The sequence below is a fragment of the Canis lupus genome, chromosome 21 (genome assembly GCF_011100685.1).
Source record: "Canis lupus familiaris isolate Mischka breed German Shepherd chromosome 21, alternate assembly UU_Cfam_GSD_1.0, whole genome shotgun sequence".
In the NCBI taxonomy this organism is placed as follows: Eukaryota; Metazoa; Chordata; class Mammalia; order Carnivora; family Canidae; genus Canis; species Canis lupus.
The window spans coordinates 30,594,134-30,666,222 of record NC_049242.1 but is presented as its reverse complement, the minus strand read 5'-3'; the positions used below and the strand labels follow the sequence as shown (position 1 = coordinate 30,666,222).

Sequence of the window (72,089 nt, the reverse complement as noted above, 5' to 3'; positions counted from 1 at the left end):
ATAAGGTGATTCGGGGGGAATCAATCTCTTTAGAGAGTCTGAAATTTTTATTCTGTTCTTTGGGGTGGGCTCTGCCTTTTACTCCCCTCTCTTTTTTTCATCTGGCCTCTCTAGAGAATAATGCTCTTCTTTTATACTGATCCTCTTGAGTGATAGCCTCATGAATCCTGTTTCACAACTCCTCTGGATGGGATTAAGCTACTGACCAGGGATACTTGAGAGACTGCAAGGGCTGTGAAACCACTGCCTCTCCTTTTGCACTAAAAACTAATCTGCCAGATTCTCCTCTGCCCCTTGCCATCAAAATGTTCTCTTTTCAAGGATTCCTTCATTGTTCCATTTAGCCACAGGGTTTGGACAGTAGGAGTAGGCAGGATCAGGATGGAATCCAGACACCTGCCCTAGGGCACACAGGCAGCATCTTCTTGTGGTCAGACTTCCCTGGATGGCACACAAGACTGTGTGAGTATGCTAATTTGTATGTGCAGGCATATACAAATCCAGGTATCTTGTCCCCTGTCACAATGAACTCCCCCTTCTTTGGATGTGGGTAACATTTCATTCACTCTCTTTAACCTGGTGACCAATCTTGGGATCTTAGAAACCAAGATCATCTCAATACCAGGTCAGAGTTCAACATCTCAACAGTCAACATAGTTCCCTCTTCTCACTTGTATTTCTCTTGAGAGAGTGAATGTGTTGGTGTGCTAATGTGTTGGTGTGGAGTATTAGCATGATTCTGTTCACTCATTCAACTTACTTTTTTTTAAGATTTTATTTTTAAATACTCTATGCCCAAAGTGGGCTCAAAATCACAACCCTAAGATCAAGAGTCACTTGCTCCACTGACTGAGCCAGCCAGGCACTCCCCGCAACTTACTTTTAAACCTCCATGTTTCAGATGCTATTAATATACAGATAATAAAGATAAGTGACATATGTTTTACCATCTTGAAGAAAAACAGTCCAGGGAGATGAACATTTAATCAAATACTTAAAAAACAATGTAACAATGGCATGAAAAGATGTACAAATTTCAACATTGTAAATATAATGGCTAATTCTACATCTAGACTGAGTAAAGAACTTTAAGTAATTACATTACAGCTTACTTTAGACAATTTTGAATGGTTAAAGTCAGAGGGACCCAGAATGGTCCTGTGAAGGAATTTGAAGTTTCTTTTTTTTTTTTTTGGCTGAAACCTAAAGATAAAAATTTAGGGAAAAGGTAAAATTAATGATGTGTCTGTTGGCAGAAGACAGAGCACTCTGAATTTGAAAAGAATTACAAGAAGCTGAGATGAGGAGTCAAAATTTTATGCTAGTATTATTTGCATTTTTTGTGTGTGATTTGTTTTCCCACATGAGATGTAGATAACAAGAAAAAATCAAAAATAAGAACTTGAGGATGGAGTTTAGAGTACATAATTAAGATGTAGTAGAATACCCACCATTTGCTTTGACGTGGATGGAACTGGAGGGTATTATGCTGAGTGAAATAAGTCAATCAGAGAAGGACAAACATTATATGGTCTCATTCATTTGGGGAATATAAAAAAAAGTGAAAGGGAATAAAGGGGAAAGGAGAAAAAATGAGTGGGAAATATCAGAAAGGGAGACAAAACATGAAAGACTCCTAACTTTGGGAAACAAACAAGGGGTGATGGAAAGGGAGGTGGGTGGGTGATGGGGGTGACTGGGTGACAGGCACTGAGGTGGGCACCTGACGAAATGAGCACTGGGTGTTATTCTATGTTGGCAAATTGAACACCAATAAAAAATAAATTTATAAAAAAATAAAAATAAAAAAAGATATAGTAGAATACAAAAATAAAAGCAGTGAGATAGTCTTAAAATAACAGCAAGGTGAGGTTTTAAGACATATTTATAGTTAAATTATGCCAAATGCCATAGAGACTGACAAGTATATGTGATGAGGTAAGGTCATCGCTTTTCACAAGACTGAAAAGATTTGAAAAGTCAATGGTAATAAAAAATAGAAGTAGTAAGTGCTGAACATGTACTTGATAAATTTAGTAATAAAAGCACATACATAAATTACATAATAGATTAAAAGAATAGTACAACGAAGGGAGGTTGTGCTGCTTTTCTCCTTTTTTGCTAAGGAAAAATCACTTTTTAGAATTGTGGTGAAAAAATAAGTAACATAAAAATTTACCATCTTAGCTATCTTTATGTGTAGTTCAGTTGAGTTACCTATATTCACATTGTTGTGAACATCATAAAATTAAACCAATTCTTGTTTTTGGCCTTCATTCCATATACTTCAGAAGGCTCTCGTTATTCCCTATCACATTTGGCCTTGACATTGAATTTTAGAGCAACACAGTTCCAGTCCCAAAGGATGAACAAAGAGCAAAAGAATGCAAAGGATATTTTCATGCTAATAAAATTATAAAATTAGCTGGAACTTTGTCTTTTCAAGCTCCATGCTGTCATAGCAGGTGTATACGCTTGTATTCTTTGCTTTTATTTATTTGTTTGATTTATCACCGTATTTGATACATCATTATTATTAATTTGTTTATATCATAGTAATGGTTACAGAAAATAAATGGAAACAAGGGGACCACTCTGTTCACTATGTGACCATAGTGACAGTTACAAGAGAAACCAAAATTGCATATGTCATGAGAAAACTATTGTGTATATGTATATACACATGTATATATTTCTATATTCAGAGGTTTTCCTATAAAAAATTCTCAATAGATTTAGATTTATCTAATTTGTCTTACTCCTTTTCTTTTTTTCCTTTCTTTTGTCTTTCTTTCTTCTTTCTTTCTTTCTTTTCTTTAATGACGCATGGCTGTCTACCATAGACTCTCCATATCCTGAAGTAGAACTTGTTTGGGATTTTCCCAAAAAGTGTAAATTTATATAACATATGTAAAACTACCTGATCACACTAAGGGAAAAAAAAGAATCCAAAGAGTAAAAACAATAAGAATAAGCATACTCCTCAATTAAATACAGCAGCCAGGTGTTACTATGCTTTCTCCTCAATAGCTGTTTTCCTAATCTTGCAGTTATTTCTAGATCATGATCCCATTATTATAATAGGATATTATATAATTTTCTGAGCTAGCCTTGTTTACCATCCTAAACTCTTTAAATGGCTTATATTTTATTTAATCCTTACATAAATACTATAAGATATGTCTTATTTATATCACCATTTCACGGATGAGGAAAAATAGGCACTAGGTGCTTGTTAACTGACTTGATGTCAGCTCAGGTCATGATCTCAGGGTCATGAAATTGAGTGCCACATTGGAGTCCAGGCTTGGTGTGGAGTCTCCCTCTCCTTCTCTGTCTTCTCTCAAATAAATAAATAAATCTTTTTAAAAATTTTAAAAATAGCCAGTTTTGTTAAGTTTCCTTTATGATTTCTTTTTCTTTCTTTCTTTTTCTTTCTTTCTTTCTTTCTTTCTTTCTTTCTTTCTTTCTTTCATTCTTTCTTTCTTCTTTCTTTCTTTCTTTCTTTCCTCTTTCTTTCTCTTTCTTTCTTTCTTTCTTTTTCTTTCTCTTCTTTTTTCTTTTCTTTTTTCTTTATCCTCCTTTCTTTTCCTTTCCTTCCTTTTTCTTTTCTTTTGTTTTCTTTTTTTCTTTTCTCCCCTCTGTCTGTCTCTTTTTTTTTGGCACATGTTTAGGAAAGCTTTTATCGCCCAATGATTAGATTGATGGATAGAAAAATGATAGGTAGATAGACTACTAATTTTCATTAAAAAACTACATGTTTTTAAAATTAGATCATTAATATATTTGTATCTTTTAAGATTTTATGTATTTATTTGAGAGAGAGAGAGAGAGAGAGAGAGAGAGCTTGAGCTGAGAGAGGGGAAAAGGGTGAGGGAGGACCCGAGGGAGAGGGACAAGCAGACTCGGTGCTAAGCTCAGAGCCCAACCTGGGACTTGATCCCAGGACCTTGAGATCATGACCTGAGCTGAAATCAAGAGTCAGATACTTAACCAACTGAGCTACGCAGGTGCCCCCATTAATGCAACTGGAATTAATTATTGCTTATACTTACATTATATGTATGTATAAATATAAATATAAATATAAATATAAACATGTATACATAATGTCCTAAACACCATAGCCAATTGTCCCATGCCCTTTGCTAAGTAATACACTTATTTAAGATGAAACCTTCACCATATATTAAATTTTCATACATATTTGGGTATGTTTTGGTTCTATATTTATTGGTCAAATATTTTATACCTGCTCAGTATACACTATATTAACAAGGGAGGTAAAATTTACTATATATTTTATATTTGGTAGAATATATTTCCTCTACTCCCTCATTTTTCTTTTCCACACATCATTTTCTAACATAGAATTACTCATCTAGATAAAATTTAGAAAAAAATTATTAAATTCCCTTACAAAAATCTGTGAACTTGGTTGGAATTTCAGTGAATTTATGAATTAATGTCAGTGAAATGAGTATCTTTATAAGACTGTGTTGTTCTATTCATAAAATTACTGTGTATTCAGATATCATGTTTCATAATTTTCTTCAAATAGATCATGAATGCTTCTTATGTGTATAGTTTAATAAGTTTTAAGCGACTGTGGAGGAATTTTATTTTGCTAAAATTTCTACTTCTTTTTTTTTTGTATATAACATAAGACTGTTTAGTTACTCATGTTGTACAGGAGCATATTTCTTATCAATTATCAGAAGCTTGAATTAGTCCTTTTGATTTTTTAAAGGTATGTAATCAACTTATCTATAAATAATCTTTATTACTTTTCTCAAGATTTGATTCTTTAATTATTTCTATTGTCCTTTGGGCAAGGCCCCCCAAATTATTATTTTTTATTTAAATTAAATTAACATGTAGTATATTGTTAATTTCAGAGGCAGAGTTCAGTGATTCATTAATCTTATAAAACACCCAGTGCTCGTTACATCAAGTGCCCTCCTTAATGCCCATCATCCAGTTACCCTAACCTCCCCTCCAGCACCCCTCAGTATGTTTTCTATGATTATGAGTCTCTTATGGTTTGTCTCCCTTCCTGACTTCGTCTTATTTTATTTCCCCCCTTCCCCTATGATCTTGTTTTGTTTCTTAAATTCCGCATATAAGTGAAATCATATGATAATTGTCTTTCTCTGATTGACCTTTTTCACCTAGCATAATACTCTCTAGTTCTATCCATATCATTGCAAATGGTAAGATTTCATTTTTGATAGTTGAGTAATATTCCATTACTCAATACATCTTTATCCATTCATCTTTTGATGGACTCCTGGGCTTTTCTGTATTTTGGCTATGGTGGATGTTACTGCTATAAACATTGGAGTACAGGTGCCCCTTCAAATCACTATGTTTGTATCTTTTGGATAAATATCTAGTAGTGCAATTGCTGGTGGTAAGGTGGCTCTATTTTTAACTTTTTGAGGAACCTCCATTCTGTTTTCCAGAATGGCTGTATCAGCTTGCATTCCCACCAGCAGTTTAAGAGGGTTCCCTTTCTCCTCATCCTCACCAATATCTGTTGTTTTTGAGTTGTTAATTTTAGCTATTCTGATTGGTGTGAGGTGGTATCTCATTGTAGTTTTGATTTGTATTTCCCTGATGCCAATGAACATTTTTTCATTTTTCTGTTGGCCAAGACTTTCCAAAATTATTTTAAAATATCTGTTCATATATGCCTGTTTTTGTGCCTACAGATAACTCTGTCATAGTGGATTGGCTCTAAAACCCGTAAAATGGAGGGCTATGGATTTGTTTTCAAGGACTAGATGTGGGGAATAGGCAGAGACAATTGAAAAAAGGTCGAATCTTCTCAATGAATGAATTTTTGAGTAAGAAAGATAAAGAATTGCAGGGTACAGAAAGAGTGAGAAAGTTTTAATTTTTTTTTGAATCTTTGTTTCATCATCTATATACTGAGGATGATAATATCTATCTCGGATGAACCTAAGACTTAAAATAAGTGTAAACAAATAATTACACCAGGACAAGGCCCAACACATATAAATAATTATTATTATTGCCAAAGGACTTTGTGCAAAGAGAAAGTGTGGAAGACAGATTAAGGCATGTTTAAAGAATGCTACTGAGAGCAACAATCAATGAGGCAGCCTTTTTTTTACTGATCTTCAGCATCCTCTTCACACTGAAAACAAATGAGGGAAAAATTTATTTAAGGGCTAGGATCACAGACTACTACATCATCCTGTAATTTCCCATTCCTTGCTCAGAGTGCTTCTTTAGGATTATTTTGCAAAAATAATGAAAAAAATCAGCCTTCATAAATGCTATTAGACTGTTTACAGCATAAAAATCCAACTAATTTAAAGCAACACCAATTTGTTTGTTTCCCAAACCTACATAAAAGCAAGGATGCACTATGAGAAGAACTATAGTCTTATCAGGACTACATGTAGTCTTGCTAAGGTTTGGTCATGTAGCATAGTCAGGATGATTTCTGCCCTTCTGGTGTTACTAAAAGACTCAAGAGGTGAGAAAATCAGAAATGACTCTCATCTGTCAAAACTATTGGGCAAAAAGAGAATTCTATCTTCTGATATATGGAATCTGTTAAGAGGTGGAAATCAATAGACTTGTTCTGATGCTGATTAACAAAATAACTGTTACTCAGATGTATATATATTTTTTACAACTGAACAATATGTTTCTTTCTTGGTGCTGATTTATAAACAGCAATAAATTTTCATGGGAGAAGAAAACCAAACCTATGTGACTGAATTTGTCTTCCTGGGCCTCTCACAGGATCCAGAGACACAAGTCCTGCTCTTTTTCCTTTTTCAGATAATCTACCTGCTGACTGTACTGGGAAATCTGCTTATCATTGTGCTTGTTCATGTAGACTCTAGACTTCACACACCAATGTACTTTTTCCTTGGAAACTTGTCCTTTGCTGATCTCTGTTTTTCTACCACCACGGTGCCCCAGGTGCTGGTCCACTTCTTGGTAAAGAGTAAAACCATTTCTTTTGCTGGATGCTCAACACAGATATTTGTTTTACTTCTTGTTGGGTGTACAGAGTGTGCACTGCTGGCAGTGATGTCCTATGACCGATATGTGGCTGTCTGCAAGCCCCTGCACTACTCCACCATCATGACACATTGGTTATGTGTCCAGCTGGCCATAGGGTCCTGGGTTAGTGGAACATTTGTGTCACTGGTGGACACCACATTCACACTGCGCCTGCCCTACAGAGGGAACAATATCATTAACCATTTTTTTTGTGAACCTCCTGCCCTCCTGAAGCTGGCTTCAGCAGATACCTACAGCACAGAAATGGCCATCTTTGCAATGGGTGTGGTCATCCTCTTAGCTCCTGTCTGCCTGATTCTGGTCTCCTACTGGAATATTATCTCCACTGTGATTCAGATGCAGTCTGGGGAGGGGAGACTCAAGGCTTTCTCTACCTGTGGTACCCATCTCATTGTTGTTGTCCTCTTCTATGGGTCAGCAATATTTGCCTACATGAGACCAAACTCCAAGATAATGAATGAAAGGGATAAAATGATCTCTGTGTTCTACTCAGCAGTGACACCCATGTTGAACCCCATCATTTATAGTCTGAGAAACAAGGATGTCAAAGGTGCTCTCAGGAGAGTGACTGCAAAATTGTCTTTTTGAAGGTGGGGATCCTTAAGCATAATGACAATTCTAGAGATGTAGAAAGAAGTTATTTTCTTGTAAACTTTTCCCACTTTTATCCCATTCCTCCATTTCTTTTCCTTCTCCTATTTTCCTATGTCTCTTCTAAATTCAGTAAATTGTCTAGTCAAAGCAAGAAATCTTGATAGACACAGAAAAGAAATATAGAAGGGGAAGTGGATGGGAGGATGTGATTAAGGAGTGCACTTGTGATGAGCACCAACTGGAATATAAATAAAAACTTTTTTAAAAAGTGGTACAAATTTCCAGTTATGAAATAAATAAGTCACAGCAATGAAAAGTACAGCATGGGGATATAGTCAGTAATATTATGATAACATGAGACAAATGTGACAAATGGTGACTATAATTATGATAAGCACTAAGTAATGTATAAATTATTGAATCAATATGCTGTACACCTGAAACTAATATAACATTGTATGTCAATTGTACTTAAATAATAATAAAAGGGGGGAAAGGAAGGGAAGGAAGGGAAGGAAGGGAGAAAGTATTGAGAGGGAAAGGAGAGGAGGGAGGAACCACAAAGTGGGGAAAAATGAAAGTTGGGTAAGGAGACAGTCTACTTTCTAGGCCCATACAAGCTAATATGGAAATTAAAACAAATGCACATACAACTATATGGAGGGGGGAACCCACCAGGAACCAAATAAATAAAACAAATACAAATATTAGAATACATCCTGGCAAATGGAATTATCTCCTTCATTTTTTTAAAAGATTTTATCTATCTATAATGAGAGAGAGAGAGAGAGAGAGGCAGAGACACAAGCATAGGGAGAAGCAGGCTCCATGCAGAGAGCCCAACACAGGACTCAATCCAGAGACCCCAGGATCATGCCCTGGGCCAAAGGCAGGGACTAAAATGCTGAGCCACCCAGGCATCCCTATCTCCTTCATTCTTGCATGCATTCATCAAAGAGATTTTGAGCAGGAGCATTTCTAGAAGCTAGGGATATAGACATGAAAAGTAAGGTCTTCATGGTGTTTAATTCTAACATGGCCTTAAATTCTAATTTAATAATTTCTGAAATGTAAAAGAAAATACATTTAAGGAATAACAAATGGTAGAATTTTTCTAAGAATACGTGTAACATTAGGAAAATAGTTATAAGTTGAAAAGTAAGACAAAGAGTCCAGATTGAGAAATGCTTTGAATGCAATACCAAAGAATTTGCCCCATATGTAATCCTGAAAATGCTGTAGATTGGGGAATTTATGGGACAGCGATGAAAAATGAGGATAAAGTTAAGAAAAGGAGAGCAGGGACACCTGTTTTATGCCTTAGTAAGGCATTTATAATGTAGACCATTGTTTTGCATATCATGACTTAAAATGGTCCCTGAGTTGAAGTAGAAAATATTTTGCAGTATAGAATTGAGTAGGTTAGCTGGTCTCAGGAACCTCCATCTGTAACAAGACCCACATGATTCTTCGGCACTGTAAAATTGTATGCTGCTTTGTAGGCAATAGGATGGCTTTCATTTAAAAGAATTGCATGATTATTTGCTTAATGTCTGACTCCTTCATTAGTGTGTAAATTCCACGGCAGTAAAGACTGAGACTGCTTTGTTGATCTCTACATTATCACTTGTAGAGAAGTGCCCAGCCATTGCTGTTGCTCAAGAAATATCATTTTGAATTAATAAATAAATCTGGAGCTTAGGAGAGAGATATGGACTAGAGAACAGATTTAGAAATGTACTGCACATAAACGGAAGTGAAGTTTGTTTGACACACCCAACATGTGTGCCAAAGGTTTTAGCAATACTTATGTTTTGTAAAAATATCCCAAGGAAATTCTGAAGTGCAATGCTGGATGAGATGTGGTGTTGGAGACAGATAACAGTGAAGAATTCAAGACAGAACTTTGGAGTTACCAACATTGCAAGGTTGACGAAGTGTAGCAAATCGGGCCCGGAAGATCAAGAATCAGAGAGTCAGAAAGAGAAGCTGAATAAAGGTGTGTCAGAAGTGGAAAGAGGAGGGGCCTTCCAGGAATGATTTCTCAAATGTCTCAGACTTGTATGTTTTGATAAAAGGCTATTGAATTTCCACATAGTTATAGACTTCTGAAAAGCATACAAAATAATTCCTGAGGAGATGATTTTTGAGTTGAAAACCAAAGGATGAAAGAGTTAATCAGGTACATGTGTACTAGGGGGTAAGAGGTAGGAAGGCAGAGAAAAAGCAGGGTAAAGAGTCATAGATTTCACTTTCTACTAAAAGAGGCTTTAATTACCCGTAATGTAATAAACTTAGTCTCCTGTTATGCTCTAGTTCTAGTTCTTCTTTATATAAGGTGACACTAGTCACTCTAAATGTAGGGATCAGTAAACTTTTTGTATAAAGGGCCAGATAATACATATTTTAGTCTTTATAGGCCATACTATCCCTATCATAACTACTCAACTATGCCACTATAGCAGGAAAATGGTTATAACTAAAAAACGAATGTGCTACAATAAAACTCTGTAAAACCAGGCAGTTTGGATGTTGCCCCAGGGACATATTTGCTGAACCCTGCTTTAACAGATAAATCCCGAATCTCAGTGGCTTAACAGGTAGAAGTTTAATTTTCACTTACATAAATTCCAATTTAGGGATGAAGTAGCAAGCGTATGGACCCAAGTTGATAGAGCTCTTTAATCTGTGGCTGTCAAGATCAACCTGCATGTCACTATCCATAAAAATGAAGATAAAAAAGTTGTTCACTGGTAGGTATTGTAGGTTAGAAGGAACACAGCACATCTGCTCACATTCTATTCATTGAAAATCATATGGCCCCACATAAATGCTGGGAAACAAGTAGGACATGAATCTAGGATGGGAAGTCTGACACAGGATTTTGTTTTTTATCATTAGATATTTAAAATATCTGGAATTTATTTTATGACAATTTATGTATGTGAGTTAATATGGCATTTTTTTTCTAAATATTTAGCTCTTTGTTCTAATACCAGTGTAAGTCATTCTTTCCCCATTAATTTCAAATGCTGCCATAATATATACTAAATTTCAATATGGATATTGGCATATTTGTCAATTACTGCACTTGTTTTGCTGTATTTTAATTACTGCAGATTTAGCTAGCAAGATAGAACTCTTATTTTTCTTCTGTTTCATAGTTTTCTTGATAGCTCATAAACTTCCTATTTCGTAGCTTGTCAAAATCCACTTTTAAAAATGCCATTAGCAAATCAAACTCTAATAAAAAATACATAAAAAATAAAAATGCCATTAGAAGTTTGATGGTTGGGATCCCTGGGTGGCGCAGCGGTTTGGCGCCTGCCTTTGGCCCAGGGCGCGATCCTGGAGACCCGGGATCGAATCCCACGTCAGGCTCCCGGTGCATGGAGCCTGCTTCTCCCTCTGCCTGTGTCTCTGCCTCTCTCTCTCTCTCTCTCTCTCTCTGTGACTATCATAAATAAAATTAAAAAAAATTTAAAAAAAATTTAAAAAAAAAAAAAAGAAGTTTGATGGTTATTACACTTAATTTACAGATTACTTAGCAAAAAACATATTTAAACAAAAATGTTAAGCCTTTTCACACAGGAACATGGCTTATTCCTCTAGTTCTTCAGCAAAGATATACATGTGTGCATATCTTTTCACATTGCATTGTAGAGACTGTGCTTTATATATTCCTAGATTTTATGGAGAAGCAGCTATGACACACACTGCATAGTTCATCCTCTCAAGAAGTTTTCATTTTGAAAAGGAGAGAGAGAGTAACCAGCAAACTAAAGTATAGATAAGACAGTTTCACATAATGATAAGTGCAATGGAGACAATAAACACAGTGTAATAGTACCTTTTGGTTTGAATACATGCCATGTCGATTGCTAATCTCTGTGAGAAGTTAACATTTTTAAAATGGAACTTTACTAAGCCAAGAAGATTTGATGACAAAACATCACAGGGAAGGAGAATATATACTAATTGGCCCTAAATCAGAAACAATTTTGAACCATGTGATGGAAAACAAAGGTCAATGGAGTTAGATTAAAGGGATTATAAGCGAGCACAGTTTTAAAGATGGACTGAAAGGTAGGCAGGGCCAAAATCATGTGCACACTTGTCAAAAAGTGACATAATCTGAAAGAAATCAGAGAAAGAGACAAACCATGAGAGACTCTTAACTATAGAAAACAAACTTAGGGTTGCTGGAGGGGAGGTGAGTTGGGGGATGAGGTAATTGGGTGATGGGTATTAAAGAGGGCATGGGATGTGACAAACACTGGGTGTTATATGCAACTGATGAATTTTTGAACTCTACATCTGAAACTAATGATGTACTATGTGTTGGCTAATTGACTCTAAATTTAAAAAGTGACATAATCTGACTTATATTTATGAAGGTCAATCTGTATATTAGGAAGAAAACAGATTATTGTGGGACAAAACTGAAAAGGGAAACACCTATTAGGAAGCTATTGTAGAGCAAGAGGCAACAGATTATTGTGACATGGACTAAGATACTTCTAGGGGACACCAAAAGAAGTGCACATATTTGGAATATACGGTATATATGAAGCCAATAGAATTTACTTACTTATTGGGGCAGTAAGGCAGAAAATGAAAGCAATGTATTTAAGTTTTTAGTTTGATCAGCTGCGTGGATAGTGTTTATTGATTTAGTTTAAAAAGAATGAGGGAAGAACAGATTGGCAGGAGGATGTATCAAGAGTTATGTTTTAGATTAACTTTGAAATTCCTATTAGATATGCAAGGCAATTAGATATATGAGCCTGTGGTTTATGGAAATAGGTCTTTGGCTGTCAACAGTATTTAGATAGTGCTTAAACCTATGCAAACAGATTAATCTACTCAGGAAGAGATTATTGAGTGAGAAGAGAGGTCTGTGTATTAGTACCAAGGGGAGTTCTAAATTCAGATAGAGAAGGGGATACAATAAGGTGAAGAGAGTCAAGGGAAGAAGGAAGAAAACCAGGTGTGTGTGGGATCTGGAAGCCAAGAGAAGAAACATTTTCAAGAGGAAGGAAGTAGTCACCTGTGTTGATGTTGCTGAAAGGCCAAGGAGAAAGATATAGAAATGACCACTTCAGGGACACCTGGATGGCTCAGTCAGTTAAGTATCCAATTCTTGATTTTGGCTCAGATTATGATCTCAGGGTCATGGGACTGAGCCCCACATTGGGTTCTGCACTCAGCAGGGAATCTGCATGAGGATCATCTCCCTCTGCCCCTCCCCCCCACTTGTGCTCTCTCACTCTCTAAAATAAATAACAAATCTTTTTTTTTTTTTTTAATGATCACTCTATTTGGAACAGCAATGACGACTTTGAGAAAGAACAGGCCCATGAAAAAGAAATCAGAGCTTGATTGGAAGTGGGCTAATATGTGACTAGAAAATCAGCAGAGGAGGACATGGGCATAGACACACTTTTTAAGATCCTTTTTTCCCCTGAAAAGAAGCTGAAAAAAATGGGTCACTTAGCTGAAGGGAATGTGGGGCTATAGAAAGGGTCCTTTATAATGGGATAATCAGAGAATATTTGTATCCTTGTGGTTATCACCCAGAAAAGAAGAATAAAGTGGTTTCAGATTAAAGAGATTCTACAGGAGCAAAATCTTTGGTGTGTTAATGAGACTAGGATTCAGAATACTAGTGAAGGTGTCAGCCTTTAATAGACAGTTATAGGGCAGCCCGGGTGGCTCAGCGGTTTAGTGCCACCTTCAGTCCAGGGCCTGATCCTGGATACCCGGGATCGAGGTCCACGTCGGGCTCCCTGCATGAAGCCTTCTCTCTCTGCCTGTGTCTCTGCCTCCCTCCCTCCCTCTCTCTCTCTCTCTCTGTCTCTCGTAATAAATAAATAAATAAAACCTTTAAAAAAATAATAATAGTTATAAAGGGGAGAAATCAGACATGAATGTGCAGGTTCAGACAGTGGGTGGAAGGTTTGAGGAGGGGAACCTGAGGAGCTGCCCTTTCTTACTTCCCTTCCCCTTCTTACCACATAACTTCACTTTCTGTTCCAGGTGAAGTACATATGGGGTAATGTGGTCAGCTGAGACTGAAGGTGTGCAATAGTCATTTTCAAAAAGGGAATAAGACTGGTTCAGAAAGTCCAATAGTATACTATGTTCTGGAAGGCATGGCTGAGTATTGCAAAAAAATACCTAAATTAAAATTTACTAGTTGGATATATTCATGATCAAATTACCAGTGGGTTTTTAAGACGTAGATGACAGAATCAAATAACTTCAGAAAGAATAAGGAGAGAAAGAAGCTAGAACTTAACAGATAGCCAAGAAATGTAGCTTAATACTACATTTATAAGACATAAGGTTTTTTAAAAAGAAATTAATGGAGAAGAATTATTTTAAAATATTATTAAGAAAGTGCCAACTTTGAAAAAAAGTTAAAACTTCACCATATCAAGGTAATTTAGAACTTTATTCTAAAAGTTAAATGCAAATTATAAAATTCTGAAGAAAAAAAATCTACATAACTTATTACCTAAAGAGAGAGTAGAAAATTATATCCTAGCAGTAAAATCACTGAAAGAAACCAGAAGAGAAAAGCTAGATTTCACAACAAAAATATTTTCAGTACTTCTCTAAAAATCCTTACCATGGAGATATTAAAAAATAACAGATTGAGGACACATGGGTGGCTCAGTGGTTGAGCATCTACCTTTGGCTCAGATCATGATCCCAGAGTCCTATGATCAAGTCCCACATCAGGCTCCCAAGAGGGAGGCTGGTTCTCCTCTGCCTCTCTCTCTCTCTCTCTCTCTCTGTCTCTCTTTCTCTGTGTGTGTCTCATGAATAAATAAATAAAATCTTAAAAAAAAAGAATTCCAACAACTCAAAAATAAAAATATAAATTCATTAGTTATGCAAATTAAAGTTATATATTTAAGTGTTATACCTAATAAATTAGTAAAACTGTCTATGTATTAAACTAAACATGAAAAAAAATGTAATGCATCTTGCTGGTAAAAATGCAAAATGTTTAAGTATTAAACATCAATTCATCTTTTTATATCAACAATATTAAATAGATTTTTTACTTTGGTTTTAGTAATTCCACTCACAAGAATTTATTCTAAAGGAAAAAATCAGTCACATACCCAGAGATCAATACAGCTGTTTTTACACACAGACACACATACAATTAAATGTATAACAGTGATAAAATAGCCAATTGTATTACAAAGCATCCATATATGTAATATTATGTTATCCCATAAAAATATTTTCAAGGCTATTTATTCATGTAAGAATTAAGATTTATTAAATACTCATTATATGCCAGATGCAATTCTAAATGTCCTATGTTCATATTTGCTAATTTATTTAATCCTCACAATGCCTATGAAGTAGGTCTATTACTGCCAATTTACAGTTTAGAGATGTGCAGACAGGTACAGAGAGGTTAAGAAATAAGTTCAAAGTTATATAAGTGGGGTGTATTGAATTCAAATCTTGTTACTCTGACAATTGACCCCAGATTCTCTGTCACTGCTCTATAGAGCTGCTATATAATGCAGGGGGGAAATTCACTATGTATTAGTAAGTGAAAAAATTCTCAGGATGCTGGTGGCTCAGCAGTAGGGCATCTGCCTTCGGCCCAGGGCGTGATCCTGGAGTCCCCAGATCGAGTCCTACATCGGGCTCCCTGCATGGAGCCTGCTTCTCCCTCTGCCTGTGTCTCTGCCTCTGTGTGTGTGTGTCTCTCATGAACAAATAAATAAAATATTTTTTAAAATTCTCTATTTTACACACACATATCAACTCAGTAAAATGCATGCATGTATTAAAAATGAAATAAAATGCATCAAAATGTTGTGGAGGTTAAATCTGGATGAGATTTTAGTTTTGTCTTTTTTAGTATTCCTAATTTTATTAATTTTTTTTTAAAAACCTCCTAGTGTTACAGATGAAACAGTACTTTTTTTTAAAGAAAGCATTAGCAAATTTTCAAAAAAGGACAATATTCCCCAAAATAGTGCCACTCAGATGAACCATGTCATTTTGAAGCTTCAAAACAACTTGCTGGTTTTAAGTATTTCCAGACTTACAAACAAATGGTGGTAGTACAGCATATTTAAGTCCCTGGAAAATTAATTGCGATGTTATCCCATCATTTTCAGCACAAACACATATCCATAGTCTCACACATCCACACTTACCAGGCATATGAGCCCTTTGCAATTGTAGGGACATGTCAAGACAGAAACCAGTTCTTTTTGTTTGTTTTGTTTGTTTATTGCCAAGGAATAAGCATAGTTGTTTCCCATGGACCTTGCTAATGAGATGCCCTTTCTATTTCATTTATTTCAGTAATATTTGGCTTTTAGGCAGTATAAAAAATCTCCATGTTAAAAACAAAGACAAACAAAAACACCTGTTGGAGGGCCCAGGTGTTTTCTAATGGCTGTTTGGAAAAAGGAAGCGATAACATACTATAAAAAGATATAAACTACTAGTTGTTTGGGCATTAATTAGGCTGCTTATATGATCTTTGAACATGGTCAATAGTCTAAAATTTGTGTAAATCTCAAGGTCTGCTCCCCTGATAATGGCCTTGCTTAAGTGTCCTACTTGAAACTTTTCTTTTTTTGGTTCATATGTTGGTCCAGTATGGACTCCCCAGTCAGAGGTCATGTCCAAAATTGCTAAAAGCCCCTAGCCTCATTTAACTCAGTAGCTACATGGGATAATAGCAAATTTTAAAAGGAGTGTGAAGCATTTTTCTAAATAAATTATCTGATGGAAAAAAGATTTAAAAAAGCATTTGATAATAAAATACCACCTTAAATACATCAGAATAGCTAGAATCAAAAAGAAAGGAATAAATATTGATGAGGATGTAGAGAAAAAGAATCCCTTGTGCATTGTTGGTGGGAATGTAAATGGGTGCAGACACTGTGGAAACAGTATGGAGATTCCTCAAAAACTTAAAATAGAAATATCATATGATCCAGTAGTTGCACTACTTGGTACTTAGTCAAAGAAAATGAAAACACTAATTCATAAAGTTTTAAATGTCCCTGTGTTTATTGCTGCATTATTTACAATAGCCAAGATATGAAAGCAACCCAAGTACTTCACTGGATAAAGAAGATGTGATATAGGTATATACACTACCATATTAATCAGCCATTAAAAAAATGAAATCTTGTCATTTATGAAAACATGGATGGACCTTAAGGCATAATAAGGCTAAGTGAAATCAGTCAGCGAAAGACAAATACCATTATTATTTCACTTATATGTATAATTTAAAAAACAAAACCAAAGAACAAACAAACAACAGGAGCAGACCATAAATACAAAGAATAACTGGCGGTTACCAGAGCACGGATGGGGATGGAAGGATGGTGAAAATGGTTTAAGGGCAGTAGGAGATACAGATGTCAGTTATAAACTAAATAAATCGTCAGATTAAAAGGTAGAGTGGGGATAAAAGGCAAATATAGTCCATGATGTTATAATAGTGTTGTATGGTAACAGACAGTAGCTACATTTGTAGTGACCATAGCAGAAAGTATAGCTCTGTCAAACCACAATGTTGCACACCTGAAACTAACATAATATTCCAAGTCAACTATACTTTAAAAAATAAAATGGTAAAACAGACACACAAATTCATTTGCCAAGTCAAATTACATTCCTTACATTCCTTTTACTATTAAAAGGTACTCTCTGCAATATGGTGTTTTCACCAGGCTTTTACCAGAAATCTTATGACTTTAAGAGAAATTTTGAAGGCCAGCCATAAACTCCCTAGATTATGGAGTGTGTCAGGCCATGTATTTTGCCAGGACTCTCTTCAAAGCTCCCATGACCTCCTTATTTCGCAGGCTATAGATAAGGGGGTTCAACGCTGGAGTGACAACCGTGTAGAAAAGAGAGATGATGTTGTCCTGCCTGGGGTTGTGGAGGGAACTGGGCAGGACATACATGAACGTGGCAGCTCCATAGAACATCCCAACGACTGTCAGGTGGGAGGAGCAGGTGACTAGGGCTTTCTGCTTCCCTTCATTTGAGGGCATGTGAAGCACAGTACACAGAATTAGTGTATATGAAGAAATGATAGTAAAGAGAGGGGGCATAAGGAAGGTCACACCCATCACATACACCAAGAGTTCATATCGGGAGGTATCTGCACAGGCCAACTTCAGTAAAGGTGGGATCTCACAGAGCAGGTGCCTGATCTTCCGAACTTTACAGAAAGGGTAGTGCATGGTATATGTGGTATAAACAAAGGCACTTAGGGATGCCAGGATCCAGGCCGTGGCCACCATGAGCCAGCAGACCCTTGGCCTCATGAAGACCATGTAGTTCAGAGGATGACATATGGCCACGTATCTGTCATAGGCCATGAAGGCCAGCAGCAAGTCCTCTGCACTACCCAGCGTCAATGCCAGAAACATCTGAAGGGCACAGCCTCCAAAGGAGATCGTGTATTCACTCTGCAGAAAATCCACGAGGGCCTTGGGAGTGACAACAGATGTGAAGAGGAGGTCCATGAGTGAGAGCTGGCCGAGCAGGAAGTACATGGGCACATGGAGCCGGGAATCCACTGTGATGACCAAGAGCAGCAGGCCATTGCTGGTCAGAGCCAACATGTATAGGACAGTGATTGTGGCACAGAGCAGTTCAGGAGACCCACTGTCATTCAGAATCCCCATCAATATAAAGCCACTGCCCAAGGTGGAGTTCCAGTACTCCATTCTGTGTTGTTTCTTCAGTTGCCTAGAAGCAAACACATTCTCAGTGAATGTTGGCTAAGGTGGCCCCTCGTTTGTAACATCACAGGCTCCTGATGATGGCCAATGTGAATCCAATGAGGTGATGTCTTTCCCACTGGACATGGATTTGACCTCTTGATCTCTCAGGTTCTGATACTTTTAATTGTATCTTGAGGAAAGAACCATCCGAATGGAGAGCAATCATCACAGCAATGGCTAAATATTAAGAGGTCACTACATGAAAATATCATGCAGGACATCAAACCTCAATATGCATCTTTCCAGAATGATTAAGTAATCTCTCTCTCAATAGAAAGCAATATCCTGGCACCCAAGCCCTTGGTTATTTTTGTACCTATGTTTTAAGTATAATGATTGTCTCATGATTTAAATCCCCAGTTAGTGTCCTAACAGACCTGTTCTGAATAGAAAATCCTAAAGCAGGTACAGAACTGTGACTTCAACAAAGCACTTCCACTTCATTGTCCATATACCTTAGTCCACATTTGTTTGTAGCACTCAAGGCTGTAGATGTAAGCCTCACAGGAAGAGCTAAACTATGTCCACCTCAGTCATCCCTCTGGACCAATAACCTCCACGCTCTCCATGTGCAGAAGGGATTCTAGAATGAGACGAGAGTTTGGTATGCTTGATGTGGTGTTGCTTTTATGAGCTAGACCTTTAGGCTCAATGACAACATAGGTGTTTTATTACAGGTTATGAAAACACGCAAGCCTGGGAGGACTCAAACTCTATAAAGAGGAGGCCATGCCCAGGTAGAAGAGAATGTTTGTCTTTGGGAGAAATGACTGAAAAGGCGCTGGCAGCAAAAGAGCATGTGCTAGATGTTGTAATCAGGCTCAATAAATCTACCCTCCTTCTCTTGCACCTGACCCAGATCCCTGCTCTTCCTCCTGCTGGGACAGAATATCTACACTGGATTGAAGAGCCACAGGGATAAGGAGGATGAACTCCTGTTCTGGAAAGCAGCCGTTAGTGTATGACACCCACCCCCAGAGAAATGTCAGAAGAAACAGGGACCTGGGATTAACAACTATCAAGGTCATGCATCATGGGAACTAGCCCAATAGTCCAATTCTGACCGTGCGCCAAAGAAACTGTAAGGGAAACATTTCTTTCTCTAAGTCTTTCCCCTATAGTGTGGCTTCTATTTTTGGACACTTCACTGGTTCTTTAACTGGTCTCTTCTGGGTTCACAGGACTTAATGGTAGAAAAGTTTTAGAGCATATGACAGGCAGATCATTGATTTTAGATGGCCCTTTGATTTGGAGGCATTTATTACCAGAGAGATTCAATAGTCCTCTAGCAGAGGCCGGCAAAGCCTGGGCTCTAAGGACAAATACTGATACTCCCACCAGGAAGCAGACACTCAGACCTGGGATGTAGCATAGACTCTTTCTTCATTTTCATTCATTTTTCTTCATATTTAGAAAAACAAGACTATGGGGCCTTAGGACAGAGTACAGAGAACCTGGAAGACAGAGTAGCTTAAGTTCTTAGGGTCTGCTTTGGGCCCTGTTTCTCAACTCAACGTATCTAGAGGATGCATACTTCCCTGAAAGAGAGAGAAAGTTTTTACCTCAGGTAATGAGAAGCTGAGTTGCCCAACCATGCAAACTGCCCTGGGGGTTGAGGGTCAAGATTGTCCTGTAGAAATGGGGAAAGAAAGAAAAAAAAGAAATGGGGAAAGAGTGAGCTTTTCCAGCAGTTTCCAACTGGTTTAAATTTTGCCAAGTTGAGTTAAGAGTCTGAGGAGTCTGACCAAGGCAGGCGTCAGGGCGGCATCTGGTCCTTCTGGTCCTCTAGAGGTCTTGTCTGGAAATGTAATAGAGACAGAGGACAAATACAGTCCTTGGGCAGTTTCCGTGGAGCTCTTCCTTCAGAGATGGGTTTCCTGTTCTCACAGCTGTGGAGAATTAGGAGAAACTGCTTCCATCACTCAGTTCTCCAGGTGAGAACCCATCCAGCTCTTCTGGAGAAGTTGTCAGACTCAGTGCTTGGGTCCAGATGCTCAGACTGTCATTTACTCTTGCTGGGGTCTGGAGCAAAGATGAAAGCAGCAGGAATCTGGAGGAAGTAGATATGGGAAGAGCTATCCAAGGGAGACCTTGCTGTGCCTGTCCCTGGGGAGGCTGTTATGGCTCCTTATCCCGTGACCCCACCCTCTCTACTTTATTCCACTCCTACATTCCCAGGGACTTATCTTCTCAGCGAAATGGTCTCCCCTGCAAATGCTGGTCCTGGAAACAGGATGTTAATGAGTCCTCTTGGGCATGTTTCCTGGCCTGGTATCCCTGCTCTGTTCTCTCACTAAATGAGCCCAGAAACTCCAGGATTCTATGCTACCCTAAGGGGCACTGATGGCCTATTTCTATCTTTTTTTTTTATTTATTTTTTATTGGTGTTCAATTTACTAACATACAGAATAACCCCCAGTGCGATGGCCTATTTCTAAATTGCTGACTGCATAGACCAAGAAGCAAGGCTTCTTTTCATGGTCATTGCTCTGCACCCAGATCTTAAGGTGGGTTTTGTGTCAGTGTAAGATACTCCTTCTATATCTTTCCCCACCCTCCAACCCCACCACTTCCTTTATGATCCTCCCTATCTGGACTATTATTTCCAGTCATTAAGTCTGTGTCCTGTGAAGCCTATAGTTATGAAATCTTCCCTTCATTTATCTTGGCTTTCTAAGTTGGCCTGTGCATGGAATGTGTATATTGGTGTTACTGTTGTCTGCCCGTGATACTCAAAAGATAGTGAATCAGGGTGTAAGCATTGAGCAAAAAAATAAAAAATAAAAAATAAATACACACAGTATTGAACTGGCAGGATGTCAATGTCTCTTAAAATCTTTACTTGTGGGACACTTGGGTGGCTCAGAGATTGAGCGTTTGCCTTCACCTCAGGGCATGATCCCGGGTTCCGGAATCGACTCCCACATCCGGCTCCTGCAGAGATCCTGCTTCTCCCTCTGCCTATGGCTCTGCTTTTCTCTCTCTCTCTCTGTCTCTGTGTGTGTGTGTGTGTGTGTGTGTGTGTGTCTGTGTGTGTCTCTCATGAATAAATAAAATCTTAACAAAAAAGAGGGAAGACAAGTTAAAAACAAACAATAAAAAATGTATTGCCAATGATTCACCCAATAAAATCTGTAATTTCAGCAAGAAAAACATGATGCCTAGGGAATTATACAATACAGGGTGCATGGTATACAAAGAAATTGATTTACTAAATTAATTGGTAAACTTCATTAATTGAAATATATATTTTTGCATTTTAAAATGCTTTGGAAGCAAATGAAGATCACACAAAGATGCAAAGGCATTCCATGCTCATGGATTAGAAGAACAAATACTGTTAAAATGTCTATACTACCCAAAGCAACCTACACATTTCATGCAATCCCTATCAAAATACCAACATTTTTCACAGAACTAGAACAAATAATCCCAAAATTGGTATGGAACCACAAAAGGCAATAAATAGGCAAAACGGTCTTGAAAAAGAAAAGCAACGCTGGAGGCATCACACTTCTGGACTTCAAGATATATTACAAAGCTGTAATGACCAAAACACTATGCTACAAGCACACACATAAACACAAAGATCAACAGAACAGAATAGTAACTCCAGAAATGGACCCACAACTATATGGTAAATTAATCTTTAACAAGCAAAAAAGAATATCCAATGGAAAAAAGACAGTCTCTTGCATAAATGGTGTTGGGAAAACTGGACAGCAACATGCCTAAGAATGAAACTGGATCACTTCTTACACCATACACAAAAATAAATTCTGAGTGGATTAAACACCTGAATGTGAGATGGGAAACCATAAAAATCCTAGAGAAGAACAGAGGCAGTAACAACTTTGACATCAGCTGGGGCAATTTGTTTCTAGATATGTCTCCTGAGGCAAGGGAAACAAAAGCAAAAATAAACTATTGGGCTTCATCAAAGTAAAAGCTTCTGCACAGCAAAGTGAACAATCAACCGAACTGAAAAGCAACCTATGGAATGGGAGAAGGTATTTGCAAGTGACATATTTGATAAAGGGTTAGTATCCAATATATTAAAATAGTAAAACAAAAATCTTGACAAAAATAATTTGATGGAAGTGGCATTTTTCTGTGGGTGCTTAAAGAAAGCTACGGAAGCAGAATATGAAAAGCCTCATTCATTTACACAGATATCATTTCCAATTTTAAACATTTTATTGAGGTAAAATTTGCATGCAGTAAAATTCACCTTTTTTAGTACACGGTTCTGCAAATTTTGACAAATTTGTATATTATGTAACCACTATCAAATCCAAGTATCAAATTTCATCAACCCCTAAATTCTCACTAAGCACTCACCTAAGCCCTGCCACTGTCAGATCTGTTGACTGTCACCAGTGTCTGGCCTTTTCCACAGTGTCAGGAAAATGGTATCATACATTTTGAGTCTAGCTACTTCCACTTAGCATAATATGCTTGAGATTTAACCATATTCCTACATTGCAGTTGATTCTCACCATTCCCATTTATTTGAGTAGTATCCAGTTGTACGGATGGATGTATCATAATTTCTTATCCATTCATCAGTTGAAGGACATTTGTGATGTTTCCACCCGTGAATCATAAAAAAACATTATAGACATCCATGGAAAGATTTTCGAATGAGTATAAACAGGTCTGTTCACTGTGGTAAATACCTCAGAGTGAACCTGCTCAATTGTATACATGTATGCTTAAGTTTATAAGAAACCGGCAAACTGTTTTCCACCATGACTGAACCATTTTGCATTCCCAATTTTATCCTATTTTTTCATTTTATTAAGCTGTAAAATACATGCTCTTTAAATTTTAATTCAAGATGAATGACATATCGCCTGAAGCCTTGAATTGCAGTCTTCCTAGATAGCATTTAAAGGGAGAAAAAAATGAGTTTGGAAAAGTGAGCAGGATGATTAAGGCAAGTTAAGAAGGAAGCACAATTCAAGACAGAAAGTCATCTCGGGAAAGACACACATAGAGCTGGAGAATAAGAACATTAATGACAAATCCTGTTTAGTTAGCACTGTTGGAAGTATTCTCACAAAATTGTTTTAAAATGTTTGAGATATGAGTATTATAAAAATTTATTGTATACCATTGGAATGTAGTGTTTAGTCTCTAAGCCCTTTCATGCTCATTGGTCCTCATAGGTAATGATATTAAAATTCACATTTACCATTTTATAAAATGTATCAACTTTTTTTGTCAAAGAGCTGAGTCATAAACCTTTGCTTTGTTGACAATCACAACTGTAATGCAGGGGCTAGGGGGCAGGCATGCACCTTAGTGCATGTCTGTAACCTATAGCAAATGTTCCAATAGAGATGGAGATGATCCAGAGGAGAACAAGTAATTCCAAGACCAATTTCTTCGAGTAGTAAGAGAGCTAGGTATCAAAAGCACAACAGGAATGTTTGTCCTCAAACAGGCTTTTTTAAAAAACCAAAAGCTTATTTCACACAGCCTAAATAATAGTGAAAGGGAATAGAGGGGAAGGGAGAAGAAATGGGTAGGAAATATCAGAAAGGGAGACAGAACATGAAGACTCCTAACTCTGGGAAACAAACTAGGGGTGGTGGAAGGGGAGGAGGGTGGGGAGTGGGGTGAATGGGTGACGGGCACTGAGGGGGGCACTTGATGGGAAGAGCACTGGGTGTTATTCTGTATGTTGGCAAATTGAACACCAATAAAAAATAAATTTATTATTTAAAAAATAAAAATAAAAAAATAAAAAAACAAAAGCTGTGTGCAGATGTGCTGGTAAATCTGTTAGTGGAAAGATGAGGAACTCCTGTATGACTCTTCCTTTCTCAAGGATGTATGGTACAAAGCCTTAACCTGGGAGTGAGGTGTTTTGAAATGGTATTTTCAGAGAACCACAGGTTGTATTAGGGTGATGTAATGGCATGGTAAGACTATATTGTAAAAAAGTCAAAATCTCCAATCGATTTGAGTTAAATATAGTTGCAATGAATATACCAATGGAATTTTGGGGACATATAGCTAATGATTCGAAAGTTACCCAGGAAGATTAAATAGATAATAAAACTTTAAAAAAAAAGTTGATGAGGAAAAATGAGAGAGAAATGTCTTAATAGACTGCCACAACTAGAGAACTAGCCTAGAGTTACTCTTTATTGTTATATTTATAAGAAGATAGTATATAGCCAAACAATTGTAAAAGTAATAATAACAATAAATTAATAACATTTCAGGATTATTAAGAATGCTAATAGGAAAATCAGCTATTTGGAAGCACAATTAACTTAAAGCCTCACCATACCTCATGTACCAAAATAAATTGCACAAAAATTAAAAACTTAAATATCACTTATGAAATTATTAAGGAAATCTAAAGGAAATATATGTAAATATATTCTGAATTAAGAATGAGAATTATAAGAGTATGATCTTCTGAAGAATACAAAGGAAAAAAGATGGATTTACACCAACTGTGTAAACAATTCCCTAGTCAACAAATCCTGTCAGGTATTTAAAAAGAAACTGAAAACAAAGGTTATCACACACATTACTATCAAATTGTTCATAATCTTCACCTCTAAAGAGCTACAAAAAATCATTAGGATAAAATAGGTAATATAAAGGAAAACATCTGCTACATCTATTTGATGTTTACTAGATTGGCAAAAACAGTTCATTTGATAAGACAGCACTAGAAAGACTATAGTGAGGCAGGTACTTCTGCATAATACCAGACAGAATGCAAAGTGTTTCTAACTTCCTGAAAAGCAGTTTGATTCTTTGCAACAGTAATTTTTACCCCTTCCAATTTTACTTCATTTTTATTTATTTTTGTTTGGTTGGTTGGGGTTTTTTTTGTTTTTTGTTTTTTATTGGAGTTCGATTTGCCAACATATAGCATAACACCCAGTTATAGTGCTCATCCCATCAAGTGCCCCCCTCAGTGCCTGTCACGCCGTCACCCCAACCCCCCACCCACCTCCCTTTCCACTTCCCCTTGTTCATTTCCCAGAGTTAGGAGTCTCTCATGTTCTGTCATCCTTTCTGATTTTTCCCACTCATTTTCCCTCCTTTCCCCCATATTCGCTTTCACTATTTTGTATATTCCCCATATGAATGAAACCGTATAACTGCAACAGTAATTTAAATAGTATCTTTGCCATTTCTCAGTAATTTCACTCCTAGAAATTTGACCTAAAATCAGACCCTCACATAAGAAAATTTGGGGGACTAAAACTCAATGTAGTCAATTGCCCATTTTACAGAAGATTTATTTATATAATGGAATATTATTATGTAGTCATTTAAAATTAAGTTCTTTCAAAACTACTTACTATTTCTTGTTTTAAGCACTATTTTCCAGGCTCTGGTCTCAGTGCCTGATATTGATTATCTTATTCACTCATCCTAAAAACATCATGAGATCATCCTGAGTCCTCTTATTATCACCACTTTTAAGATAAGCAAACTGAGGCACAGATTTAATTTAATATCCCAAGATACACAGACAATAAAGGGAGAGTGGAGAGTCACACTCATATAATCTAGCTCATCCCTCTCTGCCACTCAGTCCCTACTCCTACACTACAATGTCCCCTCTTAGCAAGAAATAAGGTTCACTAAATTTTATATTACAGACAAAAAGAAAACAGGACATTAATCATTGTGTATATAACAATTAAGTAAAATACACATATGGATAACAAAAAACTGAAAGGACAACTTTAATTTTACCTTCATTCTAAGTTTTTGAATGTTCTCTTTTTATTATGACTTGGTTTAGTTTTAAATTAGCTTTAGCTCCTATGATTAGCTTTGTAGATTTGGCAATTTAGCATTATTCCTATAAAGAAAAAAAACATTTCTGAGTTTTCACAAAGCACTATCCTCAAAAAAACAAAATTCCATCTATTTGAGCCAGGGGATTTTGGAACTTCTTAACTGAACAGATTTCAGTTCCCAATTTATGTTACTAACCTTCCACATCAATATCAAATGACAAAATAAAGCATACTTAAGCTAGCTAGAAAGTCAATTATATATATTATCTTACCTTTCCTATGGACACAGACATACATATGCTCATTTTAAGAATATGAGCTTCTTGCAACTGTTTTGATGTTTCAAACATGTCTCTACACATTTAAAGTCACATTTTTTTATTCAAGTATTGTATGCAACAGATGTCTCTGTTACTGTATGTCTACATGGTATCAAATATGGTACTTTCACATTCTATATATTCATCTATATTTTTATTTTTTTAAAGAATTTATTTATTCATTCAAGAGAGACAGATATAGAGGAAAGAGAGACAGACAGACAGACAGAGACCCAGTCAGAAAGAGATGCAGGCTCCACGCAGGGAGCCTGACATGGGACTCGATCCCGGGTCGCCAGGATCACGTCCCGGGCCAAAGGCAGCGCTAATCAGCCAGGCCTCAGGGCTGCCCTCTCCTTTTTATTTTTAAACAGTATAACAATGCCCCATTTTCCTTATTTGCTATCTCAACATAGGTATTATCTTTATTTATCTTTTCAATATGGACTACTTCTTAAGTCTTGAGTACAAATGCGGTTACAAAACTACTACTATTTCTAAATAATTGCTTGAAAAACCTAATAAAAAAGGCCACTTTATCTTATGAGGATATTTATTTCTAACTTTAATCACCTAAGAGAGCAGTCCTCCTCTGTTATTTAGAGGTTACTGAACTTGGTCACCCTAAAACTAATGCTGTTTCTCACTGCTGCATGATATTGAAACTGAAACTTGGTCCCCTAACCATGTCTAATTATTTGCTAATCATGTCAGGATGAATTCCTACCATGAAGTGAGTCTATGATACTCATTTCATGCTTTACTTCTTCTAGTATCTTTTACAATATGGACATCTAGTTCCTATTACAAGGTCAGGGTGGTGTGTCCCGTGTGAGTACAGCTTAAGGTGTCAATGCTCACAACTATATTGAAATAGAAATTTTTTAAGTGTTTCTATCTACTTGAACAGAGTACCACATAAAGACCAGTTGTGTACAACTTTTGATTGGGAAAAGAAATGGTGAGAGACAAGCCATGAATCCTCTTTAGAAGGTACAGTGTGTTGGCAACATATATTTTCCCAGGACCCTTCTCAAGGCCCCCATGACCTCCTGATTCCTCAGGCTATAGATAAGGGGGTTCAGTGCTGGAGTGACAACCGTGTAGAAAAGAGAGATGATGTTGTCCTGCCTGGGGCTGTGGAGGGAACTGGGCAGGACATACATGAACGTGGCAGCTCCATAGTACATCACAACCACTGTCAGATGGGAGGAGCAGGTGACTAGGGCTTTCTGCTTCCCCTCATTTGAGGGCATGTGAAGCACAGTACACAGGATTAGTACATAGGAGGCAACAATGGCAGAAAGAGGCATCAAAAGGAAAGTCACTCCTGTCACATACACCAAGAGTTCATATCGGGAGGTATCTGCACAGGCCAACTTCAGCAAAGGAGGAATCTCACAGAGCAGGTGCCTGATCTTCCGAACTTTACAGAAAGGGTAGTGCATGGTATACAAGGTATGGCCTAGAGCATTCAGAAATGCCAGGATCCAGGCCGTGGCCACCATGAGCCAGCAGACCCTTGGCCTCATGAAAACCATGTAGTTCAGAGGATGACATATGGCCACGTATCTGTCATAGGCCATGAAGGCCAGCAGCAAGTCCTCTGCACTACCCAGCGCCAATGCCAGAAACATCTGAAGGGCACAGCCTCCAAAGGAGATCGTGTATTCACTCTGCAGAAAATCCACGAGGGCCTTGGGAGTGACAACAGATGTGAAGAGGAGGTCCATGAGTGAGAGCTGGCCGAGCAGGAAGTACATGGGCACATGGAGCCAGGAATCCACTGTGATGACCAAGAGCAGCAGGCCATTGCTGGTCAGAGCCAACATGTATAGGACAGTGATTGTGGCACAGAGCAGTTCAGGAGACCCACTGTCATTCAGAATCCCCATCAATATAAAGCCACTGCCCAAGGTGGAGTTCCAGTACTCCATTCTGTGTTGTTTCTTCAGTTGCCTAGAAGCAAACACATTCTCAGTGAATGTTGGCTAAGGTGGCCCCTCGTTTGTAACATCACAGGCTCCTGATGATGGCCAATGTGAATCCAGAGAGGTGATGTCTTTCCTACTGGACATGGATTTGACCTCTTGATCTCTCAGGTTCTAACACTTTTAATTGTATCTTGATGAAGGAAGCATCCAAATGGAGAGCAATCATCACAGCAATGGCTAAATATTAAGAGGTCACTACAAGAAAATATCATGCAGGACATCAAACCTCAATATGCATCTTTCCAGAATGATTAAATCATCTCTCTCTCAATAGAAAGCAATATCCTGGCACCCAAGCCCTTGGTTATTTTTGTACCTATGTTTTAAGTATAATGATTGTCTCATGATTTAAATCCCCAGTTAGTGCCCTAACAGACCTGTTCTGAATATAAAATCCTAAAGCAGGTACAGAACTGTGACTTCAACAAAGCACTTCCACTTCATTGTCCATATACCTTAGGTCTACATTTGTTTGTAGCACTCAAGGCTGTAGATGTAAGCCTCACAGGAAGAGCTAACTATGTCCACCTCAGTCATCCCTCTGGACCAGTAACCACCACGCTCTCCATGTGCAGAAGGGATTCTAGACTGAGATGAGGGTTTGGTGTGTTTGATGTGGTGTTGCTTTTATGAGCTAAACCTTTAGGCTCAATGACAACATAGGTGTTTTATTACAGGTTATGAAAACATGCAAGCCTGGGAGAACTCAAAACTCTGAAGAGGAGGCCCTGCCCAGAAAGACCAGAATGTTTGTCTTTGGGAGAAATGATTGAAAGGTGCTGGCAGCAAAAGAGCATGTGCTACATGTTGTAATCAGGCTCAATAAGCCTACCCTCCTTCTCCTGCACCTGACCCAGATCCTTGTTCTCCCTCCTGCTGGGACAGAATATCTACACTGGATTGAAGAGCCACAGAGATAAAGAGGATAAACTCCTGTTCTGGAGAGCAACCGTTAGTGTATTTCACCCACCCCCAGAGAAAAGTTAGAAGAGACAGGAACCTGGGATTAACAACTATCAAGGTCATACATCATGGGAACTAGGCGATAGTCCAATTCTGACCATGCATCAAAGAATCTGTAAGGGAAACATATCTCTAAGTCTTTCCCTACATTGTGGCTTCTAATTAGGATATTTCACTGGTTCTTTTACTGGTCTCTTCTGGGCTTACAGGATTTTAATGGTGGAAAGGTTTTAGAGCATATGAAAGACAGATCATTGATTTTTAGATGGCCCTTGATTTGGAGGCATTTATTACCAGAGAGGTTCAATAGTCCTCTAGCAGAGGCCGGCAAAGCCTGTGCTCTAAGGACAGGTACTGATACTCCCACCAGGAAGCAGACACTCAGACCTGGGATGTAGCATAGACTCTTTCTTCATTTTCATTCATTTTTCTTCATATTTAGAAAAACAGGACTATGGGGCCTTAGGACAGAGTACAGAGAACCTGGAAGACAGAGTAGCTTAAGTTCTTAGGGTCTGCTTTGGGCCCTGTTTCTCAACTCAATGTATCTAGAGGATGCATACTTCCCTGAAAGAGAGACAAAGTTTTTACCTCAGGTAATGAGAAGCTGAGTTGCCCAACCATGCAAACTGCCCTGGGGGTTGAGGGTCAAGATTGTCCTGTAGAAATAGGGAAAGAAAGAAAAAAAGAAATGGGGAAAGAGTGAGCTTTTCCAGCAGTTTCCAACTGGTTTAAATTTTGCCAAGTTGAGTTAAGAGTCTGAGGAGTCTGACCAAGGCAGGCGTCAGGGCGGCATCTGGTCCTTCTGGTCCTCTAGAGGTCTTGTCTGGGGATGTAATAGAGACAGAGGACAAATACAGTCCTTGGGCAGTTTCCGTGGAGCTCTTCCTTCAGAGATGGGTTTCCTGTTCTCACAGCTGTGGAGAATTAGGAGAAACTGCTTCCATCACTCAGTTCTCCAGGTGAGAACCCATCCAGCTCTTCTGGAGAAGTTGTCAGACTCAGTGCTTGGGTCCAGATGCTCAGACTGTCATTTACTCTTGCTGGGGTCTGGAGCAAAGATGAAAGCAGCAGGAATCTGGAGGAAGTAGATATGGGAAGAGCTACCCGAGGGAGACCTTGCTGTGCCTGTCCCTGGGGAGGCTGTTCTTGCTTCTTCTCCCATGACCCCACTCTCTCTACTTTATTTCACTTCTACATTCCCAGGGACTTACTGCTCAGGTGAAATGGTCTCCCCTGCAAATGCTGGTCCTGGAAACAGGATGTTAATGAGTCCTCTTGGGCATGTTTCCTGGCCTGGTATCCCTGCTCTGTTCTCTCACTAAATGAGCCCAGACACTCCAGGATTCTATGCTACCCTAAGGAGGCACTGACAGCGATTTCTAAATTGCTGACTGCATAGACCAAGAAGCAAGGCTTCTTTTCATGGTCATTGCTCAGTCCCAAGATCTTAAGGTGGGTTTTGTGACAGTGTCAGATACTCCTTCTTGATCTTTCCCCACCAACCACCCCACCCTGTGTGGTTGTGCCCTGTGGAGCCTATTGTTATGGAATATTCCCTTCATTTACCTTGGCTTTCTAGGTTTGCTGCTGGATGGCTTGAGTCTTTGTATTACTGTCGTCTGCTAGTATTACTTCAAAAGAGAGTGAATCAGGTTGTAAGCATTGAGCCAAAAAAGAAAAAAGAAAAATAAATACACACAGTTTTGAACCTGCAGAATTTCAATGTCAACTATAATCTTTACTTGCGGAGAGACAAGAAATCTCTAACATTTATGGGGAGAAATATTAGATTAACAGGAGACCTCTCAACCGAGAACTGGCAGACCAGAAAGGGCTAGCAGGATATATTCAGGGTTCTAAATGAGAAGAACATACAACCAAGAATACTTTATTGAGCAAGGCTCTCATTCGTATAGAAGAGGAGATAAAGAGCTTCCAAGAAGGGCAGAAACTGAAAGAATATGTGACCACAAAGCCAGCTCTGCAAGAAATATTAGAGGGAATTCTATAATAGAGGAAGTCCAAGGGAAAAATCCACAAATATAGGGACTGCATAGGTATCATGATGACAATAAATTCATAACTTTCAATAGTAACTCTAAACGTGAAAGGGCTTAATGACCCCATTAAAAGACACAGGGTTTCAGACTAGATAAAAAGGCAAGACCTATCTATCTGCTGTCTACAAGAGGCTCATTTTATTTTTTACTTTTTTATAATAAATTTATTTTTTATTGGTGATCAGTTTACCAACATACAGAATACCACCCAGTGCTCATCCCGTCAAGTGCCACCCTCAGTGCCCATCACCCAGTCACCCCCACCCCCCACCCTCCGCTGCTTCCACCACCCCTCTTTCGTTTCTTAGAGTTAGGAGTCTTTATGTTCTGTCTCCCTTTCTGATATTTCCCACACATTTCTTCTCCCTTCCCTTATATTCCCTTTCACTATTATTTATATTCCCCAAATGAATGAGAACATATAATCTTTGTCCTTCTCCGATTGACTTACTTCACTCAGCATAATACCCTCCAATACCATCCATGTCAAAGCAAATGGCGGGTATTACTCTAATGGCTGAGTAATATTCCATTGCATACATAGAGCACATCTTCTTTATCCATTCATCTTTCGATGGACACCGAGGCTCCTTCCACAGTTTGCCTATTATGGACATTGCTGCTGGAAACATCAGGGTGCAGGTGTCCCAGCGTTTCATTGAATCTGTATCTTTGGGGTAAATCCCCAACAGTGCAATTGCTGGGTCATAGGGCAGGTCTATTTTTAACTCTTTGAGGAATCTCCACACAGTTTTCCAGAGTGGCTGCACCAGTTCACATTCCCACCAACAGTGTAAGAGGGTTCCCTTTTCTCCGCATCCTCTCCAACATTAGTGGTTTCCTGTCTTGTTAATTTTCCCCATTCTCACTGGTGTGAGGTGGTATCTCATTGTGGTTTGGATTTGTATTTCCCTGATGGCCAGTGATGCAGAGCATTTTCTCATATGCATGTTGGCCATGTCTATGTCTTCCTCTGTGAGATTTCTCTTCATGTCTTTTGCCCATTTCATGATTGGATTGTTTCTTTCTTTGGCTTTGAGTTTAATAAGATCTTTATAGATCTTGGAAACTAGCCCTTTATCTGATAAGTCATTTGCAAATATCTTCTCCCATTCTGTAGGTTGTCTTTTAGTTTTGTTGACTGTATCCTTTGCTGTGCAAAAGCTTCTTATCTTGATGAAGCCCAATAGTTCATTTTTGCTTTTGTTTCTTTTGCCTTCATGGATGTATCTTCAAGAAATTACCGTGGCCAAGTTCCAAAACAGTGTTGCCTGTGTTCTCCTCTAGGATTCTGATGGAATCTATTCTCACATTTAGATCTTTCATCCATTTTGAGTTTATCTTTGTGTATGGTGAAAGAGAGTGGTCTAGTTTCATTCTTCTGCATGTGGATGTCCAATTTTCCCAGCACCATTTATTGAAGAGAGTGTCTTTCTTCCAATGGATAGTCTTTCCTCCTTTATCGAATATTAGTTGACCATAAAGTTCAGGGTCCACTTCTGGGTTCTCTATTCTGTTCCAGTGATCTATGTGTCTGTGTTTGTGCCAGTACCACACTGTCTTGATGACCACAGCTTTGTAGTACAACCTGAAATCTGGCATTGTGATGCTCCCAGCTATGGTTTTCTTTTTTAAAATTCCCCTGGCTAAAAAAATAAAAATAATAATAAATAAAATAAAATAAAATAAAATTCCCCTGGCTATTTGGGGTCTTTTCTGATTCCACGCAAATCTTAAAATAATTTGTTCTAACTCTCTGAAGAAAGTCCATGGTGTTTTGATAGATTGCATTAAACGTGTAAACTGCTCTGGGTAACATTGACATTTTCACAATATTAATTCTGCCAATCCATGAGCATGGAATATTTTTCCATCTCTTTGTGTCTTCCTCAATTTCTTTCATAAGTGTTCTATATTTTTTAGGGTATAGATCCTTTACCTCTTTGGTTAGGTTTATTCCTAGGTATCTTATGCTTTTGGGTGCAATTGTAAAAGGAATTGACTCCTTAATTTCTCTTTCTTCAGTCTCATTGTTAATGTATAGAAATGCCACTGATTTCTGGGCATTGATTTTGTATCCTGCCATGCTACCAAATTGCTGTATAAGTCTAGCAATCTTGGGGTGGAGGCTTTTGGGTTTTCGTTGTACAGTATCATGTCATCGGCAAAGAGGGAGAGTTTGACTTCTTCTTTGCCAATTCGAATGTCTTTAATGTCTTTTTGTTGTCTGATTGCTGAGGCTAGGACTTCCAGTACTATGTTGAATAGCAGTGGTGAGAGTGGACATCCCTGTCTTGATCTTAGGGGAAAGGCTCCCAGTGCTTCCCCATTGAGATGATATTTGCTATGGGCTTTTCGTAGATGGCCTTTAATATGTTGAGGAATGTTCCTTCTATCCCTACACTCTGAAGCGTTTTGATCAGAAATCGATGCTGTATTTTGTCAAATGCTTTCTCTGCATCTAATGAGAGGATCATATGGTTCTTGGTTTTTCTCTTGCTGATATGATGAATCACATAATTGTTTTACGAGTGTTGAACCAGCCTTGTGTCCAGGGGATAAATCCTACTTGGTCATGGTGAATAATTTTCTTAATGTACTGTTGGATCCTATTGTCTAGTATCTTGTTGAGAATGTTTGCATCCATGTTCATCAGGGATATTGGTCTATAATTCTCCTTTTTTGGTGGGGTTTTTGTCTGGTTTTGGAATTAAGGTGATGCTGGCCTCATAGAATGATTTTGGAAGTACTCCATCTCTTTCTATCTTTCCAAACGGCTTTAGTAGAATAGGTATGGTTTCCTCTTTAAATATTTGATAGAATTCCCCTGGGAAGCCATCTGGGCCTGGACTTTTGTGCCTTGGGAGGTTTTTTATGACTGCTTCAATTTCCTCCCAGGTTATTGTCCTGTTCAGGTTTTCTATTTCTTCCTGTTCCAGTTTTGGTAGTTTGTGGCTTTCCACAAATGCGTCCATTTCTTCTAGATTGCCTAATTTATTGGTGTATAGCTGTTCATAATATGTTTTTAAAATCGTTTGTATTTCCTTGGTGTTGGTAGTGATCTCTCCTTTCTCATTCATGATTTTATCAATTTGAGTCTTCTCTCCTTTTTAATCAGGCTGGCTAATGGTTTATCGACTCATTTTAGACAGAAGGACACCTACAGCCTGAAAATAAAAGATTGGAGAACCATTTATCATTCAAATTGTCCTCAAAAGAAAGCAGAGGTAGCCATCCTTATATCAGATAAACTAAAGATTATCCCGAAGACTGCAGTGAGAGTTGAAGAGGGACACTATATCATACTTAAAGGATCTATCCAACAAGAGGACTTAACAATCATGAATATTTATGCCCCGAATGTGGGAGCTGCCAAGTATATCAATCAATTAATAACCAAAGTTAAGACATACTTAGATAATAATACACTTATACTTGATGACTTCAATGTAGCGCTTTACAATCGACAGGTCTTCTAAGCGCAACATCTCCAAAGAAACAAGAGCTTTAAATGATACACTGGACCAGATGGATTTCACAGATATTTACAGAACATTACATCCAAACGCAACTGAATACACATTCTTCTCAAGTGCACATGGAACTTTCTCCAGAATAGACCACATACTGGGTCAGAAATCATGTCTTAAATGGTACCAAAAGACTGGGATCGTCCCCTGCATATTTTCAGATGATAATGCTTTTAAATTAGAACTAAATCACAAAAAGAAGCTTGGAAGGATTTCAAACACGTGGAGGTTAAGGACCATCCTGCTAAAAGATAAAAGGGTCAACCAGGAAATTAGAGTAGAATTAAAAAGATTCATAGAAACTAATGAGAATGAAGATACAATCATTCAAAATCTTTGGGATACAGCAAAAACAGTCCTGAGGGGGAAATACATGCAATACAAGCATCATCCAAAAACTGGAAAGAACTCAAATACAAAAGCTAACCTTGCACCTAAAGAAGCTAGAGAAAAAAAAGCAAATAGATCCTACACCCAGCAGAATAAGAGAATTAATAAAGATTCGAGCAGAACTCAATGAAATAGAGACCAGAAGAACAGTAAAACAGATGAACAAAACCAGGAGTTGGTTCTTTGAAAGTATTAATAAGATAGATAAACCATTAGCCAGCCTGATTAAAAAGAAGAGAGAGGAGACTCAAATTAATAAAACCATGAATGCGAAAGGAGAGATCACTACCGACACCAAGGAAATACAAATGATTTTAAAAACATATTATGAACTGCTATACGCCAATAAGTTAGGCAATCTAGAAGAAATGGACGCATTTCTGGAAAACCACAAACTACCAAAACTGGAACAGGAAGAAATAGAAAACCTGAACAGGCCAATAACCAGGGAAGAAATTGAAGCAGTCATCAAAAACCTCCCAAGACACAAAAGTCCAGGCCTAGATGGCTTCCCTGGGGAATGCTATCAAACGTTTAAAGAAGAAACCATACCTATTCTACTAAAGCTGTTTGGAAAGATAGAAAGAGATGGAGTACTTCCAAACTCGTTCTATGAGGCCAGCATCACCCTAATTCCAAAACCAGACAAAGACCCCACCAAAAAGCAGAATTATAGACCAATATCCCTGATAAATATGGATACAAAAATTCTCAACACGATACTAGCCAATAGGATACAACAATATACTAAAGGTTAGCACAACATGACCAAGTAGGATTTATCCCTGGGATGCAAGGCTGGTTCAACACTCGTAAAACAATCAATGTGATTCTTCATATCAGCAAGAGAAAAACCAAGAACCATATGATCCTCTCATTAGATGCAGAGAAAGCATTTGACAAAATACAGCATCCATTCCTGATCAAAACACTTCAGAGTGTAGGAATAGAAGGAACATTCCTCAACATCTTAAAAGCCATCTACAAAAAGCCCACAGCAAATATCATTCTCAATGCGGAAGCACTGGGAGCCTATCCCCTAAGATCAGGAACAAGACAGGGATGTCCATTCTCACCACTGCTATTCGACATACTACTGGAAGTCCTAGCCTCAGCAATCAGACAACAAAAAGACATTAAAGGCATTCGAATTGGCAAAGAAGAAGTCAAACTCTCCCTCTTCGCCAATGACATGATACTCTACATAGAAAACCCAAAAGCCTCCACCCCAAGATTGCTAGAACTCATATAGCGATTCGGCAGTGTGGCAGGATACAAAATTAATGCCCAGAAGTCAGTGGTATTTCTGTACACTAACAATGAGACTGAAGAAAGAGAAATTAAGGAGTCAATCCCATTTACAATTGCACCCAAAAGCATAAGATACCTAGGAATAAACCTAACCAACGAAGTAAGGGATCTATACCCTAGAAACTACAGAACACTTCTGAAAGATATTGAGGAAGATAAAAAGAGATGGAAAACTATTCCATGCTCATGGATTGGCAGAATTAATATTGTGAAAATGTCAATGTTACCCAGGGCAATTTACACGTTTAATGCAATCTCTATCAAAATACCATGGACATTCTTCAGAGAGTTAGAACAAATTATTTTAAGATTTGTGTGGAATCAGAAAAGACCCCGAATAGCCAGGGGAATTTTAAAAAAGAAAACCATAGCTGGGGGCATCACAATGCCAGATTTCAGGTTGTACTACAAAGCTGTGGTCATCAAGACAGTGTGGTACTGGCACAAAAACAGACACATAGATCACTGGAACAGAATAGAGAACCCAGAAGTGGACCCTGAACTTTATGGTCAACTAATATTCGATAAAGGAGGAAAGACTATCCATTGGAAGAAAGACAGTCTCTTCAATAAATGGTGCTGGGAAAATTGGACATCCACATGCAGAAGATTGAAACTAGACCACTCTTTCACAATACTTAAAGATAAACTCAAAATGGATGAAAGATCTAAATGTGAGACATGATTCCATCAAAATCCTAGAGGAGAACACAGGCAACACCATTTTTTAACTCTGCCACAGTAACTTCTTGCAAGATACATCCATGAAGGCAAAAGAAACAAAAGCAAAAATGAACTATTGGGACTTCATCAAGATAAGAAGCTTTTGCACAGCAAAGGATACAGTCAACAAAACTAAAAGACAACCTACAGAATGGGAGAAGATATTTGCAAATGACTTATCAGATAAAGGGCTAGTTTCCAAGATCTATAAAGATCTTATTAAACTCAAAGCCAAAGAAAGAAACAATCCAATCATGAAATGGGCAAAAGACATGAAGAGAAATCTCACAGAGGAAGACATAGACATGGCCAACAGGCACATGAGAAAATGCTCTGCATCACTTGCCATCGGGGAAATACAAATCAAAACCACAATGAGATACCACCTCACACCAGTGAGAATGGGGAAAATTAACAAGGCAGGAAACCACTAATGTTGCAGAGAATGTGGAGAAAAGGGAACCCTCTTACACTGTTGGTGGGAATGTGAACTGGTGCAGCCACTCTGGAATACTGTGTGGAGGTTCTTCAAAGAGTTAAAAATAGACCTTCCCTACCACCCAGCAATTGCACTGTTGGGGATTTACCCCAAAGATTCATATGCAATGAAACGCTGGGACACCTGCACCCCGATGTTTATAGCAGCAATGTCCACAATAGCCAAACTGTGGAAGGAGCCTCGGTGTCTATCAAAAGATGAATGGATATAGAAGATGTGGTCTATGTATACAATGGTTATTCCTCAGCCATTAGAAATGACAAATACCCTCCATTTGCCTCAACGTGGATGGAACTGGAGGGTATTATGCTTAGTGACATGAGTCAATGGAGAAGGACAAAGATTATATGTTCTCATTCATTTGGGGAATATAAATAATAGTGTAAGGGAACATAAGGGAAGGGGGTTAAATGTGTGGGAAATATCAGAAAGGGAGACAGAACATAAAGACTCCTAACTCTGGGAAATGAACTGGGAGTGGTGCAAGGGGAGGAGGGCGGGGGGTGGGGGTGACTGGGTGATGGGCACTGAGGGTGGCACTTGACGGGATGAGCACTGGGTGTTATTCTGTATGTTGGCAAATTGAACACCAATAAAAAATAAATTTATTTTTTTTAATTTTTATTTATTTATGATAGTCACACAGAGAGAGAGACAGAGAGAGAGGCAGAGACACAGGCAGAGGGAGAAGCAGACTCCATGCACTGGGACCCCGATGTGGGATTCGATCCCGGGTCTCCAGGATCGCGCCCTGGGCCAAAGGCAGGAGCCAAACCGCTGCGCCGCCCTGGGATCCAAAAAAATAAATTTATTATAAAAAAATCTTCACCTCTAAAGAGCTACAAAAAATCATTAGGATAAAATAAGTAATATAAAGGAAAACATCTGCTACATCTCTTTGATGTTTACTAGATTGGCAAAAACAGTTCATTTGATAAGACAGCACTAGGAAGACTATAGTGAGGCAGGTACTTCTGCTTAATACCAGACAGAATTCAAAGTGTTTCTAACTTCCTGAAAAGCAGTTTGACTCTTTGCAACAGTAATATTTTTCCTTTCTAATTTTACTTCTTTTTTATTTATTTTTGTTTGGTTAGTTGGGGGTTTTGTATATATATTTTTAATGTTACTGAATTATTCTTTTATAAGCATTTTATAACCATATGGCTTAAAAATTTATTTAGATTCAAGTTAGTTAACATACAGTGTATTATTAGTTTCAGTGTAGAATTTAGGGATTCATCAGTTGCATATTAACACCCTCTCATTCCAACAAATTCCTTCCTTAATGTTTATCACCAGTTACCCCATCCACCCACCCACCTCCTCTCTAGCAACCCTGTTTGTTCGCCATAGTTAAGAAAGTCTTATGATTTGCCTCTCTCTCTGTTTTTATTTTTCCCTCCCTTCCCCTATGTTCATCTGTTCATTAAATTCCACATATGAGAGAAATCCTATAATTGTCTTTCTCTGATTGACTTATTTTGCTTAGCATAATACCCTCTAGTTCCGCCCACATAGTTGCAAATGGCAAGATTTCATTCTTTTTTTTTTTATTTTTATTTTTTGGATTTCATTGTTTTTAATGGCCAAGTAATACACCACTGTGTGTGGGTATATAACTTCTTCTTTTTCCATTCATCTATTGATGGATATCTGGTTTTTTTCCATATTTAGGCCATACTGGTTCTTGATGCTATAAATATTGGGGTGCACGTGCCCCTTCAAATCTCTCTGTTTCTCTGAATAAATACCTAGCAGTACAATATATTTTTATTGGAGATCGATTTATCCAACATATAACATATCACCCAGTGCTCATCCCGCCAAGTGCCCCCCACTCAGTGCCTGTCACCCAGTCACCCCAACCCCCGCCCACCTCCCTTTCCATTACCCCTTTTTCATTTCCCAGAGTTAGGAGTCTCTCATGTTCTGTCATCCTCTCTGATTTTTCCCACTCATTTTCCCTCCTTTCCCCCATAATCCCTTTCACTATTTTGTATATTCCCCATATGAATGAAACCATATAACTGCAACAGTAATTTTAAATAGTATCTTTGCCATTTCTCAGTAATTTCACTCCTAGAAATTTGACCTAAAATCAGACCCTCACATAAGAAAATTTGGGGGACTAAAACTCAATGTAAGCAATTGTCTGTTTTACAGAAGATTTTTTTATATAATGAAATATTATGTGGTCATTTAAAATTAATTTTTTTTCAAGACTACTTACTATTCATTGTTTTAAGCACTATTTTTGAGGATCTGGTCTCAGTGCCTGATATTGATTATCTTATTCACTCATCCTAAAAACATCATGAGATCATCCTGAGTCCTCTTATTATCAACACTTTTAAGATAAGCAAACTGAGGCACAGATTTAATTTAATATCCCAAGATACACAGATAATAAAGGGAGAATGGAGAGTCACACTCACATAATATAGCCTATTCCCTCTCTGCCACTCAGTCCCTACCCCTACACTACAATGTCCCCTCTTAGCAAGAAATAAGTTTCACTAAATTTTATGTTACAGATAAAAGGAAAACAGGACTTTAATCATCATGTACATAACAAGTAAAATACACGTATGGATAACAAAGAACAGAAAGGACAAATGGATAAAAAACTGAAAGGACAACTTTAATTTCTCCTTAATTCTAAGTTTTTGAATGTTCCTTTTTTATTATGAACTTGGTTTAGTATTAAAAATTAGCTTTAGCTCCTATGATTAGCTTTGTAGATTTAGCAATTTAGGATTATTCTTATAAAGAAAAAAACACTTCTGAGTTTTCACAGAGCACTATCCTCAAAAAAAAAAAAAATCCAACTATTTGAACCAGGGGATTTTAGAACTTCCTAACTGAACAGATTTCAGTTCCCAACTTATGTTACTAATCTTTCCACATCTATATCAAATGAAAAAATAAAGCATGCTTAAGTTAACTAGAAAGTCAATTATATATTAATCCCACCTTTCCTATGGACACGAACACGCATATGCTCACTTTAAAAATATGAGCTTCTTGCAACTGTTTTGATGTTTCAAAAATGTCTCTACACATGTCAGATCACATTTTTTTAATTTATTTTTTATTGGTGTTCAATTTACTAACATACAGAATAACACCCAGTGCCCGTCACCCATTCACTCCAACCCCCCGCCCTTCTCCCCTTCTACCACCCCTAGTTCGTTTCCCAGAGTTAGCAGTCTTTACGTTCTGTCTCCCTTTCTGATATTTCCCACACATTTCTTCCACCTTCCCTTATATTCCCTTTCACTATTATTTATATTCCCCAAATGAATGAGAACATATAATGTTTGTCCTTCTCCGACTGGCTTACTTCACTCAGCATAATACCCTCCAGTTCCATCCACGTTGAAGCAAATGGTGGGTATTTGTCATTTCTAATGGCTGAGTAATATTCCATTGTATACATAAACCACATCTTCTTTATCCATTCATCTTTCGATGGACACCGAGGCTCCTTCCACAGTTTGGCTATCGTGGCCATTGCTGCTATAAACATCGGGGTGCAGGTGTCCCGGCGTTTCATTGCATTTGTATCTTTGGGGTAAATCCCCAACAGTGCAATTGCTGGGTCGTAGGGCAGGTCTATTTTTAACTGTTTGAGGAACCTCCACACAGTTTTCCAGAGTGGCTGCACCAGTTCACATTCCCACCAACAGTGTAAGAGGTTCCCTTTTCTCCGCATCCTCTCCAACATTTGTTGATTCCTGCCTTGTTAATTTTCCCCATTCTCACTGGTGTGAGGTGGTATCTCATTGTGGTTTTGATTTGTATTTCCCTGATGGCAAGTGATGCAGAGCATTTTCTCATGTGCATGTTGGTCAGGTCTATGTCTTCCTCTGTGAGATTTCTGTTCATTTCTTTTGCCCATTTCATGATTGGATTGTTTGTTTCTTTGGTGTTGAGTTTAATAAGTTCTTTATAGATCTTGGAAACTAGCCCTTTATCTGATACTTCATTTGCAAATATCTTCTCCCATTCTGTAGGTTGTCTTTTAGTTTTGTTGACTGTATCATTTGCTGTGCAAAAGCTTCTTATCTTGATGAAGTCCCAATAGTTCATTTTTGCTTTTGTTTCTTTTGCCTTCATGGATGTATCTTGCAAGAAGTTACTATGGCCGAGTTCAAAAAGGGTGTTGCCTGTGTTCTTCTCTAGGATTTTGATGGAATCTTGTCTCACATTTAGATCTTTCACATTTTTTAATTCAAGCATAAATGCAACAGATGTCTCTGTAACTGTATGTGTATGTTGTATCAAATCTGATACCTTCATATTCTATATTATTCATCTCTTGTTTATTTTTAAACAGTATAATGATGCACCATTTTCCTTATTCACTATCTCAACATAGGTATTATCTTTATCTATTCAATATCGACTACTTCTTAGTCTTGAGTACAAATGCACTTATAAAACTATTACTATTTCTAAATAATTGCTTGAAAAACCTAATAAAAAAGGCCACTTTATCTTATGAGGATATTTATTTCTAACTTTAATCACCTAAGAGAGCAGTCCTCCTCTGTTATTTAGAGGTTACTGAACTTGGTCACCCTAAAACTAATGCTGTTTCTCACTGCTGCATGATATTGAAACTGAAACTTGGTCCCCTAACCATGTCGACTTACTTGCTAATCATGTCATGATGATGCCCTACCATGAAGTGAGTCTATGATACTCATTTCATGCTTTACTTCTTCTAGTATCTTTTACAATATGAACATCTAGTTCCTTTTACAAGGTCAGGGTGGTGTGTCCCGTGTGAGTACAGCTTAAGGTGTCAATGCTCACAACTATATTGAAATAGAAATTTTTTAAGTGTTTCTATCTACTTGAACAGAGTACCACATAAAGACCAGTTGTGTACAACTTTTGATTGGGAAAAGAAATGGTGAGAGACAAGCCATGAATCCTCTTTAGAAGGTACAGTGTGTTGGCAACATATATTTTCCCAGGACCCTTCTCAAGGCTCCCATGACCTCCTGATTCCTCAGGCTATAGATAAGGGGGTTCAGTGCTGGAGTGACAACCGTGTAGAAAAGAGAGATGATGTTGTCCTGCCTGGGGCTGTGGAGGGAACTGGGCAGGACATACATGAATGTGGCAGCTCCATAGTACATCACAACGACTGTCAGGTGGGAGGAGCAGGTGACTAGGGCTTTCTGCTTCCCTTCATTAGAGGGCATGTGAAGCACAGTACACAGAATTAGTGCATAGGAGGCAACAATGGCAGAAAGAGGCATCAAAAGGAAAGTCACTCCCGTCACATACACCAAGAGTTCATATCGGGAGGTATCTGCACAGGCCAACTTCAGCAAAGGAGGGATCTCACAGAGCAGGTGCCTGATCTTCCGAACTTTACAGAAAGGGTAGTGCATGGTATACAAGGTATGGCCTAGAGCACTCAGAAATGCCAGGATCCAGGCCGTGGCCACCATGAGCCAGCAGACCCTTGGCCTCATGAAAACCATGTAGTTCAGAGGATGACATATGGCTACATATCTGTCATAGGCCATGAAGGCCAGCAGCAAGTCCTCTGTACCACCCAGTGTCAATACCAGAAACATCTGAAGGGCACAGCCTCCAAAGGATATCATGTTTTCACTCTGCAGAAAATCCATGAGGGTCTTGGGAGTGAAAACAGATGGGAAGAGGAGGTCCATGAGTGAGAGCTGGCCGAGCAGGAAGTACATGGGCACATGGAGCCGGGAATCCACTGTGATGACCAAGAGCAGCAGGCCATTGCTGGTCAGAGCCAACATGTATAGGACAGTGATTGTGGCACAGAGCAGTTCAGGAGACCCACTGTCATTCAGAATCCCCATCAATATAAAGCCACTGCCCAAGGTGGAGTTCCAGTACTCCATTCTGTGTTGTTTCTTCAGTTGCCTAGAAGCAAACACATTCTCAGTGAATGTTGGCTAAGGTGGCCCCTCGTTTGTAACATCACAGGCTCCTGATGATGGCCAATGTGAATCCAATGAGGTGATGTCTTTCCCACTGGACATGGATTTGACCTCTTGATCTCTCAGGTTCTGACACTTTTAATTGTATCTTGAGGAAAGAACCATCCGAATGGAGAGCAATCATCACAGCAATAGCTAAATATTAAGAGGTCACTACATGAAAATATCATGCAGGACATCAAGTCTCAATATGCATGTTTTCAGAATGATTAAATTATCTCTCTCTCAATAGAAAGCAATGTCCTGGAACCCACGCCCTTAGTTATTTTTTTACCTATGTTTTAAGTATAATATTTGCCTCATGATTTAAATCCCCAGTGTCCTAAGAGACCTGTTCTGAATAGAAAATCTTAAAGCAGAGGGAGGAGCAAGATGGCGGAAGAGTAGGGTCTCCAAATCACCTGTCTCCACCAAACTACCTAGAAAACCTTCAAATTATCCTGAAAAATCTATGAATTCGGCCTGAGATTTAAAGAGAGACCAGCTGGAATGCTACAGTGAGAAGAGTTCGCGCATCTATCAAGGTAGGAAGACGGGGAAAAAGAAATAAAGGAACAAAGGCCTCCAAGGGGGAGGGGCCTGCGAGGAGACGGGCTGAGGCCGGGGCGAGTGTCCCCAGGACAGGAGAGCCCCGTCCCGGAGGAGCAGGAGCTGCACCGACCTTCCCGGGGGAAAGGGGCTCGTGGGGAGGTGGAGCAGGACCCAGGAGGGCGGGGATGCCCTTGGGCTCCCGGGGACAGTAACAGCAACTGCGCGCCCAGGAGAGTGCGCCGAGCTCCCTAAGGGCTGCAGCGCGCACGGCGGGACCCGGCGGGACCCGGAGCAGCTCGGAGGGGCTCGGGCGGCGGCTCCGCGGAGGGGGCTGCGCGGCCCCGGGAGCAGCTCGGAGGGGCTCGGGCAGAGGAAGAGGCTCCGTGCGGAGGGGGCTGCGCGGTTCCAGGAGCAGCTCGGGGTGCTCGGGCGGCGGCTCCGCGGAGGGGGCTGCGCGGCCCGGGAGCGCGAATCCACCAGCGCAGGCTCCGGACACAGGGCGCCGGGACACAGCCCAGGATCCCGCCTCCCCCGGGACAGGCAGAGGCCGGGAGGGCCCAGGACAGCAAGGACGCTCCTGCCCCAGCTGAGCAGATCAGCGGCCCCGCCCGGAGCCTCCAGGCCCTGCAGACAGAGAGCTCTGGAGCTGAATCCAGGTTTCCAGAGCTGCCCCGCCACTGGGGCTGTTCCTCCTGCGGCCTCACGGGGTAAACAACCCCCACTGAGCCCTGCACCAGGCAGGGGCACAGCAGCTCCCCCAAATGCTAACACCTGAAAATCAGCACAACAGGCCTCTCCCCCAGAAGACCAGCTAGACGGACCAGATCTAGGAGAAGCCAAGGGACTTAAAGAACACAGAATCAGAAGATACAACCCCCGTGGTTCTTTTCTTTTTTTTTTTTTTTTTTTTTGGTTTTTGATTTGTTTCCTTCCCGCACCCCCTTTTTTTCTCCTTTCTTTTTCTTTCTCTTTTTCTTCTTCTTCTTTTTTTTCTTCCCTTTTTTCTCTTTCTCTTTTCTTTCCTTCTTTCTCTCCTCTCTTTTTCTCTTTTTCCCAATACAACTTGCTTTTGGCCACTCTGCACTGAGCAAAATGACTAGAAGGAAAACCTCACCTCAAAAGAAAGAATCAGAAACAGTCCTCTCTCCCACAGAGTTACAAAATCTGGATTACAAATCAATGTCAGAAAGCCAATTCAGAAGCACTATTATACAGCTACTGGTGGCTCTAGAAAAAAGTATAAAGGACTCAAGAGACTTCATGACTGCAGAATTTAGAGCTAATCAGGCAGAAATTAAAAATCAATTGAATGAGATGCAATCCAAACTAGAAGTCCTAACACGAGGGTTAACGAGGTGGAAGAACGAGTGAGTAACCTAGAAGAAAAGTTGATAGCAAAGAGGGAAACTGAGGAAAAAAGAGACAAACAATTAAAAGATCATGAAGATAGATTAAGGGAAATAAACGACAGCCTGAGGAAGAAAAACCTACGTTTAATTGGGGTTCCCGAGGGCGCCGAAAGGGACAGAGGGCCAGAATATGTATTTGAACAAATTCTAGCTGAAAACTTTCCTAATCTGGGAAGGGAAACAGGCATTCAGATCCAGGAAATAGAGAGATCCCCCCCTAAAATCAATAAAAACCGTTCAACACCTCGACATTTAATTGTGAAGCTTGCAAATTCCAAAGATAAAGAGAAGATCCTTAAAGCAGCAAGAGACAAGAAATCCCTGACTTTTATGGGGAGGAGTATTAGGGTAACAGCAGACCTCTCCACAGAGACCTGGCAGGCCAGAAAGGGCTGGCAGGATATATTCAGGGTCCTAAATGAGAAGAACATGCAACCAAGAATACTTTATCCAGCAAGGCTCTCATTCAAAAAGGAAGGAGAGATAAAGAGCTTCCAAGACAGGCAGCAACTAAAAGAATCTGTGACCTCCAAACCAGCTCTGCAAGAAATTTTAAGGGGGCCTCTTAAAATTCCCCTTTAAGAAGAAGTTCAGTGGAACAGTCCACAAATACAAAGACTGAATAGATATCATGATGACACTAAACTCATATCTCTCAATAGTAACTCTGAATGTGAACGGGCTTAATGACCCCATCAAAAGGCGCAGGGTTTCAGACTGGATAAAAAAGCAGACCCATCTATTTGCTGTCTACAAGAGACTCATTTTAGACAGAAGGACACCTACAGCCTGAAAATAAAAGGTTGGAGAACCATTTACCATTCGAATGGTCCTCAAAAGAAAGCAGGGGTAGCCATCCTTATATCAGATAAACTAAAATTTACCCCAAAGACTGTAGTGAGAGATGAAGAGGGACACTATATCATACTTAAAGGATCTATTCAACAAGAGGACTTAACAATCCTCAATATATATGCTCCGAATGTGGGAGCTGCCAAATATATCAAACAATTATTAACCAAAGTGAAGAAATACTTAGATAATAATACACTTATACTTGGTGACTTCAATCTAGCTCTTTCTATACTCGATAGGTCTTCTAAGCACAACATCTCCAAAGAAACGAGAGCTTTAAATGATACACTGGACCAGATGGATTTCACAGATATCTACAGAACTTTACATCCAAACTCAACTGAATACACATTCTTCTCAAGCGCACATGGAACTTTCTCCAGAATAGACCACATATTGGGTCACAAATCGGGTCTGAACCGATACCAAAAGATTGGGATTGTCCCCTGCATATTCTCGGACCATAATGCCTTGAAATTAGAACTAAATCACAACAAGAAGTTTGGAAGGACCTCAAACACGTGGAGGTTAAGGACCATCCTGCTAAAAGATAAAAGGGTCAACCAGGAAATTAAGGAAGAATTAAAAAGATTCATGGAAACTAATGAGAATGAAGATACAACCGTTCAAAATCTTTGGGATGCAGCAAAAGCAGTCCTAAGGGGGAAATACATCGCAATACAAGCATCCATTCAAAAACTGGAAAGAACTCAAATACAAAAGCTAACCTTACACATAAAGGAGCTAGAGAAAAAACAGCAAATAGATCCTACACCCAAGAGAAGAAGGGAGTTAATAAAGATTCGAGCAGAACTCAACGAAATCGAAACCAGAAGAACTGTGGAACAGATCATCAAAACCAGGAGTTGGTTCTTTGAAAGAATTAATAAGATAGATAAACCATTAGCCAGCCTTATTAAAAAGAAGAGAGAGAAGACTCAAATTAATAAAATCATGAATGAGAAAGGAGAGATCACTACCACCACCAAGGAAATACAAACGATTTTAAAAACATATTATGAACAGCTATACGCCAATAAATTAGGCAATCTAGAAGAAATGGATGCATTCCTGGAAAGCCACAAACTACCAAAACTGGAACAGGAAGAAATAGAAAACCTGAACAGGCCAATAACCAGGGAGGAAATTGAAGCAGTCATCAAAAACCTCCCAAGACACAAGAGTCCAGGGCCAGATGGCTTCCCAGGAGAATTTTATCAAACGTTTAAAGAAGAAATCATACCTATTCTCCTAAAGCTGTTTGGAAAGATAGAAAGAGATGGAGTACTTCCAAATTCGTTCTATGAAGCCAGCATCACCTTAATTCCAAAGCCAGACAAAGACCCCGCCAAAAAGGAGAATTACAGACCAATATCCCTGATGAACATGGATGCAAAAATTCTCAACAAGATACTGGCCAATAGGATCCAACAGTACATTAAGAAAATTATTCACCATGACCAAGTAGGATTTATCCCTGGGACACAAGGCTGGTTCAACACCCATAAAACAATCAATGTGATTCATCATATCAGCAAGAGAAAAACCAAGAACCATATGATCCTCTCATTGGATGCAGAGAAAGCATTTGACAAAATACAGCATCCATTCCTGATCAAAACTCTTCAGAGTGTAGGGATAGAGGGAACATTCCTCGACATCTTAAAAGCCATCTATGAAAAGCCCACAGCAAATATCATTCTCAATGGGGAAGCACTGGGAGCCTTTCCCCTAAGATCAGGAACAAGACAGGGATGTCCACTCTCACCACTGCTGTTCAACATAGTACTGGAAGTCCTAGCCTCAGCAATCAGACAACAAAAAGACATTAAAGGCATTCAAATTGGCAAAGAAGAAGTCAAATTCTCCCTCTTCGCCGATGACATGATACTCTACATAGAAAACCCAAAAGTCTCCACCCCAAGATTGCTAGAACTCATACAGCAATTCGGTAGCGTGGCAGGATACAAAATCAATGCCCAGAAGTCAGTGGCATTTCTATACACTAACAATGAGACTGAAGAAAGAGAAATTAAGGAGTCAATCCCATTTACAATTGCACCCAAAAGCATAAGATACCTAGGAATAAACCTCACCAAAGATGTAAAGGATCTATACCCTCAAAACTATAGAACACTTCTGAAAGAAATTGAGGAAGACACAAAGAGATGGAAAAATATTCCATGCTCATGGATTGGCAGAATTAATATTGTGAAAATGTCAATGTTACCCAGGGCAATATACACGTTTAATGCAATCCCTATCAAAATACCATGGACTTTCTTCAGAGAGTTAGAACAAATTATTTTAAGATTTGTGTGGAATCAGAAAAGACCCCGAATAGCCAGGGGAATTTTAAAAAAGAAAACCATATCTGGGGGGCATCACAATGCCAGATTTCAGGTTATACTACAAAGCTGTGGTCATCAAGACAGTGTGGTACTGGCACAAAAACAGACACATAGATCAGTGGAACAGAATAGAGAATCCAGAAGTGGACCCTGAACTTTATGGGCAACTAATATTCGATAAAGGAGGAAAGACTATCCATTGGAAGAAAGACAGTCTCTTCAATAAATGGTGCTGGGAAAATTGGACATCCACATGCAGAAGAATGAAACTAGACCACTCTCTTTCACCATACACAAAGATAAACTCAAAATGGATGAAAGATCTAAATGTGAGACAAGATTCCATCAAAATCCTAGAGAAGAACACAGGCAACACCCTTTTTGAACTCGGCCATAGTAACTTCTTGCAAGATACATCCACGAAGGCAAAAGAAACAAAAGCAAAAATGAACTATTGGGACTTCATCAAGATAAGAAGCTTTTGCACAGCAAAGGATACAGTCAACAAAACTCAAAGACAACCTACAGAATGGGAGAAGATATTTGCAAATGACATATCAGATAAAGGGCTAGTTTCCAAGATCTATAAAGAACTTATTAAACTCAACACCAAAGAAACAATCAAATCATGAAATGGGCAAAAGACATGAACAGAAATCTCACAGAGGAAGACATAGACATGGCCAACATGCATATGAGAAAATGCTCTGCATCACTTGCCATCAGGGAAATACAAATCAAAACTACAATGAGATACCACCTCACACCAGTGAGAATGGGGAAAATTAACAAGGCAGGAAACAACAAATGTTGGAGAGGATGCGGAGAAAAGGGAACCCTCTTACACTGTTGGTGGGAATGTGAACTGGTGCAGCCACTCTGGAAAACTGTGTGGAGGTTCCTCAAAGAGTTAAAAATAGATCTCCCCTACGACCCAGCAATTGCACTGCTGGGGATTTACCCCAAAGATACAAATGCAATGAAACGCCGGGACACCTGCACCCCGATGTTTCTAGCAGCAATGGCCACGATAGCCAAACTGTGGAAGGAGCCTCGGTGTCCAACGAAAGATGAATGGATAAAGATGTGGTTTATGTATACAATGGAATATTACTCAGCTATTAGAAATGACAAATACCCACCATTTGCTTCAACGTGGATAAAACTGGAAGGTATTATGCTGAGTGAAGTAAGTCAGTCGGAGAAGGACAAACATTATATGTTCTCATTCATTTGGGGAATATAAATAATAGTGAAAGGGAAAATAAGGGAAGGGAGAAGAAATGTGTGGGAAATATCAGAAAGGGAGACAGAACGTAAAGACTGCTAACTCTGGGAAACGAACTAGGGGTGGTAGAAGGGGAGGAGGGCGGGGGGTGGGAGTGAATGGGTGACGGGCACTGGGTGTTATTCTGTATGTTAGTAAATTGAACACCAATAAAAATAAAAAAAAAAAAAAGAAAATCTTAAAGCAGGTACAGAAGTGTGACTTCAACAAAGCACTTCCACTTCATGGTCCATATACCTTATGTCCACATTTGTTTGTAGCACTCAAGGCTGTAGATGTAAGCCTCACAGGAAGAGCTAAAGTATGTCCACCTCAGTCATCCCTCTGGACCAATAACCTCCACACTCTCCATGTGCAGAAGAGATTCTAGACTGAGACAAGGGTTTGGTGTATTTGATGTGGTGTTGCTTTTATGAGCTAAAACTTTAGGCTCAGTGACAACGTAGGTGTTTTATTATAGGTTATGAAAACATGCAAGCCTGGGAGGATTCAAAACTCTGAAGAGGAGGCCCTGCCCAGAAAGACCAGAATGTTTGTCTTTGGGAGAAATGATTGGAAGGTTTTGGCATCAAAAGAGCATGTGCTACATGTTGTAATCAGGCTCAATAAGTCTACCCTCCTTCTCTTGCACCTGACCCAGATCCCTGCTCTCCCTCCTGCTGGGACAGAATATCTACACTGGACTGAAGTGCCACAGGGATAAGGATCTCTTCTTCTGGAATGCAGCCGTTAGGGTATGGCACCCACCCCCAGAGAAAAGGCAGAAGATACAGGGACCTGGGATTAACAACTATCAAGGTCATGCATCATGGGAACTAGCCCAATAGTCCAATTCTGACTGTGCGCCAAAGAAACTGTAAGGGAAACATATCTTTCTCTAAGTCTTTCCCCTATATTGTGGCTTCTATTTTTAGTCACCTCACTGGTTCTTTTAGTGGTCTCTTCCAGGTTCACAGGACTTTAATGGTGGAAAAGTTTTAGAGCATATGACAGGCAGATCATTGATTTTTAGATGGCCCTTGATTTGGAGGCATTTATTACCAGAGAGGTGCAAAAGTTCCCTATCAGAGGCTGGCAAAGCCTGGGCTCTAAGGACAGGTACTGATACTCCCACCAGGAAGCAGACACTCAGACCTGGGATGTAGCATAGACTCTTTCTTCATTTTCATTCATTTTTCTTCATGTTTAGAAAACCAAGACTACGGGGCATTAGGACAGAGTACAGAGAACCTTTGAAGACAGAGTAGCTTAAGTTCTTAGAGTCTTCTTTGAGCCCCGTTTCTCAACTCAACATGTCTAGAGGATGCATACTTCCCTGAAAGAGAGACAAAGTTTTTACCTCAGGTAGTGAGAAGCCGAGCTGCCCAACCATGAAAACTGCCCTGGGGTGGAGAGTCAAAGATTGTCCTGTAGAAATGGGGAAAGAGTGAGCTTTTCCAGCAGTTTCCAACTGGTTTAAATTTTGCCAAGTTGAGTTAAGAGTCTGAGGAGTCTGACCAAGGCAGGCATCAGGGCCGCTTCTGGTCCTTCTGTTCCTCTAGAGGTCTTGTCTGGAGATGTAATAGAGACAGAGGACAAATACAGTCCTTGGGCAGTTTCCGTGGAGCTCTTCCTTCAGAGATGGGTTTCCTGTTCTCACAGCTGTGGAGAATTAGGAGAAACTGCTTCCATCACTCAGTTCTCCAGGTGAGAACCCATCCAGCTCTTCTGGAGAAGTTGTCAGACTCAGTGCTTGGGTCCAGATGCTCAGACTGTCATTTACTCTTGCTGGGGTCTGGAGCAAAGATGAAAGCAGTAGGAATCTGGAGGAAGTAGATCTGGGAAGAGCTACCCAAGGGAGACCTTGCTGTGCCTGTCCTTGGGGAAGCTTGGCTCCTTATCCCGTGACCCCACTCTCTCTACTTTATTTCACTTCTACATTCCCAGGGACCTACTGCTCAGCTGAAATGGTCTCCCTTGGAAATGCTAGTCCTGGAAACAGGATGTTAATGAGTCCTCTTGGGCATGTTTCCTGGCCTGGTATCCCTTCTTTGTTCTCTCACTAAATGAGCCCAGAAACTCCAGGATTCTATGCTACCCTAACGAGGCACTGATGGCCCATTTCTAAATTGCTGACTGCATAGACCAAGAAGCAAGGCTTCTTTTCATGGTCATTGCTCAGTCCCAAGATCTTAAGGTGGGTTTTGTGTCAGTGTAGGATACTCCTTCTAGATCTTTCCCCACCTACCACCCCCACCACTTCCTTTGTGATCCTCCCTACCTGGACATTATTTTCAGTCCTTAAGATGTGTCCTATGGAGCCTATAGTTATGGAATCTTCCCTTCATTTACCTTGGCTTTCTATTCGGCCTGTGCATGGCATGTGAGACTTGGTGTTACTGTTGTCTGACTCAGTGATACTTCAATAGAGAGTGAATCAGGTTGTAATCATTGAGCCAAAAAAGAAAAAAAGAAAAATAAATACACACAGTATTGAAACTGCAGAATGTTCATTTGGGGGATATAAAAAATAGTGAAAGTGAATAAAGGGGAAAGGAGAAAAAAAATAAGTGGGAAATATCAGAAAGGGAGACAACATGAAAGACTCCTAACTCTGGGAAACGAACTAGGGGTGGTGGAAGGGGAGGTGGGCGGGGGATGGGGTGACTGGGTGGCAGGCACTGAGGTGGGCACTTGACAGGATGAGCACTGGGTGTTATTCTGTATGTTGACAAATTGAACGCCAATAAAAAATAAATTTATTAAAATAAAAAAAACTGCAGAATGTCATTGTCAATTAAAATCTTTACTTGTGGGACACTTGGGTGGCTCAGAGGTTGAGCGCTTGCCTTTGACTCAGGGCATGATCCCGGGATCCGGAATCGACTCCCACAGCAGACTCCTGCAGAGAGCCTACCTCTCCCTTTCCTATGGCTCTGCCTCCCTCTCTCTCTCTCTCTCTCTCTCTCTCTCTTTCTCTGTGTGTGTGTGTGTGTCAGTGTGTGTCTCTCATGTATAAATAAAACCTTAACAAAAAAGAGGGAAGACAAATTAATAACCAACAATAAAAAATGTATTGCCAAAGATTCACCCAATAAAATCTGTAATTTCAGCAAGAAAAACATCATGCCTAGGGAATTATATAACACAGGGTGCATGGTAAAGAAAGAAATTGATTTACTAAATAAATTGGTAAACTTCATTAATTGAAATATATATTTTTGCATTTTAAAATGCTTTTGGAAGCAAATGAAGATCACACAAAGATGCAAAGGCATTCCATGCTCATGGATTAGAAGAACAAATACTGTTAAAATGTCTATACTACCCAAAGCAACCTACATATTTCATGCAATCCCTATCAAAATACTAGCAACATTTTTCACAGAGCTAGAACAAATAATCTCAAAATTGGTATCGAACCACAAAAAGCAATAAATAGGCAAAACAGTCTTTTTTTTTTTTTTTTTTTAGGCAAAACAGTCTTGAAAAAGAAAAGCAACTCTGGAGGCATCACACTTCTGGACTATAAGTTATATTACAAAGCTGTAATGACCAAAACAGTATGCTACAAGCACACACATAGACACAAAGATCAACAGAACAGAACCACAACAGAAATGGACCCACAACTATATGGTAAATTAATCTTTAACAAGCAAAAAAGAATATCCAATGGAAAAAAGACAGTCTCTTCCATAAATGGTGTTGGGAAAACTGGACAACAACATGCAAAAGAATGAAACTGGATCACTTCTTACACCATACACAAAAATAAATTCTGAGTGGATTATAGATCTGAATGTGAGACAGGAACCATAAAAATCCTAGAGAAGAACAGAGGCAGTAACAACTTTGACATCAGCTGGGGCAGTTTGTTTCTAGGTATGTCTCATGAGGCAAGGGAAACAAAAGCAAAAATAAACTATTGGGCTTCATCAAAATAAAAGCTTCTGCACAGCAAAGTGAACAACCAACAGAACTAAAAAGCAACCAACGGAATGGGAGAAGGTATTTGCAAGTGACATATTTGATAAAGGGTTAGTATCCAATATATTAAAATAGTAAAACTAAAATCTTGACAAAAATAATTTGATGCGACAAATACCCACCTTTTGCATCGACGTGGAGGGACCTGGAGGGTATTAGGCTGAGTGAAACAAATCAATCGGAAAAGGACAAACATTATGTGTTCTCATTCATTTGGGGAATATAAAAATAGGTGAAAGGGAATAAAGGGAGAGGAGTGAAAATATCATTGAGGGTGACAAAACATGAGAGACACCTAACTCTGATAAATGAACAAGAGGTAGTGGAAGGGGAGGTGGGCGGGGGGTTGGGGTGACTGGGTGATGGGCACTGAGCGGGACACTTGGCGGGATGAGCACTGGGTGTTATGCTACATGTTGGCAAATTGAACTTCAATAAAAAATTTTAAAAAAATAATAATTTGATGGAAATAGAATTTTTCTGTGTGTGCTAAAAGAAAGCTATGGAAGCAGAATATTAAAAGCCTCATTCGTTTACACAGATATCATTTCCTATTTTAAACATTTTTATTGAGGTAAAATTTGCATGCAGTAAAATTGACCTTTTTTAGTACATGGTTCTGCAAGTTTTGACAAATTTGTATATTATGTAATCACTATCAAATCCAAGTATCAAATTTCATCAACCCCTAAATTCTCACTTAGCACTCACCTAAACCCTGCCAACTGTCTGATCCATTGACTATCACCAGTGTCTTGGCCTTTTCCACAGTGTCAAGAAAATGGTATCATACATTTTGAGTCTAGCTACTTCCACTTAGCATAATATGCTTGAGATTTAACCATATTCCTACATTGCAGTTGATTTTTACCATTCCCATTTATTTGAGTAGTATCCAGTTGTATGGATGTATCATAATTTCTTATCCATTCATCAGTTGAAGGACATTTGTGATGTTTCCACCCGTGAATCATAAAAAACATTATAAACATCCATGGAAAGATTTTCGAATGAGTATAAATTGACTGTTCACTGTGGTAAATACCTCAGAGTGAACCTGCTCAGTTGTATACACGTATCTTAAGTTTATAAGAAACCGGCAAACTGTTTTCCACCATGACTGAACCATTTTGCATTCCCAATTTTATTCTATTTTTTTCATTTTATTAAGCTGTAAAATCCATGCTCTTTAAATTTTAATTCAAAATGAATGACATATTGCCTGAGGCCTTGAATTGCAAGTCTTCCTACTTAGCATTTAAAGAGGGAAAAATGAGTTTGGAAAAGTGAGCAGGATGATTTAGGCAAGTTAAGAAGGAAGCACAATTCAAGACAGAAAGTCATCTTGGGAAAGACACACAAAGAGCTGGAGAATAAGAACATTAATGACAAATCCTGTTTAGTTAGTCCTGTTGGAAGTATTCTCACAAAATTGTTTTCAAATGTTTGAAGTATGAGGATTATAAAAATTTATTGTATACCATTGGAATGTAGTGTTTAATCTCTAAGCCCTTTCATGCTCATTGGTCCTCATAGGTAATGATATTAAAATTCACATTTACCATTTTATAAAATGTACCAACTTTTTTTGTCAAAAAGCTGAGTCATAAACCTTTGCTTTGTTGACAATCACAACTGTAATGCAGGGGCTAGGGGGTAGGCATGCACCTTAGTGCATGTCTGTAACCTCTAACAAATGTTCCAATAGAGATAGAGATGATCCAGAGGAGAACAAGTAATTCCAAGACCAATTTCTTCAAGTAGTAAGAGAGCTAGGTATCAAAAGCACAACAGGAATGTTTGTCCTCAAACATGCTTTTTTAAAAAACTAAAAGCTGTGTGCAGATGTGCTGGTAATTTGTTAGTGGAAAGATGAGGAACTCCTGTAAGACTCCTCTTTTCTTAAGGATGTATGATACAAAGTCCTAAGCTGAGAGTGAAGGTGTTTTGAAATGGTATTTTCAGAGAGCCACAGGTTGTATTAGGGTGATGTAATGGCATGGTAAGACTATATTGCAAAAAAGTCAAAATCTCCAATCGATTTGAGTTAAATACAGTTGCAATGAATATACCGATGGAATTTTGGGGACATATAGCTAATGATTCGAAAGTTACCCAGGAAGATTAAATAGATAATAAAACTAAAAAAAAAAAAAAGTTGATGAGGAAAAATGAGAGAGAAATGTCTTTTTTTTTTAGAGGAAAGTCTTAATAGACCACTCCAACTACAGAACTAGCCTAGAGATACTCTTTCTTGTTGTAAGAAGATAGTATATAGCCAAACAATTGTAAAAGTAATAATAACAATAAATTAATAACATTTCAGGATTATTAAGAATGCTAATAGGAAAATCAGCTATTTGGAAGCACAATTAACTTAAAGCCTCACCATACTTCATGTACCAAAATAAGTTGCAAAAAATTAAAAACTTAAGTATCACTTATGAAATTATTAAGGAAAACTAAAAGAAATATATGTAAATATATTCTGAATTAAGATTGAGAATTATAAGGATATGATCTTCTGAAGAATACAAAGGAAAAAGATGGATTTACACCAACTGTGTAAACACTTCCCTAGCCAACAAATCCTGTCAGGTTTTTAAAAGGAAACTGAAAACAAAGGTTAACACACACATTACTATCAAATTGTTCATAATCTTCACCTCTAAAGGGCTACAAAAAATCATTAGGATAAAATAAGTAATATAAGGAAAATATCTGCTACATCTCTTTGATGTTTACTAAATTGGCCAAAACTGTTCATTTGAGAGGGCAAGATAGCAGAGTATTAGGGTCCCCAAGTCACCTGGCCCCACCAACTTACCTAGATAACTTTCAAATCATCCTGAAAAACCTTCGAATTTGGCCTGAGATTTGAAGAGAGAGCAGCTGGAACGCTACAGTGAGAAGAGTTTGGTCTTCTAACAAGGTAGGAAGATGGGGAAAAAAAATAAAATAAAAAAGAATCCTGTGGGGGAGGGGCCCCCGCGAGGAGCCGGGCTAAGGCCGGGTGGAGAGAGCCTCCAGGACAGGAAAGCCCAGCCTCGGAGAAGCAGGAACTTTAAAAATCCACACCAGATTCTTCCCAGAGGGAAAGGCGCTCGCAGGGAACTCGGGCAGAACCGCAGGAGGGGCAGAGGAGCCCCCAGGTCCCCGGGGTCACTAACAGAGGAAGCGCCCCACACCGCGGGCCGAGCGGGTAAAGGGCTGGAGCGCCCGGCGGGGCCTCGGGAGCAGCTCAGGCGGGGGCTCCGGGGAGGGGGCTGGGGGCTGCTGCCTTCGGGAGCCGCGGGCCCGGAGCGTGATTCCAGGAGCTCAGGCCCTGGACCCCAGGGCGCAGGGGACACACCCCAGGATCCTGCGCTCCCCTGGGGCAGGCGGGGCCGGGAGGGCACAGGACAGCGAGGTCGCTCCTGCCACTGGGTGCCCCCAAGTTGTGCAGATCAGTGCCCCACCTCCACCCTCACCCTCAGAGCATCCAGGCCAGTGTGGACTGGGACACTGTGGGTGCTTACTGGGGGAGCTGACTTCAGGGCGGAGAGCTGGCCACTGCCATAGGTGTTGTCCCTCCTGGTGTAACCCTGTGCCTGGGATGGATCGGGGGGCACCAGGGAACAGAGGCCTCATGGGGTAAACAGCTCCCACTGAGCCAGGCACCTGGCGGGGGTGGGGGGGGGCAGCTCCCCAAGGTGAACACACCTGAGTCAGTACAGCAGGCCCCTCCCCCAGAGGACCAGCTGGAAGGACAGGGGAAGAGCAAGTTCTTGACCAAGCAGCGCTGGAAAGCTCCAGGGGAAGTTGAGGGACTTACCGTATATAGAACCAGAGGATACCCATCCTTGTTTTGTTTTTGTTTTTGTTTTCTCTTTGCTTTTTCTTTTCTTTCTTCCTTTTTCCAGTACAACGTGTTTTTAGGCACGCTGCACTGAGCAAAATGACTAGAAAGAAGAACTTACCACAAAAGAAAGAATCAGAAACAGTACTCTCTGCCACAGATTTACAGATTTTGGATTACAATTCAATGTCAGAAAGCCAATTCAGAAACACAATTGTAAAGCTACTGGTGGTTCTGGAAAAGAGCATAAAAGATTCAAGAAACTTCATGACTGCAGAATTTAGATCTAATCAGGCCGTAATTAAAATCAATTAAATGAGATGCAATACAAACTGGAGGTCCTAAAGACAATAGTTAATGAGGTAGAAGAAAGAGTGAGTGACATAGAAGACAAGTTCATGGCAAGGAAGGAAGCTGAGGAAAAAAGAAAAAAGCAATTAAAAGACCATGAGGAAAGGTTAAGGGAAATAAATGACAGTTTCAGAAGGAAAACTCTACGTTTAATTGGGGTTCCAGAGGGCACCGAAAGGGACAGAGAACCAGAAAGTGTATTCGAACTAATAATAGCTGAGAATTTCCCTGACTTGGGAAGGGAACCAGACATTCAGGTCCAGGAGATAGAGAGATTCCCCCCCCCGCTAAAATCAATAAAAACCACTCAACACCTCGACATTTAATAGTGAAACTTGCAAATTGAAAAATGAGAAGATCCTTAAAGCAGCAAGAGACAAGAAATTCCTAACTTTTATGGGGAGATGCATTAGGATGACAGCAGACCTCTCCATAGAGACCTGGCAGGCCAGAAAGGGCTGGCAGGATATATTCAGGGTCCTAAATGAGAAGAACATGCAGCCAAGAATACTCTATCCAGGAAGGCTCTCATTCAGAATAGAAGGAGAGGTAAATAGCTTCCAAGATAGGCAGAAACTGAAAGAATATGTGACCACCAAACCAGCTCTGCAAGAAATATTAAGGAGGACTCTGTAAAAGAAAGAGGAAGTCCAAGGAAACAATCCACAAAAATGGGGACTGAATAGATATCATGATGACACTAAATTCATATCTTTCAATAGTAACTCTGAACATGAATGGGCTTAAAGACCCCATCAAAAGGCTCAGGGTTTCAGACTGGATAAAAAAGCAAGACCCATCTATTTGCTGTCTACAAGAGACTCATTTTACACCTAAGGACACCTACAGCCTGAAAATCAAGGGTTGGAGAACCATTTACCATTCCAATGGTCCTCAAAAGAAAGCAGGGGTAGTAATCCTCATATCAGATAAATTAAAATTTATCCCAGAGACTGTAGTAAAAGATGAAGAGGGACACTCTATCATACTTAAAGGGTCTATCCAACAAGAGGACCTAACAATCATGAATATTTATGCCCTGAATGTGGGAGCTGCCAACTATATCAATCAATTAATAACCAAAGTTAAGACATACTTAGAAAATAACACACTTCGTGACTTGAATATAGCGCTTTCTACAATCGACAGGTCTTCTAAGCACAACATCTCCAAAGAAACAAGAGCTTAAATGGACCAGATGGATTTCACAGATGTTTACAGAACTTTACATCCAAATGCAACTGAATTCACATTCTTCTCAAGTGCACATGGAACTTTCTCCAGAATAGACCACATACTGGGTCACAAATCAGGTGTTAACTGATACCAAAAGATTGGGATTGTCCCCTGCATATTTTCAGATCATAATGCTTTGAAACTAGAACTAAATCACAAGAAGAAGTTTGGAAGAAATTCAAACATGTGGAGGTTAAAGACCATCCTGTTAAAAGATGAAAGGGTCAACCAGGAAATTAGAAAAGAATTAAAAAGATTCATGGAAACTAATGAGAATGAAGATACAACCATTTAAAATCTTTGGGATACATAAAAAGCAGTCCTGAGAGGGAAATACATCACAATACAAGCATCCCTCAAAAAATTGGAAAAAAACTCAAATACACAAGCTAACCTTGCACCTAAAGGAACTGGAGAAAAAACAGCAAATAGATCCTACACCCAGCAGAAGAAGAGAGTTAATTAAGACTCAAGCAGAACTGAACGAAATCGAGACCAGAACTGTGGAACAGATCAACAAAACCAGGAGTTGGTTCTTTGAAAGAATTAATAAGATAGATAAACCATTATTTAACCTTATTAAAAAGAAGAGAGAGAAGACTCAAATTAATAAAATCATGAATGAGAAAGGAGAGATCACCACCAACACCAAGGAAATACAAACGATTTTAAAAACATATTATGAACAGCTATACGCCAATAAATCAGGCAATCTATAAGAAATGGACGCATTCCTGGAAAGCCACAAACTACCAAAACTGGAACAGGAAGAAATAGAAAACCTGAACAGACCAATAACCAGGGAGGAAATTGAAGAAGTCATCAAAAACCTCCCAAGACACAAAAGTCCAGGGCCAGATGGCTTCCCAGGGGAATTATATCAAATGTTTAAAGAACAAACAAGAGGCTCAGTTGGGCACAGGTGGGGTAGAGGGTGCTGGAGCATGGTGCTGATTTTGGAGGTGGGCGAGGGAGAAGGGTGGAGGTCAGGACACTGGTGGCCCTGAACCCAGCCACCCGCAGGATGTGCTCCGAAGGACACCTCTTTATGACTTCCACCCGGCTCATGGCAGGAAGATGGCGGCGTTGGCAGGCTGGAGTCTGCCTGTACAGCACCAGGACAGTCACATTGATTCACACCTGCATACACTCCAGCACTGCTCATTCTTTGACGTGTCCCACATGTTGCAGACCAAGATACTTGGTTGTGACCGGGTGAAGCTGATGGAGAGTCTAGTGGTTGGAGATATTGCAGAGCTAAGGCCAAACCAGGGGACACTGTTGCTGTTTACCAATAAGGCTGGAGGCATCAAAGATGACTTGATTGTGACCAGCGCCTCTGAGGGGCACCTGTATGTGTTGTCCAACGCTGGCTGCTGGGACAAGGACTTGGCCCTCATTCAGGGCAAAGTCAGGGAGCTTCAAAACATGGGCAATGATGTGAGCCTGGAGGTAGTGGATAATGCCTTGCTAGCCCTGCAAGGCCCCACTGCGGCCCAGGTGTTGCAGGCTGGCGTAGCAGATGACCTGAAGAAATTGCCCTTCATAACCAGTGCTGTGATGGAGGTGTTTGGTGTGTCCGGCTGCAGCGTGACCCGCTATGGCCACACAGGAGAGAATGGTGTGGGAATCTCGGTGCCAGCAGCAGCGGCAGTCCACCTAGCTGCAGCTCTGCTGGAAAACCCAGAGGTGAAGCTGGCAGGGCTGGCAGCTCGGGACAGCCTGCGCCTAGAGGCAGGCCTCTGCCTGTATGGGAGTGACATCGATGAGCACACCACACCTGTGGAAGGCAGCCTTAGTTGGACACTGGGCAAGCGCCACCAAGCTGCCATGGACTTCCCTGGAGCCTCGGTCATCACTGGCCAGCTGAAGGGCAAGGTGCGGCAGAGACATGTGGGGTTAACATGCGAGGGGGCACCTGTGTGGGTACACAGCCCCATCCTGAATATGGAGGGCACCGTGATTGGTACAGTGACCAGTGGCTGCCCCTCTCCCTTCCTAAAAAAGAATGTGGCCATGGGTTATATGCCCTCTGAGTACAGTCGGCCAGGTACCCCACTACTGATAGAGGTATGGCAAAAGCAGCAAATGGCTGTGGTCAGCAAGATGCCCTTTGTGACCACAAATTACTATACCCTCAAGTGAAAGTAGCTTGGAGCAGGGGTCCTCCCATCCAGGAACCTGGACCTGGATGGCATTCTATAAGTGTTGGTGAGGAAGCTGAGGCTGAATACACTGGGGGTAGGTAGCTAGGGTGGAGGTTAGTTCTGGTTGCCGTGTAAGGGGGGGCCCACAAACCTATTCTCACCCCCCACCCTCATCCTAGGCCTCTTCAATTTCAAGACCCCATTTCTTTCGTTTTTATAAATTTATTTTTTATTGGTGTTCAATTTGCCAACATACAGAATAACACCCAGTGCTCATCCCATCAAGTGCCCACCTCAGTGCCTGTCACCCAGTCACCACCACCCCCCACCCACCTCCCCTTCCACCACCCCTAGTTCGATTCCCAGAGTTAGGAGTCTTCCCTGTTTTGTCTCCCTTTCTGATACTTGCCACTCATTTTTTCTCCTTTCCCTTTTATTCGCTTTCACTTTTATGTTCCCCAAATGAATGAGAACATATAATTTTTGTCCTTCTCCGAATGACTTATTTAACTCAGCATAATACCCTCCAGTTCCATCCACATCGAAGCAAATGGTGGGTATTTGTCGTTTCTAATGGTTAATAACCATTGTATACATAGACCACATCTTCTTTATCCATTCATCTTTTGATGGACACCGAGGCTCCTTCCACAGTTTGGCTATTGTGGACATTGCTGCTAGAAACATCGGGGTGCAGGTGTCCCGGCGTTTCATTGCATCTGTATCTTTGGGGGAAATCCCCAACAGTGCAATTGCTGGGTCGTAGGGAAGGTCTATTTTTAACTCTTTGAGGAACCTCCACACAGTTTTCCAGAGTGGCTGCACCAGTTCACATTCCCACCAACAGTGCAGGAGGGTTCCCCTTTCTCCACATCCTCTCCAACATTTGTGGTTTCCTGCCTTGTTAATTTGCCCCATTCTCACTGGTGTGAGGTGGGATCTCATTGTGGTTTTGATTTGTATTTCCCTGATGGCCAGTGATGCAGAACATTCTCTCATGTGTTTGTTGGCCATGTCTATGTCTTCCTCTGTGAGATTTCTCTTCATGTCTTTTGCCCATTTCATGATTGGATTGTTTGTTTTTTTGCTGTTGAGTTTAATAAATTCTTTATAGATCTTGGATACTAGCCCTTTATCTGATACGTCATTTGCATATATCTTCTCCCATTCTATAGGTTGTCTTTTAGTTTTGTTGACTGTTTCTTTTGCTGTGCAGAAGCTTCTTATCTTGATGAAGTCCCAATATAACTGCCCTATGACCCAGCAATTGCACTGCTGGGGATTTACCCAAAAGATACAGATGCAGTGAAACACCAGGACACCAGCACCCCGATGTTTATAGCAGTAATGTCCACAATAGCCAAACTGTGGAATAGCCTCGGTGTCCATCAAAAGATGAATGGATAAAGAAGATGTGGTTTATGTATACAATGGAATATTACTCAGCCATTAGAAACAACAAATACCCACCATTTGCTTCGATGTGGATGGAACTGGAGGGTATTATGCTGAGTTAAATAAGTCATTCGGAGAGGAACAAGCATTATATGTTCTCATTCATTTGGGGAATATAAATAATAGTGAACAGGAATAGAAGGGAAGGGAGAAGAAATGGGTAGGAAATATCAGAAAGGGAGACAGAACATTAAGACTCCTAACTCTGGGAAACGAACTGGGGGTGGTGGAAGGGGAGGAGGGTGGGTGGTGGGGGTGACTGGGTGACGGGCACAGAGGGGGACACTTGATGGGATGAGCACTGGGTGTTATTCTGTATGTTGGCAAATTGAACACAAATAAAAAATGAATTTATTATTTAAAAAAGAGACAAAAAATAAAAATTTAAATAAAAATTTAAAAAAAGATGTGGTATATGTATACAATGGAATATTACTCAGCCATTAGAAACAACAAATACCCACCATTTGCTTTGACATGGATGGACCTGGAGGGTATTATGCTGAATGAAATAAGTCAATCAGAGAAGGACAAACATTATATGGCCTCATTCATTTGGGGAATATAAAAAATAGTGAAAGGGAATAAAGGGGAAAGGAGAGAAAATGAGTGGGAAATATCAGAGAGGGAGACAGAACATGAGAGACTCCTAACTCTGGGAAACGAACAAGGGGTGGTGGAAAGGGAGGTGGGTGGGTGGTGGGGGTGACTGGGTGATGGGCACTGAGGTGGGCACTTGATGGGATGAGCACTGGGTTTTATGCTCTATGTTGGCAAATTGAACTCCAATAAAAAAAAGAATATGAGCTTCTTGCAACTGTTTTGATGTTTCAAATATATCCTTACACATGTAAAATCACATTTTTTAAATCACATTTTTTTAATTCAAGTAGTCTATGCAACAGATGTCTCTGTTACTGTGTCTATATTGAATCAAATCTGGTACCTTCACATTCTATATTATTCATCTCTTGTTTATTTTTAAACACTATAACAATGCACTATTTTCATTATTCACTATCTCAAAATAGGTATTATCTTTATTCAATATGGACTACTTCTAAAGTCTTGAGTACAAATGCAGTTACAAAACTATTACTATTTCTAAATAATTGCTTGAAAAACCTAATAAAGAAGGCCACTTTATCTTATGAGGGTATTTATTTCTAACTTTAATTGCCGAAAAGAGCAGTCCTCCTCTGTTATTTAGAGGTTACTGAACTTGGTCACCCTAAAACTAATGCTGTTTCTCACTGCTGCATGATATTGAAACTGAAACTTGGTCCCCTAACCATGTCGACTTACTTGCTAATCATGTCAGGATGATGCCCTACCATGAAGTGAGTCTATGATACTCAGTTCATGCTTTACTTCTTCTAGTATCTTTTACAATACGGACATCTAGTTCCTTTTACAAGGTCAAGGTGGTGTGTCCCATGTGAGTACAGCTTAAGGTGTCAATGCTCACAACTATATTGAAATAGAAATTATTTAAGTGTTTCTATCTACTTGAACATAGTACCACATAAAGACCAATTGTGTACAATTTTTGATTGGGAAAAGAAATGGTGAGAGACAAGCCATGAATCCTCTTTAGAAGGTACAGTGTGTTGGCAACATATATTTTCCCAGGACCCTTCTCAAGGCTCCCATGACCTCCTGATTCCTCAGGCTATAGATAAGGGGGTTCAACGCTGGAGTGACAACCGTGTAGAAAAGAGAGATGATGTTGTCCTGCCTGGGGTTGTGGAGGGAACTGGGCAGGACATACATGAATGTGGCAGCTCCATAGAACATCCCAACGACTGTCAGGTGGGAGGAGCAGGTGACTAGGGCTTTCTGCTTCCCCTCATTTGAGGGCATGTGAAGCACAGTACACAGAATTAGTGCATAGGAGGCAACAATGGCAGAAAGAGGCATCAAAAGGAAAGTCACTCCTGTCACATACACCAAGAGTTCATATCGGGAGGTATCTGCACAGGCCAACTTCAGCAAAGGAGGGATCTCACAGAGCAGGTGCCTGATCTTCCGAACTTTACAGAAAGGGTAGTGCATGGTATACAAGGTATGGCCTAGAGCACTCAGAAATGCCAGGATCCAGGCCGTGGCCACCATGAGTGAGCAGACCCTTGGCCTCATGAAAACCATGTAGTTCAGAGGATGACATATGGCCACATATCTGTCATAGGCCATGAAGGCCAGCAGCAAGTCCTCTGCACCACCCAGCGTCAATGCCAGAAACATCTGAAGGGCACAGCCTCCAAAGGAGATCGTGTTTTCACTCTGCAGAAAATCCACGAGGGCCTTGGGAGTGACAACAGATGTGAAGAGGAGGTCCATGAGTGAGAGCTGGCCGAGCAGGAAGTACATGGGCACATGGAGCCGGGAATCCACTGTGATGACCAAGAGCAGCAGGCCATTGCTGGTCAGAGCCAACATGTATAGGACAGTGATTGTGGCACAGAGCAGTTCAGGAGACCCACTGTCATTCAGAATCCCCATCAATATAAAGCCACTGCCCAAGGTGGAGTTCCAGTACTCCATTCTGTGTTGTTTCTTTAGTTGCCTAGAAGCAAACACATTCTCAGTGAATGTTGGCTAAGGTGGCCCCTCGTTTGTAACATCACAGGCTCCTGATGATGGCCAAAGTGAATCTAGTGAGGCGATGTCTTTCCTACTGGACATGGACTTGACCTCTTGATCTCTCAGGTTCTGACACTTTTAATTGTATCTTGAGGAAAGAACCATCCGAATGGAGAGCAAACATCACAGCAATAGCTAAATATTAAGAGGTCACTACATGAAAATATCATGCAGGACATCAAGTCTCGATATGCATCATTCCAGAATGATTAAATCATCTCTCTCTCAATAGAAAGCAATATCCTGGAACCCAAGCCCTTGGTTACTTTTGTAACTATGTTTTAAGTATAATGGTTGTCTCATGATTTAAATCCCCAGTTAGTGTCCTAACAGACCTGTTCTGAATATAAAATCCTAAAGCACGTACAGAAGTGTGACTTCAACAAAGCACTTCCACTTCATGGTCCATATACCTTAGGTCTACATTTGTTTGTAGCACTCAAGGCTGTAGATGTAAGCCTCACAGGAAGAGCTAAACTATGTCCACCTCAGTCATCCCTCTGGACCAATAACCTCCACACTCTCCATGTGCAGAAGGGATTCTAGACTGAGTCGAGGGTTTGGTGTGTTTGATGTGGTGTTGCTTTTATGAGCTAAAACTTTAGGCTCAGTGACAACGTAGGTGTTTTATTATAGGTTATGAAAACATGCAAGCCTGGGAGGATTCAAAACTCTGTGAAGAGGAGGCCGTGCCCAGGACAATCAGAATGTTTGTCTTTGGGAGAAATGACTGAAAGGCGCTGGCAGCAAAAGAGCATGTGCTACATGTTGTAATCAGGCTCAATAAGTCTACCCTCCTTCTCTTGCACCTGACCCAGATCCCTGCTCTTCCTCCTGCTGGGACAGAATATCTACACTGGATTGAAGGGCCACAGACATAAGGAGGATGAACTGCTCTTCTGGAAAGCTGCCATTAGGGTATGGCACCCACCCCCAGAGAAATGTCAGAAGAAACAGGGACCTGGGATTAACAACTATCAAGGTCATGCATCATGGGAACTAGCCTGATAGTCCAATTTTGACCATGCATCAAAGAATCTGTAAGGGAAGCAAATCATTCTGTAAGTCTTTCTCCTATATTGTGGCTTCTATATTAGGACATTTCACTGGTTCTTTTACTGGTCTCTTCTGGGTTCACAGGACTTTAATGGTGGAAAAGTTTTAGAGCATACGACAGGCATCTGGCTTTTTAGCTGGCCCTTTGATTTGGAGGCATTTATTACCTGAGAGGTGCAAAAGTCCCCAGCAGAGGCCAGCAAAGCCTGGGCTCTAAGGACAGGTACTGATACTCCCACCAGGAAGCAGACACTCAGACCTGGGATGTAGCATGTCTTTCTTCATTTTCATTCATTTTTCTTCATGTTTAGAAACCAAGACTATGGGGCATTAGGACAGAGTACATAGAACCTGGAAGACAGAGTAGCTTAAGTTCTTAGGGTCTGCTTTGGGCCCTGTTTCTCAACTCAACATGTCTAGAGGATACTTACTTCCCTGAAAGAGAGAGAAAGTCTTTACCTCAGGTAGTGAGAAGCCGAGCTGCCCAACCATGCAAGCTGCCCTGGGGGTGGAGAGTCAAAGATTGTCCTATAGAAATGGGGAAAGAGTGAGCTTTTCCAGCAGTTTCCAACTGGTTTAAATTTTGCCAAGTTGAGTTAAGAGTCTGAGGAGTCTGACCAAGGCAGGCGTCAGGGCGGCATCTGGTCCTTCTGGTCCTCTAGAGGTCTTGTCTGGAGATGTAATAGAGACAGAGGACAAATACAGTCCTTGGGCAGTTTCCGTGGAGCTCTTCCTTCAGAGATGGGTTTCCTGTTCTCACAGCTGTGGATAATTAGGAGAAACTGCTTCCATCACTCAGTTCTCCAGGTGAGAACCCATCCAGCTCTTCTGGAGAAGTTGTCAGACTCAGTGCTTGGGTCCAGATGCTCAGACTGTCATTTACTCTTGCTGGGGTCTGGAGCAAAGATGAAAGCAGCAGGAATCTGGAGGAAGTAGATATGGGAAGAGCTACCCAAGGGAGACCTTGCTGTGCCTGTCCTTGGGGAGGCTGTTCTGGCTCCTTATCCCATGACCCCACTCTCTCTACTTTATTCCACTCCTACATTCCCAGGGACTTACTGCTCAGCTGAAATGGTCTCCCTTGGAAATGCTGGTCCTGGAAACAGGATGTTAATGAGTCCTCTTGGGCATGTTTCCTGGCCTGGGTTTCCTACTCTGTTCTCTCACTAAATGAGTCCAGATACTCCAGGATTCTTAAGGAGGCACTGATGGCCCATTTCTAAATTGCTGACTGGATAGACCAGGAAGCAAGGATTCTTTTCATGGTCATTGCTCTGTCCCCAGATCTTAAGTTGGTTTTTTATCAGTTGTAGGACAGTCCCACAGTTTCTTTTATGAAGTTGGCCTTATAGTTATTACCAATATTCTATTTCTCATGGTCATGGTCATTTTCTGTCTGTTTGCTCTGTCATTTGTATGCTCTTCTTGTGTTATAAGTTCTCCCTCTGTGACAGCACATGAGAGACTCTTAACTCTGGGAAATTAACAAGGGGTGGTGGAAGGGGAGGTGGGTGGGGGATGGGGTGACTGGGTGACAGGTACTGAGGGGGGCTCTTGACAGGATGAGCACTGGGTGTTAGGCTATATGTTGGCAAATCGAACTCCAATAAAAAATATACAGAAAAAAAAAGTTCCCCCTCCAACATTAGTCAGCCTCCAAATATGATAAAGATTTCTCTTTTCAAACAAACAATACTTTGTTTTTTCTTTTTTTTTAAACCAAATCTCTAAATAGCCTCTTTTTTGCCATAATTTTTTCAAAAAGCATTTATAATAACTGGATATACTTCTACTTTCAATTGCTCATTCACTGTATGTGAAGATAAGACTTGCCACCTGCTACATCAGAAATCCCAGAAATAACAGTATCATAACTCAATCAGAGAACCCAGAAATAATAGTAGCATAACCCAACAAAATTGTATTTCTCACTCATTAGCTGTTCAGTGCATATTTCTTATTTAGGGAGTTGTCCTTAACTGCTCCCCTGTATGGGGTCGTTTGGACACCCATGCTGTTTCCATTGGTGGAGCCAATCAACATTTTCAATAGGTGATTCCCAGGCTAACAAGAATCCTCTCCATTCTGGTGTAGTCTGAAAGGAAAGAGATGCTGCTGTATCAAGTATAGGTGTTTCTTATGGCTCAGGTTTCACTTCATGGCACACTTCAGTTCTTCATTATACTCCTCTGCCCATGTGTCTTCTCCTGCCAAGTACCCTACATGAGCTGAATTGATATACTTGGTCCCAAATCACCAAAGACCTCTTTGCAAAATCCAGTAGTATGTATTATTTTGTCTTACTGGGTGTGTTTTAAACTCACTAAATCCCAATATTCCTCCTTCTTTGGTGCAAAAAGACTAAAGCTTTTTCTGTTCCATACTAACATGAGTAGTTTCTTTTTCCTTCTGAGCTCAGGGTTAATCTGGTAGCATACTACATTAGCATATAAAGTTCAGAAGGACAAGAACTAAGCCTGTTTTATTCCCAATCACATTTCTAGCTTCTAGCATGGTAACTGCACATGGTTGGTACTCAATAAATGTTTACTAAATTAATAAATGAGTGAATGAATGAAAATTTCTATCACAGCTGCTCTCAAATTCCAACTAAATGATCCATGAAAAAATGTCTATTCAGGTTTCTACCCACTTTTTAATTGGATTGTTTGCTTTTTTGCTCTTGAGCTGTATAAGTTCTTTATATATATTTTATATTACCCCCTATTGAATATATCATCTGCAAGTATCTTCTCCTATTCACCAGGTTACCTTTTTGTTTTGTTGATAGTTTCTGCCACGGTGAAGAAGCTTTTTATTTTGTAGTCCCAATATCTATTTTTGCTTTTGTTTCCTTTGCCTGAGGAGACATATCCATAAATATGTTGCTCAGGCTGATGTCCAAGAGATTAGTGCCTATGTTTTAAGAGTTTTATGGCCAGGTCTCACATTTAAGTCTCTAATCCATTTTGAGTGTATTTCTGTGTTTGGTAAAAGAAAGTGGTCCAGTTTCATTCTTTTGCATATAGCTACCCAGTTTTCCCAGCACCATTAAATGAAAAGATTATCTTTTCCCCATTGTATATTCATGCCTCATTTGTCATAGATTAATCACATGGGTTTATTTCTAAGCTCTCTATTCTGTTTCATTGATCTATGTGTTTATTTTTGTGCCAGAACCATACTGCTTTGGTTACTACATCTTTGTAGTATATCTTGAAGTCTAGGATTGTGATACCTCCAGCTGTGTTTGACATTTTTCACAAGAAGACATACAGAGAGCCAACAGACACATGAAAAGATGGTTATTATCACAAATTATCAGAAAAATACCACAAAAAGATATCACCTCACATTTGTCAAAAGGTCCAGTATCAGGGATCCCTGGGTGGCGCAGCGGTTTGGCACCTGCCTTTGGCCCAGGGCGCGATCCTGGAGACCCGGGATCAAATCCCACATCGGGCTCCCAGTGCATGGAGCCTGCTTCTCCCTCTGCCTGTGTCTCTGCCTCTCTCTCTGTGACTATCATAAATAAATAAATAAAAATTAAAAAAAAAAGGTCCAGTATCAAAATGACAAGAAATAACAAGTAATTGGTGAGGATGTGGAGAAAGAGAACCCTCATGCACTATTGGTGGGAATGAAAATGGGTACAACCACTATGGAAAACAGTATGGAGGTTTCTCAAAAAATTAAAAATAGAAATATCATATGATCCAGTAATTCCAGTAGGGTTATTGATCCAAATAAATGAAAACACTAACCTGAACAGACATATATGTTTCTTTTTTATTGCAACACTATTTATAATAGCTAAGATAATAGAAGCAATCCAAGTGTCCATCCATAAATGAATGGATAAAAAATATTTGACATATATAAAATAAAATATTATTCAGCCATAAAAAGGAATGATATCTTGCCATTTGCAACAACATGGATAGACCTAGAGGGTATTCTGCTAAGTGAAATATGTCAGACAAGAACAAGACAAATACCCTATGATCTGTATATGGAATCTAAAAATCAAAACAGATGAACAAACAAAAAAACAGAAACATAAATACAGAGAACAAACTGATTCAGAGGAGTTGGGAGTTGGGGGGGTACACAGGGAATAGGTAAAGAAATTAAGAGGTACAGACTTTCAGTTGTATAATAAGTCCGGGAGATGAAAAGTATAGCATAGAGAATATAGTCAATAATATTTTAATAACATTTTATGGTAACAGATGGTGAATATACGTATTGTGGTGAATACTGAGTAATCTATAGAATTGTTGGATTACTATGTTTTTCTTTCATTTTTAAACCATATCTCTAAATAGCCTCTTTTTTGCCATAAAAAAGACATTGTATGTCAACTGACATTGTATGTCAACTATACTTGAATAGTAAAAATGTAAAATTTTAAAATAACAGTAAATAGTAACAATGATCTATAATCCAATTTCATCTCTACATAATACCTTTACCTTCTGTTATTGTTGTTAAATATTTGATCTGGATATCACTAAGTAAGTCATTAAATAAATAAATAAATAAATATCCATGAAAATATAAGTATTTTTTAAAATTGACTTCAGGTCAGTAAACTAGAGATAACAAAGGTTTTAGAACAATATTTAGATGAAATGTCCACCAACTGTATAATTTAACAAAGAATATATTTAAAAATAAGTTTTACTTTAAATTTGGAAACTTAAAATTTGACATATCCAAAGAATTTAGACTAAGTTTTATTTACAACTAATTCCTGACTAAAAAAGACTCCCTGAACCAGAAAAATGGAAAAATATCACCTAATGGTACAGAAGCTAGTCCAAGTCAGAGCTTTCCCCAGTTTCTCCCTCCCTCCATTTCTACCTCCCTCACTCAGATCCCCAAAGGACACATTTTTCAATGAACATCAATGGATTA

The 72,089-nt window shown here is 39.6% G+C and overlaps 6 protein-coding genes across 6 annotated transcripts; 2 read left to right on the top strand and 4 right to left on the bottom strand.

The window, feature by feature from the left end:
- Positions 1 to 6,723: 6,723 nt before the first annotated feature.
- OR2D3G (olfactory receptor family 2 subfamily D member 3G) lies at positions 6,724 to 7,656 on the top strand. The gene has a single exon (NM_001388737.1). The coding sequence runs from the start codon at positions 6,724 to 6,726 to the stop codon at positions 7,654 to 7,656; it is 933 nt and encodes a 310-aa protein (NP_001375666.1).
- Positions 7,657 to 17,474: 9,818 nt separating this feature from the next.
- On the bottom strand, positions 17,475 to 18,407 carry OR2AG1D (olfactory receptor family 2 subfamily AG member 1D). Its single transcript, NM_001388736.1, has one exon. The coding sequence runs from the start codon at positions 18,405 to 18,407 to the stop codon at positions 17,475 to 17,477; it is 933 nt and encodes a 310-aa protein (NP_001375665.1).
- A 9,147-nt stretch (positions 18,408 to 27,554) lies between these two features.
- On the bottom strand, positions 27,555 to 28,505 carry OR2AG2 (olfactory receptor family 2 subfamily AG member 2). The gene has a single exon (NM_001388735.1). It carries the CDS (start codon positions 28,503 to 28,505, stop codon positions 27,555 to 27,557), a length of 951 nt encoding a protein of 316 aa, NP_001375664.1.
- Positions 28,506 to 42,990: 14,485 nt separating this feature from the next.
- OR2AG2C (olfactory receptor family 2 subfamily AG member 2C) lies at positions 42,991 to 43,941 on the bottom strand. The gene has a single exon (NM_001388912.1). The coding sequence runs from the start codon at positions 43,939 to 43,941 to the stop codon at positions 42,991 to 42,993; it is 951 nt and encodes a 316-aa protein (NP_001375841.1).
- A 12,178-nt stretch (positions 43,942 to 56,119) lies between these two features.
- Positions 56,120 to 62,013, top strand: LOC485342 (aminomethyltransferase, mitochondrial-like). The gene is made up of 2 exons (XM_038568121.1): positions 56,120 to 56,178; positions 60,831 to 62,013. The coding sequence occupies exons 1-2, from the start codon at positions 56,120 to 56,122 to the stop codon at positions 62,011 to 62,013; spliced, it is 1,242 nt and encodes a 413-aa protein (XP_038424049.1).
- Positions 62,014 to 65,063: 3,050 nt separating this feature from the next.
- Positions 65,064 to 66,014, bottom strand: OR2AG1C (olfactory receptor family 2 subfamily AG member 1C). The gene is given in 1 exon segment (NM_001388911.1): positions 65,064 to 66,014. A coding segment is annotated over 1 exon segment (951 nt).
- Between the last annotated feature and the right edge of the window lie 6,075 nt (positions 66,015 to 72,089).

What these genes read in the sequence shown, in the direction of transcription:
- OR2D3G (NM_001388737.1), top strand. Translation starts at nt 6,724, where the DNA reads ATGGGAGAAGAAAACCAAACCTATGTGACTGAATTTGTCTTCCTGGGC.
- OR2AG1D (NM_001388736.1), bottom strand. Translation starts at nt 18,407, where the DNA reads ATGGAGTACTGGAACTCCACCTTGGGCAGTGGCTTTATATTGATGGGG.
- OR2AG2 (NM_001388735.1), bottom strand. Translation starts at nt 28,505, where the DNA reads ATGGAGTACTGGAACTCCACCTTGGGCAGTGGCTTTATATTGATGGGG.
- OR2AG2C (NM_001388912.1), bottom strand. Translation starts at nt 43,941, where the DNA reads ATGGAGTACTGGAACTCCACCTTGGGCAGTGGCTTTATATTGATGGGG.
- LOC485342 (XM_038568121.1), top strand. Translation starts at nt 56,120, where the DNA reads ATGTCTGTAACCTCTAACAAATGTTCCAATAGAGATAGAGATGATCCA. An exon ending in GATGATCCAGAGGAGAACAA is followed by an intron (nt 56,179 to 60,830) that starts GTAATTCCAAGA and finishes CTGATTTTGGAG; the next exon opens with GTGGGCGAGGGAGAAGGGTG.